Raw genomic sequence first — 72,089 nt, 5'->3', positions numbered from 1 at the left:
TTACGTATAGAATGCAGTTATTCATCAAGTTATATGTAGGTTTTGTTGATGATATTTTAATTATTTGGTCTGGCTCAGTTAAAGGGGTACTCCCGTGGAAAAAAAAATTTTTTTTAAATCAACTGGTACCAGAATGTCAAACAGATCTGTAAATTATTTCTATTAAAAAATCTTTATCTCTCCAGTACTTTTTAGGATCTGTATACTACAGAGGAAATGGTTTTCTTTTTGTAACAATGAGCTCTCTGCTGACATCGTGACCACAGTGCTCTCTGCTGACATCTCTGTCCATTTTAGGAACTGTCCAGAGCAGCATATGTTTGCTATGGGGATTTTCTCCTACTCTGGACAGTTCTTAAAATGGACAGCAGATGTCAGCAGAGAGCACTGTGGTCATGATGTCAGCAGAGAGCTCTGTGTTCCAAAAAGAAAGCCATTTCCTCTGTAGTATTCGGCAGCTAATAACTACTGGAAGGATTAAGATTTTTTTTAATAGAAGTCATTTACAAATCTGTTTAACTTTCTAGCACCAGTTGATTTAAAAAGAAAAAAAAAGTTTTCCACGGGAGTACCCCTTTAATATGAAGTTTACTAGCCAATATGGTAACCACAATATTAAATTACTGGTAGAGACTAATTAACTGATTCGTGAAGGATATAGAAAGGAAGTGGCTAGGAATTCTAGACTTTAATAGTTCACCCCTGGTGGCAGTCAAAAAAGGAACCCCACACAGCCAGTTCACTAGACTAAAGAGAATAAATGCAAAATATAGTACATATAGACAAAAGGCAGATGAATTAGAAGTAAGATTAAAGCAGAGGAATTATCCAGAGAGGTTAATAAAAGAGAGCAGGAATAGAGCAGATGTGAAAACAAGGGAAGAGACACTTCAGAAAAAAACAAAAAACGCAAGGAGAACATAGGTTCTCTTTTACTTTTGGGAATACCCCTATGAACAGGACCATAGAAAAAGCTATTAAGAAAAATTGGTATTTAACAGAAGCAGATAAAGATTTGATACATATTGCAGAAAGAAAACCACTAATAGCCTAACGAAGAAATAAAACCATCGGAGACTTACTAAAAAATTTTGAAAAAAAATAAATGTCAAAAACAAAAAGAGCGAACCTGAATTAATTATATTGTCCCACAAAGCAACTTTAAATGCGGCAATTGTAATTTCTGTAAATACGATATGGGTACGAGATATATTAAAATAGGAAAAAACTAATGGACAAAAAGCGCTTCCTTGTGTGGGACCACCAACATATAGTAGAGATAAATGGATATAGGAAACGTGCTCTCCTGGACAGGTTGTGCAAATTCCAGGCACAACACTTACATGGGCGTTTCAAGGAACATTAAAGCTGCTGCGGCTTCATACACCGAGGGCGTCGGCGTTGGACATGGGTGAAGGAGAAGGGTGAAAATGGGAAGTAGTGTCCGCGCTGCTAGCAGATCAGTGGGGATCAACAGGGATTGGGAACCATAGATATTTAAAGTTATCCTTTATTTTGTTCACACAACGCATATATGCAAATAATAAAAAGTATTTTACAAAGTATATGTATATAAATATTGGTTATCTGTGCAAGTGAAGAAGGAAAATGTAAAGATATATAAAAAAATATATAAAATGTAAAAAGTCATTTGATTACGGAACCTCAGGTATCTATTCTCTCAATACATTCGTTCAGGCCCTCCGGCCAGAGCGTATTACAGCGGAAAATCCAAGAGGATTCCCTGTGGATGAGACGCTGAAACCGGTTTGGTACGTCAATGTTAACTGATTCTGTAACAGAGAGCGTAACACAGTCAGTGTCACCAGTGTGATTTAATGCAATATGCCTGGAGACACTGTGCTGTATGAAATTGAAATTAATATTATGCCGGTGTTTATTCATCCTCATCCGCAAGGTTTGTATGGTCCTACCTATATATTGGATACCACATTTACAAGAGAGGAGGTAGATTACATAGAAGGAGGAGCAATTAAAATTATCTTTTAAAGTTATAATGGACATGCCTTCTGTAGGTATCCGTTTGCAACAAAGGCATCTGGATATACCACAACGGAAAGTGCCATGCATGGAAGTTTTTGAAGTACTGATGGTAGGTATCTCTTTTAATTTGCTCAGTCTACTAGGTGCTAAATGGTTACGGAGAGTTTTTGCTCTTCTATAGGTAATCGCTGGTTTTGTAGGCAAAATTTTCTTCAGAATCGGGTCAGAAAATGTTTCCTGAGAATTCCGAGTATTTTGTTTGGTGCACTGTTAAAAGTAGTAATAAAATGTTATTTTCTTGTAGGTTTTTTTCACGATTATTTTTTTTCTTATTTTTTCCATTTTGCTCAACCAAAACCTATTGAGATAAAGTGTTAGTTTTTTAAAAGCAGTACATAGAATCTTTTTAGGGTATCCTTTTTCCATGAATCTTGTCTGTAAAATCTTACATTGGGGAAAAAATTCTTCATTTTTGCTACAGTTTTTCCTGATCCTTTGGTACTGGCCGTATGGGGTATTTTTGATCCCTTTTGGAAAATGACAACTGATAAAATTCAAAAAACTATTTACATCTACCAGGTGTGGGCTCTCATCTTTAAAAATCTCAAGGTCTAAAAAAATTAGGGATTTGTTTTTGAAACAGGTGGGGTGAACACTAAACCCCACTCATTATTATTTAGATTTGAAACAAAGTCGGTAGCTTCTTCTTCAGACCCATTCCATATAATAATAAGGTAATCTATATATCTTTTATAAAACAGGATGCGGGGATCAGTGACATGGAGGGACTCGAAACGCACCATGAACAAATTAGCATAACTTGGGGCAAAACGAGTCCCCATGGCACATCCCCGCACCTGCCGAAAAATCATGTCATTAAAAGAGAAAATATTATGGTGTAAAATAAAGGTAATTACATCTATTAAAAATTTAGATTGTGTGGTGCTGATGTTTTCATCCCCATCTAAAAAGTATTTTATTGCACCAATCCCTAACTCCTCCTTAATATTGGAGTAAAGTGCACTAATATGAAGGGACAGGGGGAGAGGAACACCCACACTCTGATAAAATTGCAGTTCTTTTATTAACTGGGTCGAGTCTTTTAAAAAGGTAGGTAAAATAATACCTACCCCTTTGTCCACAGGTCTGATAATTAATTCCTTGTTATTTTTCAGGGATTGCGTGTTCAGTAATTATCAGATGTTTTTGGTGAGTCTCTGAATAGTCTGAACTCATATCATGGAATAAAAAGTCTCCTCAAAATTACCCATATGTCCTAGTGGATAAAAAGACGATTTCTTGTGTACCTACACATGTTTCACAGAGGTATGTTCAACCGACCGGGGAGATATGCAGATATTTGTAGGTGTTAAGGTGATATCAGAGGGTTCGTCACTTGTCAAAAAATGATTGCCCATTTTATTTTCAGAAAAAGAAAAGCGTGCAAGGGTTAATTTGCGAGTGAAATCATTAAGATCCAAAAATAACTGGAAAGAATCCGAAGGGGATAAGGGACAAAATTTCGTTCTCCTGTAAAATATGAGTGGAAAGATTAAATAGTTTTACTTTCCGTTCTGAGGCTTGCACAATTTTGGTTCTTTTCTTGCTTGAGTGTCCTCCCCTGCATCCACGTGGTCTATTTTTCTTTTTTTTTTTTTTCATTTTTGAGGGGAATGAAAGATTCTGTGTTTGAGGTGAGAATATCTAAGCTTGTGATGATTGTGGTGGAACTGAACTGGTTTTGTTTTTGGGGGAAAAATATTTTGTTATTGTTTGGTGCCTGGGGTGTATTAATGGAACAATTGCAGTGGTATTGGCAAGCACAGGGCGGAAGCATACAAAAAATACAATAGTAATAGAGTTATCAAGATTGAATGAATCAGTAGGTGTTTTATGATCGAATGCTGGATCGGAAGCCTCAGGTGATATAGGAGGAGAAGTGGAATGTGTGGTTAGAAGGGAAATATTAATATCGTCCATTTCTGCAGTGCCTATATTGGTATCATTCTTTTTATGTTTAATTTTTTCCTTTTTTTCATTCATTCTTCTATTTGTTTCCTCCTTATCATTGCCGGTTACTAGAGGTGCCGTCGCAACCAACTCAGCAACCACACATTCAGTAACTGGACGACTGACAGATGAAGATCGTTTTACCCACTAGGACATAGGGGGAATTTTGTGGGAACTTTTTTATTCCATGCAATGTAGGGAGTTCAGACAACTTGGAGACTCACCAAAACCATTTGATAACCTCACAATTACTGAACGCAAATGTCTAAAATCCCTGAAAAATAACAAGGAATTAATTATCAGGCCTGCGGACAAAGGGGGTGGAACAGTTCTCCTAAATAGGTCCGATTATATTTGTGAGGCAATGCACATTTTATCCGACACTGAACATTATGAAATGTTACTTAATGATCCTTCCCCTGAGTAAAAAGGTTGCTGACTCCTCAATTTTAAATAAAAAGGAACATGATTTTAAAAAAATTAAAAATCATCAACTCCCAACTTTTTACTATTTGCCCAAAGTCCACAAGGATGAAACGAACCCTACGGGAAGACCAATTATCTCCGGAGTAGGAGCGACCAGCTGTCATCTTTTGCACTTTGTGGACTTATTTTTACAACAATATGTTATTAATTTCCCTACCTTTTTAAAAGACTTGACCCAGTTAATAAAAGAACTACAATTTTATCAGAGTGTGGATGTTCCTCTCCTCCTGTCCCTTGATGTTAATGCACTTTACTCCAATATTAAGGAGGAGTTAGGGATTGGTGCAATAAATTACTTTTTAGATGGGGATGAAAATATCAGCACCACACAATCTCAGTTTTTAATAGATGCAATTAGCTTTATGTTACCCCATAATATTTTCTCTCTTAATTACCAGATTTTTCAGCAGGTGCGGGGATGTGCCATGGGAACTCGTTTTGCCCCAAGTTATACTAATTTGTTCATGGGGCGTTTCGAGTCCCTCCATGTCACTGAACCCTGCATCCTGTTTTATAAAAGATATATAGATTACCTTATTATTATATGGAATGGGTCCAAAGAAGAAGCTACCGATTTTGTTTCAAATCTAAATAATAATGAGTGGGGTTTAGTGTTCACCCTAACTATGTCAAAAACATACCTAATTTTTTTAGACCTCGAGATTTTTAAAGACTAGAGCCCACACCTCTCGACATGTACGCATTTTAAAAAGGTAGATGTAAATAGTTTTTTGAATTTTAACAGTTGTCATTTTCAAAAATACCCAATACGGCCAGTACCAAAGGATCAGGACAAGATTTATGGAAAAAGGATACTCTAAAAAGATTCTATGTACTGCTTTTAAAAAAGCTAACACTTTATCTCAGAAGGTTTTGGTGGAGCAAAATGGGAAAAATAAGAAAACAAATAATCATGAAAAAAAAACTACAAGAAAATAAAATTTTATTACTACTTTTAACAGTGCACCAAACAAAATACTCGGAATTCTCAGGAAACATTATTCCACGCTTTTATCTGACCCGATCATGAAGAAAATTTTGCCTACAAAACCAGCGATTACCTATAGAAGAGCAAAAACTCTCCGTAACCATTAAGCACCTAGTAGACTGAGCAAATTAAAATAAATACCTACCATTATTCCCTCAAAAACTACCCATGCATGGCACTTTCCGTTGTGGTATATGTGCCTTTGTTGCAAATGGATACCTATTGCATTAAATCACACTGGAGACACTAACTGTATTACGCTCTTGGTTATAGAATCAGTTAACACTGATGTACCAAACCAGTTTCAGCATCTCATCAACAGGGAATCTTCTTGGATTTTCCTTTTTAATACGCTCTGGCCGGAGGGCCTTAACAAATGCATTGAAAGAACAGATACCTGAGGTTCCGTAATCAAATGACTTTTTACATTTTATATATTTTTTATATATCTTTACATTTTCCTTCATCACTTGCACACCGATAACCAATATTTTTATACATATACTTTGTTGTAATATACTTTTTTATTATATATATATATATATATATATATACATACATATACATATATATAATTTTTATTTTTTTTTGTTATATAATCTGTAAGAGTAATATGACGTCTTTTTACCTCTTCCGATACATCATTCCCGGTTCTGATGTCAATTTGCCCTGTTGTGTGTGTATATAACCTCCCCATTTTATTTCCATTGTATCACCCCTGATAAAAGGGTTTACGCCCAGAAACGCATTGTGTGAACAAAATAAAGGATGACTTTAAATATCTATGGTTCCCGATTCCTGTTGATCCCCACCGATCTGCTAGCAGCGCGGACACTACTTCCCGTTTCCACCCTTCTCCGTCACTCATATTAAAATTGGAGGAATAGAACACACTGTACGAGATTTAATCACATGTCGCTCAAAATATATTGTGTATGTCATCTTTTGCCCTTGAGGCTTCTACTATGTGGGAAAAACTATCAGACAATTATTTATCAGAATAAGGTAACATTTTATTCTATATATATATGGGCAAAGGAGCCCCGCATCTGAAGCCCACGATAGTGACATAGAAGTATTGAGGTTGGCCGGAGTAGAAATAATGAAGCCAGAACCCAGTATACAGAAAAATTTAAAACTTCTAGAGCAAGAATCAAAATGGATTATTAGCACGAGCCATAGGCCCACTAGGTCTGAATAGCAGGATAGATATGAGTTCATCCATCTAGCAGACCAAAGACCCAGGTTTTCGATCTCTTTTTTAGTTATGTGGGATATCTCACCTAATGATTGGTTAAGTCTTGTCTTACACCTTGTATATAATATGTGTGACCATTCCTAGCATAGAGGCCCGAGGAACCGACAAATGTATTCCCCCTGCTTGTTCCTTCCGTCCTGCAAGTTTTATGTGAGTATCAATAAAGAAGGTTTTAAGAAGATGTGGTGAGTGCCAACTTTCTATGTCCTTATGAGGATTTCTAGATATATGTTTATACCAGGCATGCTTAAAGGGGTACTCCGGGGGAAAACATTTTTTTCTAATCAACTGGTGGTAGAAAGTTATACAGATTTGTAAATTACATCTATATAAAAATCCTAATCCTTTCAGTACTTATCAGCTGTCGTATGCTACAGAGGAAGTTGTCTTGATCTTTTCTGTCTTACCACAGTTCTCTCTGCCGACACCTCTGTCCATGTCAGGAACTGTCCAGAGCAGGAGAGGTTTGCTATGGGGATTTGCTCCTACTCTGGACAGTTACGGATATGGACAGCGGTGTCGGCAAAGAGCACTGTGTTCACACAGAAAAGAACAACACAACTTCCTCTGTAGAATACAGCAGCTGTTAAGTACTGGAAGGGTTACAATTTTTTAACAGAAGTAATCTACAAATCTGTTTAACTTTCTAGAACCAGTTGATTTAAAAAATGTGTTTTCCACTGGACTACTCTTTTAAAGGGTTATTCCAGAACACAAACTTTTTCTATATGTTGCTGGTGGTGGTATAAAACTAACTGATACTTACCTACCATTGAACCTCACAGCTCTCATGCATATTATTTCTTGCTCCTGGGACAAGATGTCTCAGCAGGACCTTCCAACACAGACAATCACTAATTGAGACAGAACATCGCTGCAGCCAGTAATTGGCTGAGTGGGCAGACTCTGTTGTTACAGCCCATCTTGAAAGCAGGGAGAAGCACTGAGAAACAGGACAAGAGAAGTCGAAGTCGCTGGATCGGGAGTTGTGGTGGAAGTATGAATTATAACTATTTTTTACTTTTATACCACTCCAAACAAGCATAAATCATTTTATACAGATGTGCAGACGCAGAAACAGTGCAGGCACTGCTTACCTCTCAAGTAACGCAGTCTATATGAAGATGAGTGGCTTATAGCGGTGAACAGTAGTGTTGGGCGCGAATATTCGCATTTAAAATTTTTATTGCGAATATCGAAAATTCGCAAATATTGCAAATATATTCGCTATATATTCGAAATTATGCACATATTCGCATATTCCTTCATTTCACTTGTGGGCCAATTAGAATGATGCAAACACACTTGTCAGAAGTTATCAACAATATCCCTAGCAACCAATAGTAAAGTTGCTCACTGTTTTCTTCCACGAATACGCGAATATTCTCATATGTGAATATTCGCATACGTGAATATATAGCGAATACGCGAAATTCATGAATATAAGACGAATTTTCGTCTATATATATATATTCGCAAAATATTGCAAATTCGAATATGGGCAATGCCGCTCATCACTAGTGAACAGTTCCTTTATACAGCAACTTATAAGCATATACATGAAAGCCAGTGGTGCAAAGAATGACAAAGGCAACTCACCATGGGCTGTGTAGTTCTTCTCTTATTTTCAAATACATCAGTGCAGAATAAGGCAACAGCATGCCGCTACGAGTGCAGGACGCCAGTGCGTGCAGATTAGTGACAGCTGTTTCCTTCCCAAAGGAACTTCAATGGACCATTTCCTCTAACCTGTGTACTCCTTCTTTAAGTACACTCCCCTTCTAGTGACACATGTGAGTGGAAATTGGATACAAGTAGAAAAGTAAAGTGCAGTGCGAATCCATATATATATATATATATATATATATATATATATATATATATATATATATATATAATCTACTTGTAAACTCATGTTCATGGGTATACAGAAAAGACGAAGAGATTGTGAGAACTAGAAGCCAGATGGATCCTGCGAACATGAGCACAAAAAAATGCAGGACTGAATGATAGAATATATATAGGAGTTTTCCTATAACATTGCGTATAGATTTTTCAAGTAGATTTAATATATATGTATTTGCACTGCACTTTACCCTCCTGTTTTTATGCAATGTGATGGCAGATAAGGAAACGCTCCTCTTTTGGACCTTGCACTTCCTTAAATAGTATCAAGATTGTAAAAGAGTCCCAAGAGGTCTGGACCTACACAAAGTTTACTCTTTTCAAATGCTAGACCTAGTGTTGCAACGCAACGCTGAAGAGTATGAAAAGGTCAATTAAGAGTTAGGCCAAGATAAAAGTGAACTAAGATTAAGACTATCAGAAGAAGCATGGGAGGAATTCAACCAGAAATTTGATAAAAAACTGACTCAAATACAAAAAATAAAAATAAAAGACATAAAAAGAGACAAATTCCTACGAGATCCTATTGATTAAGAGACCAGCACAATTTTCTCCCCTATATCAGCAAAAGCAAAAGGAAAGAAAACCTATACTACAAAGAAAAAACAAACATACAAAATAAATACAAGCAACAAAAAGAGAAAAATACTTTCTGGACTACTGATGGGGACTCTGATGAAGTAAATGACCAACCTACGGGCATCCAGCAGTCAAAAAACGGGGAAAAAAATATCAGACCCTAAGAGAGGGTACAGAACAAGAAAAATAATGTCTTGACTCTTTGATTTATTTGTTAGGTGGTGATCCTGCAAGTGAGGAACTTACTAAAGGTGAACAACCAGGTTTTTCCCACCCCTTCAAAGGGGAGGAAGCCTGGACCTGTTGCAGAAAAAAATACTGGACGACGTTAGTAGAGCTCTAGTATACCCCCACACTGCATCCAACATTAGTGAGTCTGAACAAAAAGCGTTACAGTGGCTCAAAAAAACTAGTGGCTAAAAAGAGCAGATAAAGGGGGGAATCAGTTGTCATGAGTAAGACCTATTACAAAGCTGAAGCAAAACGCCAACTAGACGATATTAATACATATGTTAAACTCACATTTAATGCAATGAAAAAACTTTGGTCTAAATTACAAACATTTTTAAGAATACAGGTGGAGAAAGGAATCCGTTCAGAAAAAAGTGCAGAAAAGTTGTTGACATTCTACCCAAGATACGCAAAACTCTTGTTTCTCCTCCAGGACACCCTATTGTGGCAGGGGTAGGTGCTTTGACCGAACCCCTGTCACAGTATGTTCACTGGTTCTTGAGACCCCTCCTTGATAATGTGCCAGCACTGGTTAAAGATACCAACGAATTTCTTGCTGCCCAAGAGGAAATCCCTACAACAGAGGGTTGCCTGCTAACTTAGATCGATGTGGAATCGCTATACACTCGTATCCCCCAGGAATGTGCGATGAACTGCATAAAAACTATTCTGGGTAGGAATAATAAAAGTAGTGATTTCATATTGTTTGTAAGTGAGGCCCTAAGATTCATAATTGAAAATAACGTTTTTCAATTTGGAGAACAATGGTTTGCCCAAAATGGCAGAACGGCAATGGGCATGCCCACACACATGCAATTTTTTAAGGAAAAATATGTTTTTTCATCCGCTAATCTATACCTGAAGCATGTAAGATGTTACTTCCGATTTGTGGATGACATCTTCATGCTTTTGGGGGGGGGATCCACGGACAAATTCCACCAATTTGTATCTGCTTTAAATATAAATGACATGAATATGCGTTTTACGTCTAAATGGAGCCATGAGGAAATAGGGTTCTTAGATGTCAAGGTGACATTACAAGGACAATTAATCACACAAGGATACCGTAAGCCCACAGCAACGAACACAATCCTACATTTCAATAGCTACTACCCTATTCACACTAGAACTGCGATATCATATGGCCAATGTCTGCGCCTAAGGGGCATAAATAGCTCAGAACATTCTTTTGAGTCACAAGCAAATGCCCTAATAAAACGTCTATTAAATCGAGGTTATCCAAGCAAGGTCCTTAAGAAAGCCTTAGAAAGGGCACGAAAAATAGATCGTAAATCCCTCTTGAAAAGAAGCCACAGAAAACATACTAGGTTCAAGCAAGATACAGAAACTGATGCTTCACATTCTCTTAAATATAGCCCACTAGCAGAGGTCATCAAAAAGTCTATCCTGACTTATTGGGGAATTATAGAAAGAGACCTCTGCAGTCTTCTCCTGTGCCTCCCGCCGAGGAGGCTATGCAAGTGGATGGGTCTCGCCTGACCCAAGAAGAGAGGTCTCGTCGCAGAGATGAAAATGTATGCCTGTACTGCGCTAGTACCGAACATTTCCTAGTGGACTGTCCTATTCGTCCTCAGCGTCTGGGAAACGTACGCACCCTGTTCACGTGGGAGTGGCGTCTCTTGGTGTAAATTCTGCCTCTCCACGTCTGACTGTACCTGTGCGGATTTCTCCTTCCGTCAACTCCTCCTTCTCAGCGGTGGCCTTCTTGGACTCTGGTTCTGCAGGAAACTTTATTTTGGCCTCTTTCGTTAATAGGTTCAGTATCCAAGGAACCCGTATGGTCAAACCGCTCTTTATCTCTTCTGTTAACGGAGAAAAATTGGACTGCACTGTGTGCTACCGCACTGAACCCCTGCCCATGAGCATTGGACTTCACCATGAAAAAATTTAATTTTTCGTTCTGCCTAACTGCACCTCTGAAGTTCTTCTCTGCCTGCCTTGGCTCCAACGTCATGCTCCTACCCTCGACTGGACCACCGGGGAGATCAAAAGTTGGGGTCCTTCTTGTCACAAACGATGCCTCACATCTGCTCCCACTTGTCATACCCCTGAGGCTCCACCTTTACCGGACCCTCCCAAGGCTTACCAGGACTTTTCTGATGTTTCCTGCAAAAAACAAGCAGAGATCTTTCCTCCTCATAGCCTCCTTCCTGGTACCACTCCGCCCCGTGGCAGGATTCTCCCTCTGCCCCCCCTCCCCATTTCCACTTCTTCTGGAGTTCCTGCCGTAGATGAAGTAACCCGGGATTTCTCCATTATCCGAGAAGAGTCGCTCCTATTGGCCTCGTCTCCTATGAAGAGACATGCAGATAAAAAGAGGGGGAGACCTAAGGGGGGGGGGTACTGTTACACCGAGCGCTCCGGGTCCCTGCTCCTCCCCAGAGCGCTTGCGGTGTTCTCCCCTCTGCAGCACCACGGTCAGACCTTCTGACCGGGAGCGCTGCACTGTCACTGCCGGCGGGGATGCGATCCGCGTAGCGGAATGCGCCCGCCCGCGGGTCGCATCCCAATCTACTCACCTGTCCCGTTCCCCGGCTGTCACATCCCGGCGCACGCGGCCCCACTCTCTAGAGATTTAAAGGGCCAGTTCACCATTAATTGGTGCCTGGCCCAATCAGTGTAATTAGCTTCCATCTTCTCCAGGCTTATTTAAACCCACTTCCCCTTCCTGTCCTTGCCGGATCTTGTTGCCTTAGTGCCTAGTGAAAGCGTTTTGTGAGTGCCTTTACCAGTGTTTCCAGACCTACTGCTGTTGCCCTTGACTACGAACCTTGCCGCCTACCCTGACCTTCTGCTACGTCTGACCTCGCCTCTGTCTAGTCCTCCTGTACCACGCTAGTTTCAGCAGTCAGTGGACACGACCTGGTTGCTACCGCCACAGCAAGACCATCCCGCTTTGCGGCGGGCTCTGGTGAAAACCAGTAGCAACTTAGAACCGGTCCTCCGGTACGGTCCATGCCAATCCCTCTCTGACACAGAGGATCCACCACCAGCCTGACGAATCCTGACAGTAAGGGGGTCTCTGCTCATGTCCTAGCTGATCGGGACATCACGATTTTATCGCTATAGTCCCGATCAGCCCGACTTGAGCTGCTGGGAAGTGTTTACTTTCATTTTCAGCACGGCGATCAACTTTGATCGCCGCGTCTGAAGCGTTAATAGCGCGCGGCACAACGATCGGTGCCACGCGCTATTAGCCCAGGGTCCCAGGTATGAATAGCACCCGGGACCAACCCGGTGTGATGTGGGGTCACTGCGTGACCCCGTTTGAAACACCGGGACCGAGCGCAGGGCGTACAGGTATGCCCTGCGTCCTTAAGAGGTTAGAGGGGTATTCCAGGATTTTTTTATTTGACTATGCTACAGGGGCTGTAAAGTTAGAGTAGTTAATAATATAGTGTCTGTACGGTTTGACGGTTTCCTCACAATTCTTCTGTGAAAACCACAGGTCTTTTGTTTCAATGGGTTGGGTGGCTGATATGTGGGAGGGAGGAAAATGGAAATCTGGGATTTGTAGTAAAAAAAAAAGAAAAGTCAAACAGGAAATACAAGTTCACAAAAAGCTAGCCACAGTGTTATGGTAATCACATGACATAGCCATTTAGCCCCAAGACAAGCGCAGATCCTTCATAAGCATGTCCATTACTGCCTGCCAGGTATGTACTAAAATCACCTTATGGTGGATAACCCCTTTAATACTGTACATAATGGAGACACAAAGAAAATCATGTTCATGGGCAAAAAGAAACTCATCATAAAAGAAGGTTAAGGTAATACCAAGAGATTGCGAGAACTAGAAGCCAGATGGATCCTGCAAACACGAGCACAAGAAAATGGAGAGTTGAATGATAGAATAGATATGGGAGTCTTTCTATAACATTGCGTATAGATTTTTCAAGTAGATTTTATATATATATATATTTGTATTTGCACTGCACTTTATTGTTCTACTTGCATCCAATTTCCACTCACCTGTGTTTCACATCACTAGAAGAGTGAACTTAAAGAAGGAGTACACAGGTTAGAGGAAATGGTCCTTTGAAGTTTCTCTGGGAAGGAAGCAGCTGTCACCAATCTGCACACACTGGCGTCCTGTCCTGCACTCGTAGCGGCATGCTGCCACCTTATCCTTCACTGGTGTATTGAAAAATATAAGAAGAAACTACACAGCACATGGTGAGTGCCTTTGTCATTCTTTGCGCCACTGGATAAAAATTTTTATTACACTATAATAAACCTTTAAATTTACTTACTGTGGATTTCCAAACCACATCTCCTGGAGGTTTGGAGCAATTACCTCTATGCATTCTTTCAGTAAAATAATTGACTCTTTATGATTATCAATAGCATACTTATTGCCAGGGAGTAGTAAATATTCAGCGTAATGCAGGCATTTCCGAATGGCCTCGAATCACTTCTGTGCCATCACCATACTGTAAAGCGGGGTCTGGTAGAGGACACGCCTCCTCCATGTAGTTCTATCGGAGAGGCAGCGTTCGTGCCTCCCCACCTCTCCAATAGAACTGTATGGGGAGGGGGCATGGAAAGGACATACCGTCGACCTCAGAGAGGTCGATGCTACGCACATTAGCCGCTCACATAGAGCGGCAATGCGGGGCCCAGTTTAGGAAATCGAGGGGGGTCCCAGTGGTCGGACCCCCCGCAATCAAACACTTATCATAAGTTATATAAGTTATCTTTTGCTGCAGATGTCCTTTAAATCATCTGCAGAACCTATGTAGAACTTAGAACAGTATACTGTGGTAAAAAGCAGAACACTGCAAGTAGGCTGTGCCACATGTAAACATGACTATAGAGGATTAAAGTGTATTATCGGCAATTATGGCTTGTGAATATTTGTTTAACCCGTACAGGACTCAGGGCATATGGATACGCCTTCTGTACCTGGCTCTTAAGCACTCAGATCGTACAGGTAGACTCCCCCCCCATGTCGGCGATCTGCGCAAACCGCAAGTCAATTCACACTTGCGATTTGAGCCTATTTCGAGTCATACGGGTCTATGGTGACCCGGAGAACCGAAATATAAGGGGGATCGCGGTTGTCCATGACACCTACCATCCCCCTGAAGGGATAGGCGTGAGGTGGCAGGGGTGCCACCCCTCCTATCCCTGCTATTGGTAGTCAAAATCGACGACCAATAGCAGATCGGGGGCGGGGGGTTAACTTTCATTTTCTCCGTTCTGCCCACCCACAATAGGCGGGGCAGAATGGGGAAACCGAAGGGGACTGGGCACCGGAGTCCACTTGCACACCGGTGAAGGCTGCGGGACGCGATCAGCTGCGGTGATCGGCGCGGGCGGCATGTCGTGCGGCATGCTCCCTAGATCCTACGGAAGCCGGTGAGTTGCCTAGCAACATCTGGAGGGCTACAGTTTGAGACCACTATGAAGTGGTCTCTACACTGTAGCCCTCCAGATGTTGCAAAACTACAACTCCCAGAATGCCTAGACAGCTGTTTGGGCATGCTGGGGTTTGCATTTTACAGCGGTTCTGACATAAACGTAAAAAAATAAATAGGTGTTAAGGCTCACTGTACCCCTTGTTGCGTTCCTTGAGGGGTGTAGTTTGCAAAATAGTAAGCCATGTGTTTTTTTTTTTGCTGTTCTGGCAGCATAGGGGCTTCCTAAATGGGACATGCCCTCCAAAAACCATTTCAGCAAAATTTGCTTTTAAAAAGCCAAATGTGACTCCTTCTCTTCTGAGCATTGTAGTGCGCCAGCAGAGCACTTGATGTCCACACATGGTATTTCCATGCTCAGAAGAGATGGGGTTACAAATTTGGGGGGGGGGGCATTTTGTCCTATTATCCCTTGTAAAAAAAAAATTTAATTTGAGGGAAAACCAGCATTTTAGTGAAAAAAAAAATTATTTACACATCCAACTTTAACGAAAAGTCGTCAAACACCTGGGCGGTGTTAAGGCTCACTGGACCCCTTGTTATGTGCCTTGAGGGGTGTAGTTTCCAAAATAATATGCCATGTGTGGTTTTTTTTTTTTGCTGTTCTGGCACCATAGGGGCTTCCTAAATGTGACATGCCCCCCAAAAACCATTTTAGAAAAACTCCCTCTCCAAAATCCCACTGTCGCTCCTTCCCTTCTGAGCCCTCTACTGCGCCCGCCGAACACTTGACATACACATATGAGGTATTTCCTTACTCGAGAGAAATTGTGTTACACATTTTAGGAAGTTTTCTCTCCTTTTACCCGTTCTCCTTCAATTTGCTGCTAACCTAAAGGGTTAAAAAACCTTTTGAATGTCATTTTGAATACTTTGAGGGGTGCAGTTTCTATAATGGGGTCATTTATGGGGTATTTCTAATATGAAAGCCCTTCAAATCCACTTCAAAACTGAACTAATCCCTGAAAATTTTCGATTTTGAAAATTTTGTGAAAAATGGGAAAATTGCTGCTATACTTTGAAGCCCTCTGATGTCCTCCAAAAGTAAAAACATGTCAACTTTATGATGCAAACATAAAGTAGACATGTTGTATATGTGAATCAATATATCATTTATTTGGAATATTCATTTTCCTTATTAGCAGAGAGCTTCAAAGTAAAAAAAAATGCAACATTTTCAATTTTTTCATCAAATTTTGGAATTTTTCACCATGAAATGATGCAAGTATTGACAAAATATTACCACTACATAAAGTAGTATATGTCATGAAAAAATAATCTCGGAATCAGGATGAAAGGTAAAAGCATCCCAGAGTTATAAATGCTTAAAGCGACAGTGGTCAGATGTGCAAAAAATGGCCGGGTCCTACAGTGAAAATTGGCTGGGTCCTTAAGGGGTTAAAGAATTTTTTTTATATATATATATATATATATATATATATATATATATATATATATATATATATATATTGTGACGATCCGTCTTGGGGATTAGCTCTGGGATCGTCCTGGACCACGCCACAGGATGCGTTTCTTCTCAAAAAACCAGCAAACAAACGCTTATAATGCAAATCTGGCACCTTGCCAGTTTTATTAGACAAGTTGCAGGGAAAGAAATAAACAAAAAAGCAGGAACAAACAAAATCCTAGACCGTCTGGTCACTGACTAAACAGATCAGCTTGTCCTGACTAACAACCGCTGAGCTTCCCTCAGCCGGTTAAACAGATGTCCCCTGCAACCTTCTACTCACATTTCTTATCACTTTCTTTGAGCCCCTCATAGCTCGGGCTGTGTACTCCTCAGCAGGCTCTGTCTCTTCCCTACAGCCCACAAGCTGTCTCCTAGGAAGAGCCCCAACTATTCTGTTTCTTTTCCTTTTAAACACACACTTTCCCTTCCTGATACCTCATTAATCAGGCCACAGGTGGAGCATTCTGCAGAGATAGCAAGGGAAATACAGCCTTTCCTTGCCACACTGCCACATAATATATATATAGTGCAAAGTGCAGCATTAAAGCACTAACAGAAAGTGCACTATGAAGCATGTAACCCTAATTTTATAAATTAAAAAAAGCTATTATGAACAACTGCATCATGCAAGTATGAAAGAAAAAAGTTTATAAAACACTTTTGAAAACAAACATAGTGAAGTTCTGTAATGACTTTAATATTCAAATAAATTGCAATACAAGTAATCCCATTATACAATGTTATGTATTTAAAGGGAAAGGGAATAAGTATATGATAGGGGAGTGGAGGGATCTGACTGCTGGGAGCACTGGAGATGCTTGAGTGCTGTACTCAGGTATCGTCAGCTCTCCCACTTCAGCGCTCCCATAGAAGTGAATGTAGTGCATGCCATTTACATACCTCCCATTTTTGTAAATATTTTATTATATCTTTTTATGTGACAACACTGAAGAAATTACCTTCTGCTACAATGTAAAGTAGTGAGTGCACAGCTTGCGTAACAGTGTATAATGTCATGTCCCTTCAAAATAACTCAAGACACAGCCAATAATGTCTAAATCTTGGCAACAGAAGTGAGTAAAACACCTAAGTGGAATTGTCCAAATTGGGCCCAAAGTGTCAATATTTTGTCCACTAGAGATGAGAGAATCTTTGGAAAATTCAATTTGGCATATTAAAAACGGTTATTTCTGGGCTACAGAGAGCCTTAATAAGGGTGAAGAACACTTTGCCTTGTCGTAACACTCATAGGGAGTGTGCTGTGTCAGTGAAATAACACTTTTATTCAGTATGACATGCAGATTACAGGCGTCGCTATTAGAATCATTGTTGCAGAGCGGTAAAATGACTGGAGAGCCTGGAGCTGGCATCAGCATGAGGAGACCATAATCTGGCAGAATGACACAGCCTGGAGTTGGCGGCAGCAAGAGGAGACCATATAGTAGCTGAATGACACACCGTGGAGGTGGCGTCAGCATGAGGAGACCATATAGTGCCTAAAAGACACAGCGTGGAGGTGGTGGAAGCAGGAGGAGACCATATAGTGGCTGAATGACACAGCCTTGAGGTGACGGAAGCATGAGCAGACCATATAGTGGCTGAATTACACAGCCTGGAGTTGACTGCAGCAAGAGGAGACCATATGGTGGCAGAATGAGACAGCCTGGAGGTGGCATCAGCATGAGGAGAACATATGGTGGCAGAATGAGACAGCCTTGAACTGGCATCAGCTTGAGGAGTACATATGGTGGCAGAATGAGGAAGCCTGGAGCTGGCATCAGCATGAGGAGAACATATGGTGGCAGAATGAAACAGTCTGGAGCTGGCATCAGTATGAGGAGAAAATATGGTGGCAGAATGAGACAGCCTGGAGGTGGCATCAGCAGCATCAGGAGTCCAGAAAGTGACCTGGTGACACAGTGGGGACGTGTGTGGAAATACCAGTACCCGGTGAAGATGGTGGGGGAAAGAAGGAGAACTAGGCATCAGATGTGTGGCATCAGGCAGGTGGCAGGATCAGAATAGTAGCTGATACAGTTAGGCAAAAGAAAACGGTCTCTTTAGTAAAAGTGTTAGTGTGCACAAGTGAGTACTGTGGATGTGCATTACGTAAAACTTAACTTTTAATAATATTCTTAGGATAAAAGATATGTACCCAAATTATTTTTTATTTAACAAAAGGAAAGATGTGCAAAAAAAAAACCATGTGCCACCTACACCACCAAGTATTGATGTGATGCAAAGACCTCTAAAAGGTAGAAGGGAACAACGTAAGGTCCATTGTAACTGGTGGGTGTAAAAACTTCCCCTGTAAGGCCCTACTCTCGCACTATTAATTCCCTTCTTGGCAAGTGTTACTCGACCTAAAAAGGGCAGCCCCACACAGCAACCTCTCCCTATTTCCACCTACAAACACTGAAATTTCCCAGGGTTTTTACTTGGAAATAGGGAGAAGTTACTGTGTGGGGATGCCCTTTTTAGGACGAGTAACACTTCAGAAGGTGGAAGGGAACAACGTATCCAACATTGTAGCAGGTGGGGGTAAAAACTTCCCCTGTAAGGCCCTACTCTAGCCCTATTAATTCGCTTCTTGGCAAGTGTTACTTGCCCTAAAAAGGGAAGCCCCAAACAGGAACCTCTCCCTATTTCCAACTAAAAGCCCTGGGAAATGGCAGTGTTTTTAGGTGGAAATAGGGAGAGGTTCCTGTGTGGGACCGCCCTTTTTAGGGTGAGTAACACTTGCCAAGAAGGGAATTAAAAGTGCTAGAGTAGGGCCTTACATGGGAAGTTTTTACCCCCACCTCTTACAATGGACCATACGTTGTTCCCTTCTACCTTTTAGAGGTCTTTGCATCACATTAATACTTGGTGGTGTAGGTGGCACATGGTGTTTTTTGCACAACATTCCTTTTCTTAGATAAGGGGTCCATATAATTTATCCTAAGAAAAGTTAAGTTTTAGCTAATGCATATCCTCCATATTTACTTGTGGTCTGATGCGGAGGAATTTCTGTAACTGGGGAGCAGCATCTTAATATGTTTTGCACTACCCATAAATTTGTGAAGTGTTGGTGTGGCACCAAGGTCAATCTACTTTGATGCATCAGGAATTGGAGGGTGGAAATCCTGACTGATCCATGCCTCATGCATCTTCACAAAGGTCAGTCTCTCCACATTTTTCGTGACAGGTGAGTTCTCCTTGGGGTTACTATGGCCCCCTGCCGCACTAAACACCCGCTCTGATGGCACACTACTGGCCGGGCAGGACAGCTTTTCCAGGGCAAACTCTGCTAGTTGCAGCCTCAAATCAACTTTACTGTTCAGAAGTCCAGTGGATCTTCAAAGTGTGTTGGCATGGTCATGTCAAGGTATGCCACCACCTGCTGGTTCAGGTCCTGCTCCAGGTCTACCTGCTGCTGATTAGTTGCTTCAATATGTGGGTGAAGAAAGCTACTCATAAGTGACTGTAGACTCAGGCTGCTGCTGATGGAACTTGTACTGCTCCTGCAACCCCACCCCTCCTCAGCAGCCATGGCAGTGGAAGGTAAGCGCAGAGGGCCCTCCGAGTCAGACCTGCCTCTCAGTGGGTGAAAAAAAGGCCTCCATTTTGTGCCGGTAGCGAGGGTCCAATAAGGTGAAGAGCCAGAAGGCATCCCACTGCCGAATGGTGACAATTTGGTGGTCACTACACAAGCAAGTAATCATGCATTGTGCCATTTGTGCAAGTGACTCGGAGGGACTCCCTGCCTCAATCTCCACTGCATACTGCCACAGTGTGTGTCTCTAGCTCCTCTGGCTCCTCTGGCTGCTCCTGCTCCTCCTCTCCTGTTAGATGACTATAAAAACCACCCATTTCATGAAACCTAAACTGTGCTCCACTGTCCCCTTCCCCCTCTTCCAGTTCAGCCCCCACAGGGGCTCATGTGAGATTTAGGCGCCACGTCTCCAGTGCCCTGACCAGCCATTGTTTCCAACACGTGTTGAAGGAAATGAAGCAGAGGAATGACATTGTTTATCCCGTAATCCTGGCGACTGACTAATATTGAGGCTTCCTCAAAGGGCCTGAGCAAATGACAGGTGTCAAGTTTGAGCTGCCACTGGTTGACATTGAAGTCCCCCTATCCGCTTGGATAATCAAGAAATCGGTGATGGGTTTTCTCTGTTCGTATAGTCAGTCCAACATATGGAGGGTGGAATTCCAATGTGTGGAAATGTCGCAAATCAGACTATGTTGGGGGATGCTGTTCTGATGCTGCACCTCAAGTAGGGTGTGCTTTGCGGTGTATGAGTGGCAGAAGTGAATGCAAAGTTTCCTTCCCATTGTTAGGATGTCTTGCAGATGAGGGGAACTCTTCAGGAACCACTTGACAACCAGATTGAACATGTGTGCCATGCAGGGCGCATGGCTCAGGTTTCCTTGTTGAAGCGCATACAAGATGTTCTTCCCGTTGTCGGCCGCCATGGTTCCCATTTCCAGTTTTCGCGTGGAGTAAGCCTTGAATCGATTTCTTGATGAATGACTTTTAGCAGATCCTACCCTGTGTGACTCCGATCACCAAAGCGAACCATGTGAAGAACAGCGTGTCACCGCCGTGCCCTGCACTCATGGTATGCTGGAGGGTCACTGAGACTTGTCCGTGAAGTTGAGGCTGAGGACACATTGGAGGATGAGAAGGCGCAGTCGCACACTGTCACAGGACCAACGGCCTGAGAGCATGTAGGTGGAAGCAGCGTGACATGTCCAAGTTGCTGTTGAGGCTGTGCAGGAACCACATTTACCCAGTGGGCCGTAAGGGTCATGTATTGTCCCTGACCGTAGTGACAGCTCCACACGTCGGTGCTGCCGTGCACTTTGGTACACACCGACAGGCTCAAGGACTGGCCCACCTTCTGTTCCACAAAATTGTGCAGGGCTGGTACTCCCTTTTTTGCAAAGAAATGACGACTTGGGACTCTCTACCTGGGCTCGGCACAAGCCATCAGTTGTCTGAAAGGTGCAGAGTCCACCACTGGAAAAGGGAGGAACTGCAGCACCATCAACTTGGACAGGAGCACATTCAGCTTATGTGCCATTGGATGAGTGGGCACATACTGTTGTCTCTTGGACATGGCTTGGCTGATGGATTGCTGACAGAATAACTGACTTGAAGTAGGAGGAGAAGGCATCTGGAGCGACAGAAGATGGGTATGACACACAGCTCCCTTCAGCTGAGGTGGTGAAGCCTTGGCTGGCTGAAACAGGAAACGGCGTGCCACTGGGTGATGCAGCAGTCTGAACCACCCCATTGGAGCCACGGTTCTCCCAGGTCTCTTTATTGTGACGCTACATATGTTGATGCAGGGCCGTGGTGCCAACATTGGTACCCTGGCCCCGCTTCACCTTCTGCCAACACATCTTGCATGTGGCCAGATTAACATACGCCGGATGCTTGATGAAAAACTGCCACAACGCAGAGTAGCTGATTTTCCCCACAACAGTCCGCACTGATTGACTGCTACTGCCATCGACTCCAGGAATTCCAGGCTGTTCCACTACCTCCCGGGAAAGTAGGCTGCCGCGAAGCAGGTGTCTACCCCAGGCACATTTGGCTCCAGACTTTCCACTTCTGCCACCATGCTGACTGCCAACCATGCTACCCCCTTGCTGGCTCAGCTGCTGCCTCACGGGCAACCTGCAACCCTCTTCTCCTGATGAAGCCCCTTCTGCACCCAGCTCCCAAATGAGATCAGCTTCATTATCATCGAGTTGTGTCTGCAAATCACTGATATCCTCCTCAGGTTCCTCAACAGTGTCTGCTTCAGGAGCCTGAACGCTCACAACACCACCTCCCATGCCACTCTCCTCATCACTACCCTCCCGCCTAGCGGAGGAAGCGTTGGATGTCTCCTCCACTTCTTGGCTGGGCAGTAGCTGTTGACTGTCCTCTAGTAGATCGTCCTCACTAAATAGTGGAGCTGAACTCACACCATATGATACTTCTGTGGGGGAGGGAACAGCATAGGACAGCGGCAATGAGAGGACAGGGACTGCTCCTGGGCCATGTCAACTGAGGGTTGTGTCTCAGGAACCCACCGACTGTTGACTGAGGGTGTTGGATGTCACTTGTGATGAAGTGGATGACCGAGTTAAAGGGGTATTCCGGGCAAAAACATCTTATCCCCTATCGAAAGGATAGGGGATAAGATGTCTTATCGTGGGGGGGCCCGCCGCTGGGACCCCCCGTGATCTTCCTGCAGCAGCCCCCATTCTATGCCTAGCTGCGTCTGTAGTTTTGGAAACCGCCGGGCTTCCGAGACGCCACGCCCTCTCCATTCATGTCTATGGGAGGGGGCGTTGCGGCCCCCAGCGATCAGACATCTTATCCCCTATCCTTTCGATAGGGGATAAGATGTTTTTGCCCGGAATACCCCTTTAACCAATCGTTGATGGCAGATGGGTTGCTGGTCGAGACACAACCACTAGTTGATACCGGGAGCTCAGGCCTCTCGCTGCGACTCTTGCTGCCACTCGCCCCTTGTCTGCTGCGACCTCTGCCTGATGAGTTTAGGCCTTTGCCACTCCTCTGTGCACGTCCTGGCACTTCTCTGCCAGACATAGATATACACCAGCTTAGAGCTTGTATGTTACACTTATGAGAGGAGGTCAATATGCTTCACTTCCCTTAAAACTGTAATAGCTACCAAAACAAGTGTGTGGCTTTGGCTGGCCTTTCACAGTAACTAGGCCCAAATTGTTTTAAGAGGAAAATATATAAAGTACACATAGGTGTACGTACAGTTTAAACTTATGAGAGGAGGACTATGCTCTCCACTTCAAACTGTATAAGGCTACAGAAACAAGTGGGTATCTTTGGCTGGCCTTTCACAGTAACTAGGTCAAAATTAGTTTTTCAGGAAGAAAAAAAACCTACATCACGTAGGTATACAGATAGTTTACACTTATGAGAGCTGGACAATACGCTCCGCTTAAATTATAAGGCTACAGAAACATGGGGTGTATCTTTGGCTGGCCTTTCACAGTAACTGGGCCAAAATTAGTTTTTCAGGGAAAAAAATATGTACACCACCTATGTACGCACAGGTTACATTTATGAGAGGACAATAAGCTCCGCTATGCAACCTGTATTAGGCACTGTAATCAGGTGACTATGGCTTTTCGTGCTCGCCCTAACTGGCCCCTGTTAGCTTTACAGTTGTTGTACAACCAACTGCAGCAGTACAGAATCGATGTGTAGTAGAGCCCAGTACAGTATTATTAGGCACTAATAACAGGTAAAAATGGCTTTTACTCCTCTGCCTAACTGGCCCCTTTAAGCTTTAGAGTTGCTGTACACGCCACTGCAGCAGTGGAGTCGCTGTGTATTACACTTTTATTACAATTTGAGTCGGAATTCCGCAAGCTGAAATTCAGAAGTGTGAAAAGGCCCTTAGAGAGCAATTACACCAAATTTGAGATACCTACTCCCTGAGACCTTGTAACACTAATGAGTGGAAAATGGCTAATTGTCCCTAATTTTGACAATTCCACTTTTGTAGCCAAAGTTTAGACATTAATGGCTGTGTGATGAGTTATTTTGAGGGGACACATTAAACTCTAAAAGTGTTGTCATGTGAAAAGATAGAATAAAAGATTTACAAAAATGCCAGGGGCGTATCATGTGACATACTGTACTTATCCCTTGTCCTGTGGATAGAGGATATGTTGTTTTTTTACAGGACAATCTCTTTGAAGTGTAATTCCCTAAAATAATGCTGGTAGGATGAAAGCTGACTACAAATGCCAGTTTTATAGTTCTTGTATTTTTACGCCATCTAGAGGTAAAAAGAGAATATTGCAGTTCTATGTAAGAAAATCTGTCATCAAAAATTACTTTTGGCAACAGTTTTGTTTTAGTTTTTATCACTCTTTCCTAACTTTTTGTTCTTCATCAATATGTCCATATGAGGGCTAGGTTTTTAGTAGTTTTTTATGGCACTATGTATTGAACAATCTAATGTACAGGATGGGCCATTTATATGGATACACCTTAATAAAATGGGAATGGTTGGTGATATTAACTTCCTGTTTGTGGCACATTAGTATATGTGAGGGGGGAAACTTTTCAAAATGGGTGGTGACCAGAGGCGGCTCTCTAATTAGGCGATTAAGGCGGCTGCCTAAGGCCTCGCGGTAAAAGGGGCCTTGGGGCAGCCTAAATCGTGTATTTCAAATGTCCCGCCCCGGCCTGCGCGCAGGGGGGAAGGGAAGCCTGCATGCGCACTGCGCACACAGCGTCCCTCTGTGTCCCCTGCGTCCCTCTGCGTCCATCTCTCTACACCCCTCTGTCACCCATGTACACTCTTCTACACCCCTCTTTCATCCATGTACACCCCTCTACACCCTCTGTCACCCATGTACACTCCTCTACAGCCCTCTGTCACCTATGTACACTCCTCTACACCCCTCTGTACACACCCCTCTGTACACCTCTCTACACCCCTCTGTCACCCGTTTACACTCTTCTACACCCTTTTTTTCATCCATGTACACTCCTCTACACCCCTCTGTCACCCATGTACACTCCTCTACACCCTCTGTCACTCATGTACACTCCTCTACACCCTCTCTACACACCCCTCTGTACACCTCTCTACACCCCTCTGTCACCCATATACACTCCTCTACACCCCTTTGTACACTCCTCTACACCCTCTGTCACCCATATACACTCCTCTACACCCCTCTGTCACCCATGTACACTCCTCTACACCCCTCTGTCACCCATGTACACTCCTATACACCCCTCTGTCACCCATGTACACTTCTCTACACCCCTCTTTCACCCATCTACACTCCTCTACACCCCTTTGTCACCCATGTACACTTCTCTACACCCCTCTTTCACCCATGTACACTCCTCTACACCCCTGTCACCCATGTACACTCCTATACACCCTCTGTCACCCATGTACACTCCTCTACACCCTTTCACCCATGTATACTCCTCTACACCCTCTGTCATCCATGTACACTCCTCTACGCCCCTCTGTACACTCCTCTACACCCTCTGTCACCCATGGACACTCCTCTACACCCCTCTGTCACCCATGTACACTCCTCTACACCCCTCTGTCACCCATGTACACTCCTATACACCCACCCGTCACCCATGTACACTTCTCTACACCCCTCTGTCACCCATGTACACTTCTCTACACCCCTCTGTCACCCATGTACACTCCTCTACACCCCTCTGTTACCCATGTACACTCCTCTACACCCCTCTTTCATCCATGTACACTCCTCTACACCCCTCTGTCACCCATGTACACTTCTCTACACCCCTATGTCACCCATGTACACTTCTCTACACCCCTCTGTACACTCCTCTACGCCCCTCTGTACACCCCTCTACACCCCACTGTCACCCATGTACACTCTTCTACACCCCTCTGTCACCCATAGAAAAAAAAAGTGTGGACCCTAATAGGTTTGTTTTGCAGGTTTAACGGTGAAGAATTGTGTGTGGAAGAAATTGTGATGATGGCCCGGACCAAATGGAGAAGAGAAGGCAAAGATGCAAATTAGAGAAGACGCCATTGGTGAGTTGCTGTATAAAGCAGCATTTTAAACTACATACCCACTGATAAATAGATATAGTGCATTGCGTTTTTTGTTTAGTTTTTTTTACCAATTTTTCCTTTTTTTGATCGTCAACCTCGGTAGGGGAGCCCCACTGAAATATTTTTTTTACATTTTTTTTGTTTATTTTTTTTACTTTTTTTTTTCTTCTTCTTTTTTATTGTGCTTAGGGGGGCCTCAGATTTATTTTTGCCTAAGGCCTCAAAAAGTCTAGAGCCGCCTCTGGTGGTGACCATGGTGGCCATTTTGATGTTGGCCATTTTGAATCCAACTTTTGTTTTTCAATAGGAAGAGGGTCATGTGACACATCAAACTTATTGGTAATTTCACAAGAAAAACAACTGTTCATCTAGGAATGCTCGGACCTGGCACATTCCCTGAGTTTTTCCAGCAAGATGGTGCACCACCACATTATGGGCGTCAGGTCCCAGTTTCCCCCCCTCACATATACTAATGTGCCACAAACAGGAAGTTAATATCACCAACCATTCCCATTTTATTAAGGTGTATCCATATAAATGGCACACCTTGTGTTAAGAAGCTTTTATAAAACCATACCTAGTGTGAAATGTAAAAAAAAGTGATTCTTCCATAAATTTTGGGGTTTATTTTTAAAGACTTAGGCTAGGGTCACACATGCCGTTTCTTGCTGCGTATTTCTGCTGCATATTTTCCTACCCATTGAAGTCAATGGGTAGCAAAATCAACTGCGTATTTTGCTACCCATTGACTTCAATGAGTAGAAAAAAAAAACGCAGCAGCAAATATGCAGCAAAATACGGCAAGTGCGACCCTACCCTTAACATGCAGTATAAACTAGATTTTAACTTTATTCTGCAGGTCAGTATAATTATGGCCTAGGGGCCTTTACAAGGCAATGGGCTGCCTGCCATGATAATCACTTTGCACCCAAGGCTTGAATTGCAGGGGGGGGGGTGATCTGGTGACAGAGGAGCCCTCCCTCTAACCATCTAGATGCCACAGATGGTATTGACTGCAGCATCTAGGGTGTTACAAAACAATTGAAGATATTTCTGATCCTGGTCAGCTATATAACACGGTTCCACGCCATTCTCCCCACCCACTCTTATGAAGAACAGTGAACAAAACATTGACTTTTTGGGTCCATGGCCAGGAAACTCCCCAGAGCACAGTCCCATTGGAAACCTGTAGTTAATCTGTAGGTTGAATTTAATGGAATCAACCTTAGGAACGATGTGCTGGGTAGACAAAAACACAAAATTTGTGAGAAACTCTAAGCACTGATTAAGTAAAAATGGGTGGTCATCAGTCAGGATTTGGCCCAGAAGCTAATATTCAGGGGGAATTGCAGAAGTATTGAAAAAGAAGAGTCAACACTGTAAACATTGAATCTTTGCATAAACTTGATATACCGTATTTGTCAATAGCATTGTATTGTACTTCATTAAGTGTTGAAACATCTAACTAAAAGATCCTAAAACACTGTGGCAGCAAACTTTGTAAGAATCAAGATTTGTGTCAGTCTCCAAACATTTGTCCATGACTATATATGTGTGACTTGTGTGTTGCATGTGTCTAAAACATGTATGGTGTACATGTATCCAGAGTGTGAGTGGTGTTTCGTGCAGTAAGTTTAGCTTTGTATGAAATATTGATGGGTATAGGTTTATGTTATATAACTCTCCTACTTGCAGGGATTCCTCCAGAAATCAGCACTGCACAAAAGTGTTCAGTGTCCAGTGTATGAGTTGTGTCTGCAGCAGGGCTCAACTCTTGCAGGAACCTGTGGGAACTGAGTTCCTGCACTTTTTCCACAACAGGAACACCATTCCCATTGTCAGGATTCCTGCAGGACCAGCCCTTTCGAGAAAATCTATGATGAGTTCCCACACTTTTTTTTTTCCAGGACTTGACCCCTGGTCTGTAGTATGCGCCCTATGTGTTTGTGGCTTATTTACCTGGAATGTGTCCAGTTTGTGCCTTGTGTCTTATAGGTGTGTGGCATTTGTTTTATGTTAGTGGACATGTAGTTATCCTATTTTTTACTGCCATGTGTCCAGTGTGTAAGTATGGCGTTTATGCCACATTTTATGTTAGTGCCAGATGTGGGGCATGTATTCAGTGTGTAGACAGAACTTGTGTTTTAAATGTATATATGATGAAAATATTATACCTGGTTCTGAAGGTATTCTGTTGGTACATGTTGCCACTGAACACAATGAAGGGGCAAATACCTAAAAGAGATATCCTTATAGTCTGTGTTGCAGTTTAAACTCCTAAATAATGAAATCTATAGATAAATCTATTATCCAGTATGTTCAATTTCTCACTGAAATGTTCACTTGAAGTACGTCTCTCTTTGGCAGCTTCCAGGTCAGTATTTAACATGGAATTAGAGCGGTTTGGTTTTACATTTGCTATCTGTTGCTGCAGCCAACATGCTCTTCAAGCTTAAGCTTCAAAGTGCATTGTGACTTCAACTAAAGCCAGTCAATCCCTTGTATAAATAAGACACGGAGGTAGCTGCACTTCATGTTAAGTGGAAAGTTTACATAATGAAGAGAAAGTCATCAGGTTAATATCTATTAAAGTAGAATGAAAGGGCTAAACTTCTATACACTACAACCCCTAGCAAATTTTAGGGATTGCTTGCAGTTTTTTTTTTTTACTTTGCAGCAAACTTGTAAATCTCAGATATGACAAAAAAAATAGGTTTTTACAGTTGTCTACAAATTGCAGACCTCCAGAAGTTGTGAAACTACAGCTCCCAGCATGCCCGGGAAGGCTATGGCTGTCTGCACATGCTAGGAGTTGCAGTTTCGCAATTTCTAGAGTGCCACACTTTAGAGAACACTGGGAAACATTCTGGTTTCTTTAAACATACCTGAAATGATATATAATTTAAGATTAAATATATGATTTTAATGACCTGCTTATGTTTTTCAAGACCAAGTAGAGTGTAAAGTATGGATTTCCCTTTTAATGTGCGTGTAACTACTTACTAACTTTTGCTGGCACAAGTCTAAAAATGCTAATTAGTCTTAAGCAAAAAGTGAGCATGCTTACAAATTCTACCGAGGGGAACAAAAAACTACAAAGGAATTACTAAAAAATTGCATCAAAGGAAAAGATATGGTTATTTTACCGTTATACATACCATTCATTGATCTACAGTATCTACAGTATATATGTATACAGTGAAAAATTTTGTACGATTGTTGCTCACAAAGAAATGATCAGTCTATAATTAATACCTCTTAAAGACTAAGGGCATACACCGAGGAAGAGCGTTCGCGCTTGAAACATGTCTGACTAGTGTGTTTTTACTGTGTGCTTCTCACTCAATAAAGCTGCCTCCACTGCAGTGCTGGACTCCTTCTTCACTTACCAGCATACAGGTACACCCTTGAGTCCTGGTGCTTAAGGACCAAGGGCATACCTGTACGCCCTGGTCCTGTTACCATGGTTTGAAGCGTGTTCACAAGCTGAGCACGCTTCATATTCGGTGGGTCCCAGTTGCTATCAGCAGCCAGGACCCACGGATGATGCCCAGCATTAACTCTTTAGACACCACGATCAAAGTTGATTGTGCCTTGTAAATGCAAGAGTTAATGTGCCGGTTAGCTCAGCGGAGCTGATCGGTACATCCGGTGGCGGAATCGCGGGTCCCGATCAGCTGAGTGGATGGCTGGAGGGCCCTTACCTGGTTCCTCACCGTGCGATCAGTGCTCTGAAGCTCTGACCAGGTTCTGCAGGCTAGAGCTGCAGAGCAACAATAACACTGATGAATGCTGAACCAAAGCTCAGCATTGAACAATGTATGCAATCAAAAGATTGCATGATATAGCCCCATATGGAGACAAAAAAAAAAAAGTAAAAAGTGTAAAACAAAAAGAGTTAATAAAAGTGAATTAACCCCTTCCCTAATAAAAGTTTGAATCACCCCCCCCCCCCATTTCGCACTTTTCCCATTTTTGAAAAAAAATATTTAGTAAAAAAATGTACGTAATTATTTGTAGTACAGACGTGCGTGTAAATGTCCGAACTATTAAACTATAGGGTTAGTTAAACCACATGGTCGATGGAGTACATGTGAAAAAAATACCAAAGTCCAAAATTGTGCATTTTTTGTCACTTCATATACCATAATTAATAAAAAGTGATAAAAAAAAAGTCCCATCAAATTAAAAATAGTATTAATAAAAACTACAGATCACGGTGCAAAAAAATTGCCCTCATATAGCCCCATATGCAGAAAAAAAAAGTTATAGGGGTCAGGAGATAACATTTTTAATCATACTAATAAAATATAACCTATATAAATTGAGTATGCTTGGGTATCCTTGGACCTACAGAATACAAATAAGGTGTCATTTTTACAGAAAAATGCTGCGTAGAAACGGAAGCCCCCAAAATTACAAAATGGCGTTTGGTGTTTTTTTTTTTTTTTCAATTTCCCCCCACAAAAAAATTTTATTTCGTTTTTGTTTCGCCATAGAGGTTGTTATGAACTGATTGATGTAATTACAAAGTACAATTGGTGATGCAAAAAACAAGCCCTTATATGGGCCTGTAGGTGAAAACTAAAAGTGTTATGATTTTTAGAAGGGGAGGAGGAAAAAATGAAAGTGCAAAAATGAAAATTGGCCTTAAGGCCAAAATGGGCTTGGTCCTTAGGGGGTTAATGGTCGGTATATTTGTGAGAGATAGAATTACAACAAAGAAATCCAGAAAAACATTTTTCGAATAAGTCTGACAGACATCGCTTTGGTCTTGGCCATGGTGGAGATGTGAACAGGTGCCTTTTATAAAGGTTACAAACTGAGATTAGGAGCGCTCCCTTTAAGAAATATTGCTGATTGATAGGGGTTCAAATACGTAAGAGTAGAATTAAGCACATTTTTTAAAAGTTCAACTCCCAAAAAGTTTAGCTCTCAGCGAACAGGTTTTCTTTGAACCGTGAATGAAATTAGCCTTAAGCCCTTAAGGACCGGGGGGTTTTCCGTTTTTGCATTTTCATTTTTTGCTCCTTGCCTTTAAAAAATCATAACTCTTTCAATTTTGCACCTAAAAATCCATATGATGGCTTATTTTTTGCGCCACCAATTCTACTTTGTAATGACGTCAGTCATTTTGCCCAAAAATCTACGGTGAAACGGAAAAAAAAATCATTGTGCGACAAAATTGAAAAAAAACGCCTTTTTGTAACTTTTGGGGGCTTCCGTTTCTACGTAGTACATTTTTCGGTAAAAATGACACCTTATCTTTATTCTGTAGGTCCATACAATTAAAATGATACCCTACTTATATAGGTTTGATGTTGTCGGACTTCTGGAAAAAATCATAACTTCATGCAGGAAAATTAATACGTTTAAAATTGTCATCTTCTGACCCCTATAACTTTTTTATTTTTCCGTGTATGGGGCGGTATGAGGGCTCATTTTTTGCGCTGTGATCTAAAGTTTTTAACAGTACCATTTTTGCATTGATAGGACTTATTGATCGCTTTTTATTCATTTTTAAATTATATAAAAAGTGACCAAAAATGCACTATTTTGGACTTTGGAATTTTTTTGCGCACACGCCATTGACCGAGCGGTTTAATTAATGATATATTTTTATAATTCGGACATTTCCCCACGCGGTGATACCATATATGTTTATTTTTATTTTTATTTACACTGTGTTTTTTTTTTATTGGAAAAGAGGGGTGATTCAAACTTTTAATAGGGGAGGAGTGAAATGATCTTTATTCACTTTTTTTCACTTTTTTTTTGCAGTGTTATAGGTCCCATAGGGACCTATAACACTGCACACACTGATCTTCATCATTGATCACTGGTTTCTCATAAGAAACCAGTGATCAACGATTCTGCCGCATGACTGCTCATGCCTGGATCTCAGGCACTGAGCAGTCATTCGGCGATCGGACAGCGAGGAGGCAGGTAGGGGCCCTCCCGCTGTCCTGTAAGCTGTTCGGGATGCCGCGATTAGCCGCAGCTATCCCGAACAGCCCGACTGAGCTAGCCGGCAACTTTCACTTTTAGCCGCTCAGCTCTGAGCGCGCGGCTAAAGGGTTAATAGCGCGCGGCGCCGCGATCGGTGCTGCGCGCTATTAGAGGCGGGTCCCGGCTTCACTATGACGCCGGGCCCGCTGTGATATGACGCGGGGTTACTGTGTAACCCCGCGTTATATCAGGAGAGCAGGACCAAGGACGTACCGGTACGTCCTTGGTCCTTAAGGGGTTAAAGGGGTTATCCAGGAAAAATACTTTTTATATATATATCAACTGGCTCCAGAAAGTTAAACAGATTTGTAAATTACTTCTATTAAAAAATCTTAAACCTTTCAGTAGTTTTGAGCTGCTGAAGTTGAGTTGTTCTTTTCTGTCTAAGTGCTCTCTGATGACAAGTGTCTCGGGAACCGCCCAGTTTAGAAGCAAATCCCCATAGCAAACCTCTTCTACTCTGTGCAGTTCCCGAGACAAGCAGAGATGTCAGCAGAGAGCACTGTTGCCAGACAGAAAACAACAACTCAACTTCAGCAGCTGATAATTATTGAAAGGATTAAGATTTTTTAATAGAAGTAATTTACAAATCTGTTTAACTTTCTGGAGCCAGTTGATATAAAACTGGAATACCCCTTTAATAGATGCATGTAACAGAGCTATAAAGCCCTGTATAATACTGCTAGGCTTTTCTAGGAATGTATTCAAATAGTTTTTAAGTGGTTTTAAGGTCAAAATTACAGAATCATGTGGTAACCCATGGTAACTAACCATGCTTGTTTACAAACACACTGCACACTACACTACACTAAAATAAAGGTGCACAAAGTATCCCTGTATGTTGGCAGATGCCTCCCGGTGTTAAAATGCACACAAAGATATTGGAAGAGGCAATAGATTTTACCAAGCATTCCAAAAATTATCTCTATTTGAGAGTAGCAACAGGTTTTGAGTCAGGCAAGTTAAGACACAATGGAATTTGGCTTGGTATCCCAAAATAGTGAAGAGAAAATAGAGTTTGCATGAAAAGCCGAAAAAATTATCCTTTTTTTGGATTTTTATTGGTTGTGTATGTGAAAGCTTGGCTGGTATTAGCAGCAGTAAGGGTGATGAACTGGAGGTAGATATAGCCAGCAGAAAATAGTCTATGGTAGATAGGTTGTAGTAGCCAGGGGACAGGACAGCAGGTAGTGGTGGACTAGTGGGACTTGTAGCCAGCCTACAGCAAGCAGTGGTAGACTGGTTGAAGTTGTATTAGCCAATGGAAAGTACAGCAAGCAGTGGTGGACTGGTGGGACTTGTAGTAGCCAGCGGACACTAGACAATGGTGGACTGGTGAGAGTTGTAGAACCCAATGGACAGCAGGCAGTGGTGGTCTGGTGGTAGTGGTAGTATCAATCAGACAGCAGAGGTTGTCCATCATGTTGGAATGTTGCAAATGAGAATTTGTTGAGGAAGACCATTTTGGAGCTGTAGATCAAGGAGGGCATGTTTAAAAGCATACGAATGGCAAAACTGAACGCAAACTTTACTGCACATAGAGAGCACATCACTGATAGTGCCACAATGTTAGTGCTGTTTTCGGTGACTGCATTTCTCAATCTCAAATTACAACCAGAGAGCTAGTGTGAAACTTCCTGCTGCAGACAGAGCAGCAAGTCCTCCACTGTGTGGCTTTTCTTGCCCAAGGTCAGCAGATGTAAAACAGCATGGCACAGACAAAAGGAGGAGAGTTAACTATGTTGTTTCCTGTGGGGGGGATGCAAGATGTCCATGAAGAAGGAGCTGGATGAGTAGTAGGAGGAGAAGAAGGATAGGCAGCAGGTGTCAGATGTTGAATCAGATCACCATAACCATGGAGGTTTCACAACTATTTTCTGCCCTGGTTGTGGTGGAGCCTCATTCTGCAAAATGTTGACCTAGTGGGCCATAACATTTTTCATTGGCCCTAGCCATAGCTACAACTGCAAGTAACTATCATGGTATACACAATGCTGCACGCTGACAACTGCATGGAGTGGCCTACACTCTCTGCCACATGATTGTGCAAAGGCGCACTACAACAGGGTGACTAGGTGACTACTGCTCTCTGTTTGACATAAATTCCTGTTGTAACACTCACGTTTCTGAAGACAGGACACCGGTGTATGTGGATCCACTGGACCTGTGTGGCAGAAGACTCGGACCGTACCAGGGAGCAGAGTCTAAGGTGCCGCTGTTCTTCACTAGAGCCCGCCACAAAGCAGGATGGGCTTGCAGCTGCAGGTGACACACAGGTCGCTACCCCTGGCAAGGCTCGACCCCACAGGCAGCTGAGGAGATGCGAGGCACAGGAGGGATGAGGCAACTCGTAGTCTGGATAGCAGTAGGTCAGGGCAGGTGGCACAGTAGCGTAGTCAGGACTTAGCAGGAGTTCAGTAGGCAGGCAGCAGAGGAGCAAGGTCAAGTCACAAAAGCAGGAGATCTGGTACACGGCAAGGCAATACAAAGGAACACTTTCTCTAGGGCACAAGGCAACAAAGATCCGGCAGAGAACTGAGGAGGGTGGAGGAATTTATAAACAAGCCACAGGTGGTTACACTAATGAGCGTACTGGCCCTTTAAATCTTAAAGCTCTGGTGCACGCAAGCCCTAAGGGACGGGGACACGTGCGCCAGAGCAGAGAGGTGGAGGCAGAGGCAGGAGAAACACCCGGAGAGTGACGGACTGGGGCTCGTATGCGAGCGCGTCCTGCGATGTGAGTCCCAGCCCCGTCGGCAGCAGAAGGTAAGGGGAACATGCGCTCACGGCAAGTGTGTGAGGCCGGAGCGCATAGTGTAACAGTACTCCCCCCTTTGGTCTCCCCTCCTTTTACGAGAGAGAAAACTCCTGAGAAGGTCACGGTCCAGGATATTCTCCTCAGGTTCCCAAGATCTTTCCTCAGGACTGTAACCCTCCCAGTCGACCAAAATAAATTGTTTACCCTTCACAGTTTTTGCAGCAAGAATCTGTTTAACTTTGTAGATGTCAGATGAGCCGGAGACAGGTGTTGGGACAGGATTCTTTTGAGAGAACCGGTTTACGACAATAGGCTTGAGGAGAGAGACGTGGAAGGAATTGGGAATACGTAACATAGCAGGTAGACAGAGTTTGTAGAAGACTGGATTGATCTCTTGTAGACTCTGGAAAGGACCAAGGTAGTGGGGACCGAGCTTGTAACAGGGGATCTCGAAGCGGATGTATTTGGATGAAAGGCACACCATGTGCCAGGAGTTCTTTGTCCTCTACTAGCACTCCTTTGTGCTCACTCCTGACCTGTCTATCAGACTCCTATCTAAAACCAGAAAGAAGGAGTCACAGCCTGCAGTGATCAGATGAAGAGACCCAGCACAGCGCAGCAGACTCAGGAAGGAAGTGAATGTATGGTGAGTGAGAGCGGATTCAGTGCTTGTCTCGGAAACGCCCCTTCTAGAGCAGTCTTTGTCAGAATGAGGGAACAGCAGAACTGAGGGATTTGTGAGCCAAATACAGTAGCTAGACATATAAAGAAGCCATTTTATGTATAATATTGGCCTAGTGAGAAACAAATAGAAGCACTATTTTTTCTGTGATATGATAGATACGCTTTAAACCCAGAAAATACTATGGGGGAGATTTATCAAAACCTGTCCAGAGGAAAAGTTGCTTAGTTGTCCATAGCAACCAATCAGAAGGCCCCTGAAAAATGAAAGAAGCAATATCATTGGTTGCTATGGGCAACTGGTCAACTTTTACTCCGGGCAGGTTGTTATAAATCTCCAAATATAAATAAATAGATGTGTGTGGCTCACAGAAAAAATATACGAGGTTAACTGAGATATTCTCACACCCAAAAGAGAATCAATGAAGAAAAGGTTGTGCAAAAAATGGATTACTCAGTCCTCAGCATAACCACTCCAAAAAAAGACCGTACAGTGGATATGTGGTATAGTATGGAAAAGAATTGTAAACTTCCAGACCAATATAATAATTACAATTATTTAATACTAAAAGATTAGACAATAATAGACAATGTTAAAAGGAGCGGTTTATGCTCATTCCCATACCCTGAAACGCGTTTGGTGTTCACTTATTTTATTTAGTTTATGTTATTCCCGCATATACAGATCAAGTGGTCTTGATTTTACCTTGGAGAGACATTGGTTACGCCTTAAAACCATTGTGGGGAACAATTTAACCCCTAGAACCATTGTCCATTCTGCCATTGCCGGACTATTGGTTCCATTTTACTGCCGGATTACTGGATTTACCTATTTCCATCCAAACATTTGGGACTTGTCTCCACAAAGGACATTCCAGCTTTCCAATCAACGGCTATACTGGATCACTGGACTTACCTTCTGGCGTTCATATTGTGGGGATTCACCTGTGTGGGGAACCTCTATTGGCTGCCATTCACACAAGTGCTCAAGTGTTGCCGCAACCATCAGATTGAAGCTGGCTGAATCCATCTGATCAGCTGACTGCCAGACACGTGACCACCCACCCGCTACGTCAGATGGCGGGAGCTCGCGGCGGCGATTGCACTTACCGGTGCACCAGCTGTTCTTAGCTAGAGCAGAACAATCATCGGTCCGGTTCCTGAGTCTTTCTCAACATCCCGGCACAGCAGGTCCTCCCGGCAACACTTCCAGTCATTTGCCATCTTGCTATAGGTGCTTAATATCCCCCGCACAGAATCCACCTTACTGGACAATATACCAATAGTGATGTCGCGAACATAAAATTTTCGGTTCGCAAACCGCGAACGCGAACTTCCGCAAAAGTTCGCGAACGGGGCGAACCGCCATTGACTTCAATGGGCAGGCGAATTTTAAAACCCACAGGGACTCTTTCTGGCCACAATAGTGATTTGAAAGTTGTTTCAAGGGGACTAACACCTGGACTGTGGCGTGCCGGAGTGGGATCCATGGCAAAACTCCCATGGAAAATTACATAGTTGATGCAGAGTCTAGTTTTAATCCATTAAGGGCATAAATAACCTATTATTCCTAAATGGTTTGGAATAACGTGCTTTAGCCCCCTTTAGGCATCACATAGTTAGTTTCCCCCATATTAGGTAGAACATAGTTAGAGCCTCCCTTTAGGCAGCACATAGATTCCCCCATGTTAGGCAGCACATAGTTAGAGCTCCCCTTTAGGCAGCACATAAGATTCCCCCATATTAGGCAGAATATAGTTAGAGCCCCCCTTAAGGCAGCACATAGTTGGATTTGAACACAAGGCCCCAGCGCTGCAAGGCAGCAATGCTAACCTCTGAGCCACCATGCTACCCTTAGCATACATCTAATATCCACAGTTGCAAAAATGGACAGAGATGTCAGCAGAGAGTACCTGAAAAATTAGGCATGTACACATGCCTGAAAAATTTGGTATTGTTGCAGCCGCTTCTGTAGCAGCGGCCATAAAAATTGCAGCACCATAACAATTGCAGCAGCAGAGGCCAGAAAAATTAGGCATGTACACATGGATGAAAAATTGGGTATTGTCGTAGCCGCATCTGTAGCAGCACCAGAAAAAGTGCAGTAGCAGAGGCCAGAAAAATTAGGCATGTACACCTGGCTGGAAAATTTGGTATTGTCGCAGCTGTAGCAGTGGCCATAAAAATTGCAGCACCATAACAAGTGCAGCAGCAGAGGCCAGAAAAATTAGGCATGTACACCTGGCAGGAAAATTTGGTATTGTCGCAGCTGTAGCATCGGCCATAAAAATTGCAGCACCATAACAAGTGCAGCAGCAGAGGCCAGAAAAATTAGGCATGTACACATGGATGAAAAATTGGGTATTGTCGCAGCCGCAGCTGTAGCAGCAGCCAGAAACATTGCAGAACCATAACAAGTGCAGCAGCAGAGGCCAGAAAAATTAGGCATGTACACCTGGCAGGAAAATTTGGTATTGTCGCAGCTGTAGCAGCGGCCTTAAAAATTGCAGCACCATAACAAGTGCAGCAGCAGAGGCCAGAAAAATTAGGCATGTACACCTGGCTGGAAAATTAGGTATTGTCGCAGCCTACAGCAGTGGCCTGAAAATGTTCTGTTTGTTTCGCCAGGCAGAAAGTGCCCTAAAACATTGCGGCTTGAACCCTAGTTGCTGGCGGATAAGTCACGCAAGTCATCCGGCGTTCAGAGTTCAAATACAACAGCGTGTGGACCATTTTTATGCCAAGGCAGCTCATCTGATCAGGCCTTGTTCAGTCAAATGTATCGCCCAGTGTCAGTCCCTTCGGGATCCATCCCTCATTCATTTTAAGAAAGGTGAGGTAATGCAGACTTTTTGGACCAAGGCGACTCCTCTTCTCAGTGACAATACCTCCTGCTGCACTGAAGGTCCTTTCTGACAGGACACTTGAAGTGGGACAGGCCAGAAGTTCGAGTGCAAATTGGGATAGCTCAGGCCACAGGTCAAGCCGGCACACCCAGTAGTCAAGGCGTTCATCGTGCCTCAGAGTGTCGATATCTGCGGTTAAGGCCAGGTAGTCTGCTACCTGTCGGTCAAGTCGTTCTCTGAGGGTGGACCCCAAAGGGCTGTGGTGATGCGTAGGACTTAAAAAGCTCTGCATGTCCTCCATCAACAGCATGTCTGTACAGCTTCCTGTCCTTGCCGGCATGTTCGGAGGAGGAGGATTACTTTCACCTCTTCCCCTGTTAGATCCCTGGTGTGCTGTGACATGACCCTTATACGCTGTGTACAGCATACTTCTTAATTTATTTTGGACCTGCTGAATCCTTTCCGCCTTGCTGTAATGCGGTAACATGTCAGGCACTTTATGTTTATACCGGTGGTCTAGTAGCATAGACACCCAGTACAGGTCGTTCTCCTTCATCCTTTTCATACGAGGGTCCTTCAACAGGCACGACAGCATGAAAGACCCCATTTTCACAAGGACGGGTGGCGAGCTACTCATGTCCCGTTCTTCGTCCTCGGGGATGTCAGGGAAGGTATAATCTTCTTCCCACCCCAGCCACGTACAACACCACGGGAACCAGATAGGTGACAAGGAGCACCCTGGGAAGCCTGTTGTGGTTGGTCTTCCGCCTCCTCTTCAAAGCCACATTTCTCCTCTGACTCCTCTTCCTCACAATCCTCTTCCAGCGTTGCCGCAGGTCCAGTAAGCGATGCTGATAAGGCTGTTTCTGGTGGTGATGGTGTCCACAACTCTTCCTCTTCACGCTCATCTACTGCCTGATCCAGCACTCTTCACAGGGCACGCTCCAGGAAGAAAACAAACGGTATGATGTCACTGATGGTGCCTTCGGTGCGACTGACCAGGTTTGTCACCTCCTCAAAATGACGCATGAGCCTACAGGCATTGCGCATGAGCCTCCAGTAAAGTGGCAAAAAATTCCCAGCTCCGCAGATGATGTCCTAGCACCCCGGTCATACAAATATTCGTTGACGGCTTTTTCTTGTTGGAGCAAGCGGTCGAGTGTTGAATTCCAACGTGTCGGGCTGTCGCAAATCAAGCGCCTCACTGGCATATTGTTTCGCTGATGGATATCTGACAGGTGCGCCATGGCTGTGTAGGAATGCCTGAAATGGCCACACACCTTCTTGGACTGCTTTAGGACATCCTGTAAGCCTGGGTACTTGAGCACAAAGCGTTGTTCAATCAGATTACACACATGTGCCATGCACAGCACGTGTCAACTTGCCCAACCTCAATGCCACCAACAAATTTGTTCCATTGTCACAAACCACCTTGCCGAACTCCAGTTGGTGCGGAATCAGCCACTGGTCCATGTGTGCGTTCAGGGCCGACAGGAGCGCTGGTGCGGTGTGACTCTCCGCTTTGAGGCAAGTCAACCCCAAGATGGCGTGACACTGCCGTATCCTGGATGTTGAATAGCACCTGGGGAGCTGGGGGGGGGGGGTGCCGGTGATGTGGAGCAAGACGCAGCAGTGGAATAGGACTCGGCCGAAGATGTTATGGAAGTGATGGAGTAGAAGGAGTAGAGGAGGTGGCAGCAGGCCTGCCTGCAAGTCATGGTGGTGTCGCCAACTCCTCTGCAGAGCCACGCATTCCATGCGTGGCAGCCGTCACCAGGTTTACCCAATGAGCAGTGTAGGTGATATACCTGCCCTGACCATGCTTTGCAGACCAGGTATCAGTGGCCAGATGGACCCTTACCCCTACACTGTGTGCCAGACATGCCATAATTTCCCTTTGCACAATGGAGTAAAGGTTGGGGATTGCCTTTTGTGCAAAAAAAAAAATTCCGGGTACCTTCCACTGCGGTGTCCCAATGGCTACAAATTTTTTAAAGGCCTCAGACTCCACCAGCTTGTATGGTAAAAGCTGGAGGGCTAGCAGTTCCGACAAGCCAGCTGTCAGACTCCGGGCTAGGGGGTGACTTTGAGACATTGTCTTCTTGTGCTCAAACATCTCCTTGACAGACACCTGACTGTGGGTAGATGAGCAGGAACTGCTCAAGGCGAGAGATGGAGAGGCGGATGGTTGAGAGGGGGCAAGGAGGGCAGCAGTGGTTGACCTGGCTGAAGATGCTGGACCAGGAGGAGGATGGCGGCTTTGACTTTGTGTGCTGCTTGTACTGACGTGTTGATCCCATAGGCGTTTGTGATGTGACATCATGTGCCTTCGCAAAGCAGTTGTGCCTAGGTGGGTGTTGGACTTTCCACGACTCAGTTTCTTCTGGCACAGGTTGCAAATGGCCTCGCTGTTGTCAGAGGCAGACACACCAAAAATGCCACACTGCTGAGCTCTGCTATGACGGAATTCTAGTGGTGGCAACAGCATGCGTTGATTGGTGTCCGGTCTGGCTGACCCCGGGTGCCGATACATGCTGTCTGACTGTGCCACTAGCTCCTTGCGACGACCTCCCCCTGCTTCCAACTCGTCTCCTCCTCCTCTCTGTCTCCCCATCTGAACTTTCCCCCTCTTCTTCTCTTCTAGCTGGAACCCACATGGCATCCGCGGACACATCGTCATCATCAACACCTTCACCGCTATCTGACACCTCAAGAAAGGAAGCAGCGGCGGGTACAACATCATCATAACACCGTACGTCCATGTGTGTAATGCTGCCTGACTGAGACATATCCCTGTTAACTACATCCTCTGGCAATAATGGTTGTGCATCACTCATGTCTTCAAACTGATGTGCAAATAACTCCTCTGACGGATCAAGTAAAGCTGCTGTGGTGCTAGTGTTGGTGGTGGCGGCAGGCGAGCAAGTGGTAGCTTGAGAGGTGCCGAAGCTAAGCTAGAGGAGGAGAATGACGGTCCGTCAAGGTTCCGAGCAGAAGCTGTAGTAGATTGGGTGTCTTGTGATAGCCAGTCAACTAAGTCCTCAGAACTTTGGGGGTTCAGGGTACGTGGCCTAATGGGAATCCCAGCACCACGACAGCCCCTGCGGGGTGGCCTTCCTCTGCCTGTAATTTTTTGGGTTAAATTTGCACAAGTGTCACACCTAATGTGATTTGCACTAGGGTGAGACAATTTGCCCTGCAGGCAAGAAAAATGGCAACTGTGACGTGAACTAACAGTGGCGACTGATTTTATTTAACAGCCAAAAAAGGTTTTTTTTTTTTAAATTTGCCCAACTGTCACACCTGATGTGATTTGCACTAGGGTGACACAATTTGCCCTGTAGGCAGGAAAAATGGCAACTGTGATGTGAACTAACAGTGACGGCTGATTTTATTTAACAGCCCAAAAAGTTTTTTTGTTTTTTTTTGCACAAGTGTCACACCTAATGTAATTTGCACTAGGGTGACAATGAGCAAAAAAACTCATGAACTAACAGTGACGACTGATTTTATTTAACAGCCAAAAAAGGTATTTTTTTATTTGCACAACTGTCACACCTAATGTGATTTGCACTAGGGTGACACAATTTGCCCTGCAGGCAGGAAAAATGGCAACTGTGACGTGAACTAACAGTGACGACTGATTTTATTTAACAGCCAAAAAAGTTTGTTTTTTTTAAATTTGCCCAACTGTCACACCTGATGTGATTTGCACTAGGGTGACACAATTTGCCCTGTAGGCAGGAAAAATGGCAACTGTGATGTGAACTAACAGTGACGGCTGATTTTATTTAACAGCCAAAAAAGTTTTTTTTTTTTTTTTTTGCACAAGTGTCACACCTAATGTAATTTGCACTAGGGTGACAATGAGCAAAAAAACTCATGAACTAACAGTGACGACTGATTTTATTTAACAGACAAAATAGGTATTTTTTTTATTTGCACAAGTGTCACACCTAATGTGATTTGCACTAGGGTGACATAATTTGCCCTGCAGGCAAGAAAAATGGCAACTGTGACGTGAACTAACAGCGATGGCTGATTTTCTTTAACAGCCAAAAAAGTTTTTTATTTTTTATTTGCACAACTGTCACACCTAATGTGATTTGCACTAGTGTGACAATGAGCAAAAAAACTTGCCAGCGGAGTTCCCCTTTTATGCAGTGGTCCCCAACCAGGGTGCCTCTAGCTGTTGCAAAACACACGGACTGATATATTTCAGCCCTTTGAATACTGTAGTAGTTAGTTGCTTTAAAGAATAAAAGCTTGCCAGCAGAGTTCCCCTTTTAAGCAGTGATCCCCAACCAGGGTGCCTACAGCTGTTGCAAAACACACGGACTGATATCTTTCAGCCCTTTGAATACTGTAGTAGTTAGGTGCTTGAAGGAACATAAGTTTGATTCTGGAGTACCCCTTTTAACCAGCGGTTCCCTCCCAACCAGGACTGATATCTTTCAGCCCTAAAAAGGGATTTTTGGGTGCTGTCCTTAAAGCAGATGTTACACTAGTGCTTTAGAAGTAAACTGGACCCTGAATACACCACCTAGCAGCAACCTAGCTATCGCTTTCCCTATACATCAGGAGCAGCTTCTCTGACCCTCCACTTCCAAAGCTTGCAGCATGCTGAATGAGGCTAAAATGGCGTCCGTGCAAGAGGTAGGAGGGTCTGGAAGGGAGGGACTGCTGCTGATTGGCTGTAATGTGTCTGCTGACTCTGACTCACAGGGTCAAAGTTTACTGCAATGTTAAAGTATAGGGGGGTGGATCGAACTTCACATATGTTCGCCCGGCACTGTTTCGCAAAATTCGCAGGGAACTGTTCGCCGGCGAACAATTCGCGACATCTCTATATGCCAATTGTGTATTTATTTATTTTTATATCCCTCTGGAATGGACACTGATATCTACAGAGGGCACTACTTTTTTCCTTTACAGGTCTATCACTGCTACAGTTGTTTGAATTATTCATCTAGACATATTGCTATTTTTTCTGTTACATTCATATTTTGTTACATTGTGTAGCATATGCATATTCAAACACTGTTTCCATGATCGATCGTAGTGAAAATACTCTCCAAGGTTCAATCGGTGATAAAATTCATACAATAATTTTTGATTAAATTAATATGCAGCCGTAGGGCCCTGCGGCTGCAATTCTTTTGATTTATTTTCCACAACTTTAACATTGTCTAATATTGTCTAATCTTTTAGTATTAAATAATTTTAATTATTATATTGGTCTGGAAGCTTACAATTCTTTTCCATACTAGACCACATATCCACTGTACAGTTATAAATCTCCCCCTATATGTTTAATTAAACCCAGAAAATACACAGTGACATCATGTTCCCAGGAGAGGAGCAGAAAAATGCCAGGAGAGCGTGAACCTGGATCCTCTGGATCCTGCAACCTGGCTCACTGCTCCACTGCTCTACCCATCTGAGGACCTACTGCTATAGCCCTGGACCAAAGAAGTAGTGAGAAATCGAAGCAGCAGGGCAGTATGGATCAGCCGCTGGGGGCTGCATTTCTGTGTATCTTTGGGAACCGCTCACCTACTATATTGGGGGCATAGAGGAAAGGGAGCCCACAATTATATGGGGGTAAAAATGAGGCCGCAAACTAAATATGGGGGCAAAATAATGGCCTACAACTATGTATGGGGGCAGTATACGGGCCTACTAACATATATATATGGGGCAGTATAGGAACCTATTACTATATATGGGGGAAGTATAGGGGCCTACAACTATGTATGGGGCAGTATAGGGGCCTTCTTATATCTGGGGGCAGTATAGGAACCTGCAACTATATATGGGTGCAGTATGGGGGCCTACAACTAGTAAACTATGAAAGTTAAACCTGTCTAATGACATAGTATATTTCTGAACTAGGTAAATGTCATTTACTAACTAACATCTGTTCTTACCACCAGTAACTAACATTCAAGGAAAGTAAATGACAAAAACATTACATAACCCATCCTATTTTTGTTATCCCAATGTCTCGTTTTTGTGTCAAGGGAAAATGAAAGGCATACTTCTAATGCATGTCCAGTGCTTGGTAGACATAGGTGTACCACAAGATGGCAATAGAGAGCAGAACATAGAAACTGAATTCATGGAAATTGTGGAAAAACTCTTGTAGGACCACAGTTATTTCTGTTTTCTGTTGACCCCAGTTATCTGCTTGTTGTTCTTATGTCATATTTCCATGGATTGCATCATGAACAAACTGGATAAATCAAATACTAGGCTACAGAATTCAAGACCAGAAGACAAGAAGTAGTTTATTCTTATCTAAGGTAGTTTTTTTTCAAGAGTATCCCCCCCCCCCCACCACACCCCCCCACCCCCGCCAGTACCAAAATAACAATCGGTCCCTAAGACAGGGTGTAAAAGTAAAAAGTAACTACACTAAGACTGGGAGGTCCCAGGAACCGGAGGATCTGTAGAGACATCCAACAACATCCACGGCACCCATACTTTATCAAATTTTTTCGGGCATCTCCGACTTTCGTACAGGGCATGGTAAAGGGGAACATATTTGTTTACTAAGGCGATCCACCGAGACAGAGGAGGGGAGAACATGTCCTTCCAGGCCATCACTATGACTTTGAGTGCACAAAACAGGAGAAAGCGCATCAATATGTGTCTATAAGAGCCCATCACCAAACCATTAATAACTCCCAACAAACAATCTTCTGGCATCAAAACAAAGGGGAATACCAGATGATCTGACAGGAATTGCATCACCTCTCTCCAGAAGGGCACAACACAGGAACAATTCCACACCACATGCAAAAAAAACAAAAAAAACTCTCTCCCCCCCCACACCTGAAACAAACATATATAATATAAATGGAGAACAAACCTGGATTGAATGAGCATATCTGGGTCACTAACCACGGTAGGATAATACGTCTTAATTACTTCCTTCCACATGTCTACTGAAAGACTAGGAATATCCTCAACCCATTTCAGTTGTGCAATAGCAAACGGATCTGGACCCACCGATTGCAATAAAGCATAACTCTGAGTGAGAGGCTTAGCCAGGTCGACGGTTCCCAGGAGAAACTCCAGATCATTGAACACAGGGGTAACTTCCAGGGAACCAGACTGTGCGGAAACCGCATGTCACAACTGAAGATACCTGTAATGGGCATCCTGAGGGACATGAAAACGGTCTCTCTCAAGTCAGCAAATGAAGGAAAGACACAGTCATCTCCAAACAAGTGCATAACAAATTTAATTCCATGGGATATGTTTAATTTCAAAACCCGGCCACCTCCAACTTCCGCAGGTGTTCCAAATGAGGATTACCCCACAGGGGTGCTCGGAGAGAAACCACCAGCTGAGGGAAGTGCCCAGAACCCCCGACCAGACCTCAGCCACCATCTTAATAGGAGCCAGCAAGGATGAAAAGGGAGCATACCTGTACAATACATTAGTCAGTGTCTTATAGAAACCCATGAGAGCCCCTGCCAGAGCTATGAAGGCATTAGAGAGATCCAGGTCAATCCACTAGGCCGCGTACACCAGCTGTGAAGCTAGAAAATAGTTATGCATATTAGGAGCAGCAAGTCCTCCCCGCTGTTTTGGCAACTGGAGCAGTGCCTGTCCTAATCTCAGAGGTTATTCTGCCAATAGAAGGATCTCAGAGCCTTGTTCAGTTTGACAAAAAAAATCCTAAGGGGATAATAAGTGACAAATGAAAGAGATACAGAAATTTTGGGAGGAATAGCTTCTTGAAAATATTAACCCTACCCGCTAGGGATAAAGGTAAGGAATCCCATGCTTGTAAACGCGTAATCGTGTTTCCTAGAAGAGGGTCTAAATTAAATCAGAATTACTAGGAGACATCTCCACTCCCAAATACCTGAATCGAGACTCAGCCTGCAAACCATTGGGCAATGTAGAAGGCAAAACCCCTCCCCAGGACAAGGACATTATAGATGTATTTAGCCCAATTTACTCTAAGGCCCGAGACCTCCCCAATCCTATCCAGAAGATCAAACAGAGCACATAGGGAGCCCTCCACATGAGCTAAATAAACCAAGGTGTCATCGGCATACATGGATATCTTTTCGGTCAGGGACCCTCTAGGGATTCCCTTAATAGAATCTGAGGCACGAACTGCCGCCGCTGGAGGCTCCACAGCCAAAGCTAACAGAAAGGGAGATAAAGGGCACCCTTGCCTTGTGCCCCTGCCCAGCGGAAATGAGTCAGAAATCTCTAAATTGGTTCGTATTCGGGCCCTAGGAGTATCATACAGCAAGCGGACCCACGCCCTAAAAAAAGGTCCAAAGCAGAGGACACGCATCAGGCACTAAATATAGTGCCGTTAAACCGAGTCAAAGGTCTTATAGACATCAAGGCTACCTACATAACCAGGGGAAACATCCTCCTCCGCTGCGGAGATGTTAAGCTGTAGCCTCTTGACATTGATATCTGTAGCCCTCCCCATTATAAACCCAGTCTGGTGAGGGTGAACCACTGAAGAAATGACCCCCTTAAGCCTATTTGACAGTACTTTGCAAAAAGTTTAATATCAATGTTAAGAAGGGAAATGGGATGATAAGAGTCCGGCAAAATCAGATCCTTTCCAGGCTTGAGAAGTACTACAATAAGGGCCTCTCTCATTGAGTCAGGCAAGGCTCTAGACTCCAAGGCCATCATATACAGGTTAAGCAGGATAGGAATCAATTTCTCCTCGTTCACCCTGTACCAGCCCCCCCCCCCCAATCCATCCAGCCCCGGAGTCTTCCCAGAGGGTAAATCTTTTATAACCCTTGACACCTCCCCAGCTGTCAAGGGGGCCTCAAGACCCGAAGACTGAAGTGAGGTCAAGGGTCAAGGGGCAACTCTCTCAGAAAGGACAGTATATTCTCAGGGGCCACCCCAGAGGAGGAAGAGTATGGGTGACTATAAAAGGAGTAGAATATCTGTTACGCCGAGCGCTCCGGGTCCCCGCTCCTCCCCGGAGCGCTCGCTTCACTCTCCCCGCTGCAGCGCTCCGGTCACATCCTCTGACCCGGGGCGCTGCGATTCCGCTGCCAGCCGGGATGCGATTCGCGATGCGGGTAGCGCCCGCTCGCGATGCGCACCCCGGCTCCCGTACCTTACTCGCTCTCCGTCTGTTCTGTCCCGGCGCGCGCGGCCCCGCTCCCTAGGGCGCGCGCGCGCCGGGTCTCTGCGATTTAAAGGGCCACTGCGCCGCTGATTGGCGCAGTGGTTCCAATTAGTGTGTTCACCTGTGCACTTCCCTATATCACCTCACTTCCCCTGCACTCCCTTGCCGGATCTTGTTGCCATTGTGCCAATGAAAGCGTTCCTTGTGTGTTCCTAGCCTGTGTTCCAGACCTTCTGCCGTTGCCCCTGACTACGATCCTTGCTGCCTGCCCCGACCTTCTGCTACGTCCGACCTTGCTTCTGCCTACTCCCTTGTACCGCGCCTATCTTCAGCAGCCAGAGAGGTGAGCCGTTGCTAGTGGATACGACCTGGTCACTACCGCCGCAGCAAGACCATCCCGCTTTGCGGCGGGCTCTGGTGAAAACCAGTAGTGGCTTAGAACCGGTCCACTAGCACGGTCCACGCCAATCCCTCTCTGGCACAGAGGATCCACTACCTGCCAGCCGGCATCGTGACAGTAGATCCGGCCATGGATCCCGCTGAAGTTCCTCTGCCAGTTGTCGCTGACCTCACCACGGTGGTCGCCCAGCAGTCACAACAGATAGCGCAACAAGGCCAACAGCTGTCTCAACTGACCGTTATGCTACAACAGTTACTACCACAGCTTCAGCAGTCATCTCCTCCGCCAGCTCCTGCACCTCCTCCGCAGCGAGTGGCCGCTCCTGGGCTACGCCTATCCTTGCCGGATAAATTTGATGGGGACTCTAAGTTTTGCCGTGGCTTTCTTTCCCAATGTTCCCTGCATCTGGAGATGATGTCGGACCTGTTTCCCACTGAAAGGTCTAAGGTGGCTTTCGTAGTCAGCCTTCTGTCCGGAAAAGCCCTGTAATGGGCCACACCGCTCTGGGACCGCAATGACCCCGTCACTGCCTCTGTACACTCCTTCTTCTCGGAAATCCGAAGTGTCTTTGAGGAACCTGCCCGAGCCTCTTCTGCTGAGACTGCCCTGTTGAACCTGGTCCAGGGTAATTCTTCCGTTGGCGAGTATGCCGTACAATTCCGTACTCTTGCTTCAGAATTGTCCTGGAATAATGAGGCCCTCTGCGCGACCTTCAAAAAAGGCCTATCCAGCAACATTAAAGATGTTCTGGCCGCACGAGAAATTCCTGCTAATCTACATGAACTTATTCACCTAGCCACTCGCATTGACATGCGTTTTTCCGAAAGGCGTCAGGAACTCCGCCAAGATATGGACTCTGTTCGCACGAGGCGTTTCTTCTCCTCGGCTCCTCTCTCCTCTGGTCCCCTGCAACCTGTTCCTGTGCCTCCCGCCGTGGAGGCTATGCAGGTCGACCGGTCTCGTCTGACACCTCAAGAGAGGACACGACGCCGTATGGAGAACCTCTGCCTGTACTGTGCTAGTACCGAACACTTCCTGAGGGATTGTCCTATCCGTCCTCCCCGCCTGGAAAGACGTACGCTGACTCCGCACAAAGGCGAGACAGTCCTTGATGTCTACTCTGCTTCTCCACGTCTTACTGTGCCTGTGCGGATGTCTGCCTCTGCCTTCTCCTTCTCTACTGTGGCCTTCTTGGACTCTGGATCTGCAGGAAATTTTATTTTGGCCTCTCTCGTCAACAGGTTCAACATCCCGGTGACCAGTCTCGCCAGACCCCTCTACATCAATTGTGTAAATAATGAAAGATTGGACTGTACCATACGTTTCCGCACGGAGCCCCTTCTTATGAGCATCGGATCTCATCACGAGAGGATTGAACTTTTGGTCCTCCCCAATTGCACCTCGGAAATTCTCCTTGGACTTCCCTGGCTTCAACTTCATTCCCCAACCTTGGATTGGTCCACTGGGGAGATCAAGAGTTGGGGGTCCTCTTGTTCCAAGAACTGTCTAAAACCGGTTCCCAGTAACCCTTGCCGTAACTCTGTGGTTCCTCCAGTAACCGGTCTCCCTAAGGCCTATATGGACTTCGCGGATGTTTTCTGCAAAAAACAAGCTGAGACTCTACCTCCTCACAGGCCTTATGATTGTCCTATCGACCTCCTCCCGGGCACTACTCCACCCCGGGGCAGAATTTATCCTCTCTCTGCCCCAGAGACTCTTGCCATGTCTGAATACGTCCAGGAGAATCTAAAAAAGGGCTTTATCCGTAAATCCTCCTCTCCTGCCGGAGCCGGATTTTTCTTTGTGTCCAAAAAAGATGGCTCCCTACGTCCTTGCATTGACTACCGCGGTCTTAATAAAATCACGGTTAAGAACCGCTACCCCTTACCCCTCATCTCTGAACTCTTTGATCGCCTCCAAGGTGCCCACATCTTTACTAAATTGGACTTAAGAGGCGCCTATAACCTCATCCGCATCAGAGAGGGGGATGAGTGGAAAACGGCATTTAACACCAGAGATGGACACTTTGAGTATCTGGTCATGCCCTTTGGCCTGTGCAACGCCCCTGCCGTCTTCCAAGACTTTGTCAATGAAATTTTTCGTGATCTGTTATACTCCTGTGTTGTTGTATATCTGGACGATATCCTAATTTTTTCTGCCAATCTAGAAGAACACCGCCAGCATGTCCGTATGGTTCTTCAGAGACTTCGTGACAATCAACTCTATGCCAAAATTGAGAAATGTCTGTTTGAATGCCAATCTCTTCCTTTTCTAGGATATTTGGTCTCTGGCCAGGGACTACAGATGGATCCAGACAAACTCTCTGCCGTCTTAGATTGGCCACGCCCCTCCGGACTCCGTGCTATCCAACGCTTTTTGGGGTTCGCCAATTATTACAGGCAATTTATTCCACATTTTTCTACCATTGTGGCTCCTATCGTGGCTTTAACCAAAAAAAATGCTGATCCCAAGTCCTGGCCTCCTCAAGCAGAAGACGCCTTTAAACGACTCAAGTCTGCCTTTTCTTCGGCTCCCGTCCTCTCCAGACCTGACCCTTCCAAACCCTTCCTATTGGAGGTTGATGCCTCCTCAGTGGGAGCTGGAGCTGTTCTTCTACAAAAAAATTCCTCCGGGCATGCTGTCACTTGTGGTTTTTTCTCTAGGACCTTCTCTCCAGTGGAGAGGAACTACTCCATCGGGGATCGAGAGCTTCTAGCCATTAAATTAGCACTTGAGGAATGGAGGCATCTGCTGGAGGGATCAAGTTTTCCTGTTATTATCTACACCGACCACAAGAACCTCTCCTACCTCCAGTCTGCCCAACGGCTGAATCCTCGCCAGGCCCGGTGGTCTCTGTTCTTTGCCCGATTTAATTTTGAGATTCACTTTCGTCCTGCCGATAAGAACATTAGGGCCGATGCTCTCTCTCGTTCCTCGGATGCCTCAGAAGTTGAACTCTCTCCGCAACACATCATTCCACCTGATTGCCTGATCTCCACTTCTCCTGCCTCCTTCAGGCAGACTCCTCCAGGAAAGACCTTTGTTTCTCCACGCCAACGCCTCGGAATCCTCAAATGGGGTCACTCCTCCCATCTCGCAGGTCATGCGGGCATCAAGAAATCTGTGCAACTCATCTCCCGCTTCTATTGGTGGCCGACTCTGGAGACGGATGTTGTGGACTTTGTGCGAGCCTGCACTATCTGTGCCCGGGATAAGACTCCTCGCCAGAAGCCCGCTGGTTTTCTTCATCCTCTGCCTGTCCCCGAACAGCCTTGGTCTCTGATTGGTATGGATTTTATTACTGATTTACCCCCTTCCCGTGGCAACACTGTTATTTGGGTGGTTGTTGATCGATTCTCCAAAATGGCACATTTCATCCCTCTTCCTGGTCTTCCTTCTGCGCCTCAGTTGGCTAAACAATTTTTTGTACACATTTTTCGTCTTCACGGGTTGCCTACGCAGATTGTCTCGGATAGAGGTGTCCAATTTGTGTCTAAATTCTGGAGGGCTCTCTGTAAACAACTCAAGATTAAATTAAATTTTTCTTCTGCATATCATCCCCAGTCCAATGGACAAGTAGAAAGAATTAACCAGATCTTGGGTGATTATTTGCGACATTTTGTTTCCTCCCGCCAGGATGACTGGGCAGATCTCCTCCCATGGGCCGAATTCTCGTATAACTTCAGGGTCTCTGAATCTTCCTCCAAATCCCCATTTTTCGTGGTGTACGGCCGTCACCCTCTTCCCCCCCTCCCTACTCCCTTGCCCTCTGGTCTGCCCGCTGTGGATGAAATTTCTCGTGACCTTTCCATCATATGGAGAGAGACCCAAAATTCTCTCTTACAGGCTTCATCACGCATGAAGAAGTTCGCGGATAAGAAAAGAAGAGCTCCTCCCGTTTTTTCCCCTGGAGACAAGGTATGGCTCTCCGCTAAATATGTCCGCTTCCGTGTCCCTAGCTACAAGTTGGGACCACGCTATCTTGGTCCTTTCAAAATTTTGTGTCAAATTAATCCTGTCTCTTATAAACTTCTTCTTCCTCCTTCTCTTCGTATCCCTAATGCCTTTCACGTCTCTCTTCTCAAACCACTCATCCTCAACCGTTTTTCTCCCAAATCTGTTCCTCCCACTCCTGTTTCCGGCTCCTCGGACATCTTCTCTGTCAAAGAGATCTTAGCTTCCAAAAAGGTCAGAGGGAAAACTTTTTTTTTAGTGGACTGGGAGGGTTGTGGTCCTGAAGAGAGATCCTGGGAACCTGAGGACAACATCCTAGACAAAAGTCTGCTCCTCAGGTTCTCAGGCTCTAAGAAGAGGGGGAGACCCAAGGGGGGGGGTACTGTTACGCCGAGCGCTCCGGGTCCCCGCTCCTCCCCGGAGCGCTCGCTTCACTCTCCCCGCTGCAGCGCTCCGGTCACATCCTCTGACCCGGGGCGCTGCGATTCCGCTGCCAGCCGGGATGCGATTCGCGATGCGGGTAGCGCCCGCTCGCGATGCGCACCCCGGCTCCCGTACCTTACTCGCTCTCCGTCTGTTCTGTCCCGGCGCGCGGCCCCGCTCCCTAGGGCGCGCGCGCGCCGGGTCTCTGCGATTTAAAGGGCCACTGCGCCGCTGATTGGCGCAGTGGTTCCAATTAGTGTGTTCACCTGTGCACTTCCCTATATCACCTCACTTCCCCTGCACTCCCTTGCCGGATCTTGTTGCCATTGTGCCAGTGAAAGCGTTCCTTGTGTGTTCCTAGCCTGTGTTCCAGACCTTCTGCCGTTGCCCCTGACTACGATCCTTGCTGCCTGCCCCGACCTTCTGCTACGTCCGACCTTGCTTCTGCCTACTCCCTTGTACCGCGCCTATCTTCAGCAGCCAGAGAGGTGAGCCGTTGCTAGTGGATACGACCTGGTCACTACCGCCGCAGCAAGACCATCCAGCTTTGCGGCGGGCTCTGGTGAAAACCAGTAGTGGCTTAGAACCGGTCCACTAGCACGGTCCACGCCAATCCCTCTCTGGCACAGAGGATCCACTACCTGCCAGCCGGCATCGTGACAATATCCCATTAATAATCAGTGGGTCAGAGCTAAGTGTCCCATCTTGAGTACGTATACAGGGTATGGAAGCTACAGGACGGCTCTCCCTAGACAAGTAAGCCAACAGTTTACCATTCTTGTCCCCAAATTCAAATATGGCTGCCTCTCTAGCTGTCATTTTCAAATGTACCCGATCCTTTTGTATAATCAAAAGAGACCTCTGTGCCTTAGCCCACGCTCTCTCCACCTCCGGAGTAGGATCCCTAACCACCGCTGCCTCAAGGACTCCTATTTCATACTGTAACTCCCACTCCCGGGCTCCCAACCCCGCCCTCCTACCAGCCACACCTACCATAAACGCTCCCCGAATAGTCGCTTTGTAAGCATACCACTCGATCAGAACATCCGGATGGGAGGCCTGATGTGTCCAATAATCAGAATGTGCAACCTCTAAGGTTTCCTACGCCTGAAGCCACCCAGAATGCATTCTCCACAGCCAAGAGGAGGGACGAGGACCCAGGGACAATGTAACTGTCAAGGCAGAATGATCTGAGATCCCTTACTGGTACAACATACTTCACTCACTGCTGGCAGTAGGTCAGCTGAAGCAAAGGCGAGATCAATACGAGAGAAGGACTTGTGCACTGAAGAATAAAAGGAGAAAACCGAACTGTCCGGATATTTCCATCTCCAGAGTTCAGTAAGGCCCAGCCCCAGAAGCCAATGCAGATGAGCCACGGTCCGCAGTACCGATGCGATCAAGCCAGGGAAAGAAGTAATTTTATCTGTAAGCAAATCCAACAAGGCAACATGAAAAGGAGGAGGCACATTCAAAGAGACCAATGTGAAACAGAAGGAGGACAATGCACAGTGTAGGATCACATGCCTATCAAAGTGGTCACATGAAACCTGGGAGACCACCAGAGGCAGGGATTTAGACACCAGGACCTAAACCCCTCTAGCTAGTGACAAATAAGAAGAATGATATCCCCTCGCAACCCACGCCCTCTTAAGGGCCAACACCTTCTGACCCGTGGTGAGTGTCTCTTTACAAAATTTAGGCACAGCGCTCTCTTGAATTTGGAATTAAGGCAGCGGACGTTCCAACTGAGTACTTTAAGGGACCCCATCATGAAGCCAGGCGAGAATCAGAACGGCGGCTGAGCAGCCCTAGGGGCAGCCTCCGTCCACTGCATCGCTTCAGCAGGTGAAGTGAAGAATTTAGTGGTGCGTCCATCCACCACCCTCAGACAAGACGGGTACAGCATAGCATAACTATATCCTTTGGAGAGAAGCTTGGCTGTGACTTCCGTAAATTGGGTAATTTCGTAATTCCTTGGAAAAGTCCGGGTAGAAGGAGACTCTGCTATAACCGAAGATCACAGAATAGCGTCTCTGTCTTTGAAATGTAGAATCTTTGCCAGGGCCTAGGCTGAGTAGTGAAGGGGTCCAGAGGCTACCCTAGGGTTGTAGTACCCCCACAGAGACCCACAAATCCTCAGGAGAAAGTGCTGCCGTCCTTTGGTACTCTCCTGAGGAGAGCTGAACTTCAGTGCTGTAGCCCAGCAGTCTCAGAAGTGCAGGCAGAGCGGGAGTTGCCCAGGAGACCCAGCACTGTATCAAGTTCTGCCCACGAAGGCCAGCAATGGCGGGGCCTCCAGCCACAGCAGCCAGGGGTCAGCCCGGAACGCTGGCAAGCAAAGGACACCACAAAGTACCTCGCAGCAGCAGAGCCTCCTCTCCGTCTCCACTCCAGGGCCGATTGCCACCTCGATCGCTGCCTCCACCTGCACAGCCGCCGACCGGCCTCACCAGGGATCTGCACACCGCCGCCGGCACCCAGTAGAAGCAGCCAGGACCACCGCCGCAGGAGATCGACCGGAGCTCAGATCACCCCCTCAGGAAAGATTCACTGCAGGTCAGGGGTATTTTTCAGGATAAATGATAACTGGGAAGCGGGAGCTCAGCGGACACATGTCTGCTCAGTTCCCCATGCAGGCCCCCTTATCTAAGGTAGGTTAACTTAGGTATGGTCTAATGGAAACACAATTAAAACAAATAAATGTTTTCAATTAAGGAAATATGTAAGGGACACATTAACATGTGATATGTTCAAAAAATTAAATATCATTTTAGGGGATTACCACCAGTGCCATAAAGGTTTATAATAAACATACGGTAGAAAAAATATCCGAGCCCTTTTTCACCTTAAAGGGGTACTCGGCCCCTGACATCTTATCCCCTATCCAAAGGATAGGGGATAAGATGTTAGATCGCCACAGTCCTGCTGCTGGGGACCCCGGGGATCGCCACTGCGGCACCCCGCCATCATTACTGCACAGAGCGAGTTCGCTCTGTGAGTAATGACGGGCGATACAGGGGCCGGAGCAGCGTGATGTCATGACGCCGCCCCTCATTACATCACGGCCCATCCCTTTAATGCAAGTCTATGGCAGGGGGCGTGACGACCGCCACGCCCCCTCCCATAGACTTGTATTGACGGGGTGGGCCGTGACGTCACGAGGGGCGGAGCCGTGATGTAACGATGCTCCGGCCCCTGTATTGCCCATCATTACGTGCAGAGTGATCTCGCTCTGCACAGTAATGATGGCGGGGTGCTGCAGCAGCGATCCCCGGGGTCCCCAGCAGCGGGACCCCAGCGATCTGACATCTTATCCCCTATCCTTTGGATAGGGGATAAGATGTCTAGGGGCAGAGTACCCCTTTAACCCCTTAAGGACCCAGCCATTTTACACCTTAGGACCCCATTTTTTGAACATCTGACCACTGTCACTTTAAACATTAATAACTCTGGAATGCTTTTAGTTATCATTCTGATTCCGAGATTGTTTTTTCGTGACATATTCTACTTTAACATAGTTGTAAAATTTTGTGGTAACTTGCATCCTTTCTTGGTGAAAAATCCCAAAATTTGATGAAAAATTTGAAAATTTTGCATTTTTCTAACTTTGAAGCTCTCTGCTTGTAAGGAAAATGGATATTCCAAATATTTTTTTATTTTATTCACATATACAGTATGTCTACTTTATGTTTACATCATAAAATTTACGTGTTTTTACTTTTGGAAGACACCAGAGGGCTTCAAAGTTCAGCAGCAATCTTCCAATTTTTCACAAAATTTTCAAACTCACTATTTTTCAGGGACCAGTTCAGGTTTGAAGTGGATTTGAAGGGTCTTCATATTAGAAATACCCCACAAAAGACCCCATTATCAAAACTGCACCCCCCAAAGTATTCAAAATTACATTCAGTCAGCATTTTAACCCTTCAGGTGTTTCACAGGAATAGCAGCAAAGTGAAGGAGAAAATTCACAATCTTCATTTTTTACACTCGTATTTTCTTGTAGACCCAATTTTATACTTGTATTTGTAGCCCAATTTCTCTCGAGTAAGCACATACCTCATATGTCTATCTAAAGAGTTCGGCGGGTGCAGTAGAGGGCTCAGAAGCGAAGGAGCGACAAGGGGATTTTGGAGAGTACGTTTTTCAGAAATGGTTTTTGGGGGGCATGTTGCATTTAGGAAATGTGTGTTTCCCCCCAAATTTCACATTTTTGCAAGGGTTAATAGCAGAAAATACCCCCCAAAATTTGTAACCCCATCTCTTCTGAGTATGGAGGTACCCCATAAGTTGACCTGAAGTGCACTACGGGCGAGCTACAATGCTCAGAAGAGAAGGAGTCATATTTGGCTTTTTGAGAGCAAATTTTGCTCTGGGGCATGTCGCATTTAGGAAGCCCCTATGGTGCCAGGACAGCAAAAAAAAAACATATGGCATACCATTTAGGAAACTAGACCCCTTGAGGAATGTAACAAGGAATTAAGTGAACCTTAATACCCCACAGGGGTTTCACGACTTTTGCATATGTAAAATAAAATATATATTTCACTAAAATGTGTGCTTCCCCCCAAATTTCACATTTATGCAAGGGTTAATAGCAGAAAATACCCCCAAAATTTGTAACCCCATCTCTTCTGAGTATGGAGGTACCCCATAAGTTGACCTGAAGTGCACTACAGGCAAACTACAATGCTCAGAAGAGAAGGAGTCATATTTGGCTTTTTGAGAGCAAATTTTGCTAGAGGGGCATGTCGCATTTAGGAAGCCCCTATGGTGCCAGGACAGCAAAATAACCTTCACATGGCATACCATTTTGGAAACTAGACCCCTTGAGGAACGTAACAAGGAGTACAGTGAGCATTTACCCCCACTGGTGTCTGTCAGATCTTTGGAACAGTGGGCTGTACAAATTTTTTAATTTGCACAGCCCATTGTTCCAAAGATCTGTCAGACACCAGTGGGGTGTAAATTCTCACTGCACCCCTCATTACATTCCGTGAGGGATGTAGTTTCCAAAATTGGGTCACATGTGGGGTTTTGTTTTTTTTGCGTTTGTCAAAACCGCTGTAACAATCAGCCACCCCTGTGCAAATCACCTCAAATGTACATGGTGCACTCTCCCTTCTGGGCCTTGTTGTGCGCCCCCAGAGCACTTTACGCCCACATATGGGGTATCTCTGTAGTCCGGAGAAACTGCATTACAAATTTTTTTTTTTTTTTTCCCTTTTACCTCTTGTCAAAATGAAAAGTATAGGGCAACACAAGCATGTTAGTGTAAACATTTTTTTTTACACTAACATGCTGGTGTAGACCCCAACTTCCCCTTTTCATAAGGGGTAAAAGGAGAAAAAGCCCCCCAAAATTTGTTAGGCAATTTCTCCCGAGTACGGCGATACCCCATATGTGGCCCTAAACTGTTGACTTGAAATACGACAGGGCTCCGAAGTGAGAGTGCCATGCGCATTTGAGGCCTGAATTAGTGATTTGCATAGGGGTGGACATAGGGGTATTCTACACCAGCGATTCAAACAGGGTGCCTCCAGCTGTTGCAAAACTCCCAGCATGCTTGGAAAGTCAACGGCTGTCCGGCAATACTGGGAGTTGTTGTTTTGCAACAGCTGGAGGCTCCATTTTGGAAACAGTGGCGTACCAGACGTTTTTAATTTTTATTGGGGAGGGGGGCTGTGTAGGGGTATGTGTATATGTAGTGTTTTTTACTTATTTTATTTTGTGTTAGTGTAGTGTAGTGTAGTGTTTTTAGGATACAGTCACACGGGCGGGGGATTACAGCGAGTTTCCCGCTGCGATTTTGAGCTGCCGCGCAAAATTTGCTGCATCGCAAACTTGCAGCCTGATACTCACTGTAAGCCCCCTGCCCGGGGGGGGGGGGGGGGGGGGGACCTCCAGCTGTTGCAAAACTACAACTCCCAGCATGCACAGTCTATCAGTGCATGCTGGTAGTTATAGTTTTGCAACAGCTGGAGGCACACGGTTGGGAAACACTGAGTTAGGTCACCTATAAGGCAATACAACAAAGAATATGTTGCCGAGGCCACCCACTGGGAAAATCCAACACCAACAACAAAAAGCGTCATCAACAAGAATGTATGAAACATTACAAAAGTTTATTTATTGAGAATCATATAAAATATTCATCATAGCAATTATAAAGCACATTGTACACAGCTGGAAACATACAGGCAGGAACATACAGGCTCAAAGTAAAGGGTATTGAATAAAAAGAACACTGACAAGCGTTGCATAAACAGGGGACTCAATGAAGAAATGCAGATAATGCAGTATAGTTAAATAAACTGAGTACAAGTGCAACAACAGTCAGAGAAAAGGACAAGTGTATATTACCACAACAGAGCCATGTAGTTACCTGCACCTACCCCAACGCACGTTTCACGTCAATGCGCTTCGTGAGGACAATGTTTCCCAACCAGTGTGCCTCTAGTTGTTGCAAAACCATAACTCCCAGCATGCCCAGGCAGCCGAAGGGCATATTGGGAGTAGTGGTTTCGCAACAGCTCCAGGAGAACAGTTTGGGGACCACTGTGAAGTGGTTTCCAAGCTGTAGTCCTCCAGATGTTGCAAAACTACAACTCCCAGTATGCCAAAACTGTCCAGGCTTGCTGGGAGTTGTAGTTCTGCAACATCTGAAGGGCCAGATGTTACAGAACTACAACTCCCAGCATGCCTGGACAGTAAGGGCATGCTGAGGATGTGTAGTTTTGCAACATCTGGAAGGGCACAGTGGTCTCCAAACTGTGGACCTCCAGATGTTGCAAAACTGCAACTCCCAGCATGCCCAGACGCCAAGGGCTGTCTGGGCATGCTGGGAGTTGTAGTATACATGGTCCCAATACAGCAATGCATGTCGCTTTACAACAACGTGCATTGCTGTAAAGGGCCCGACCGCGGGCTGAAGATCCACTCACCTGTCGCCGCCGCTGTCTTCATTGCTGGGATCCGGGTCTTCAGGGACGAGGTCCCCAGCACTCCCCCGTCCCCCGCTCCGTCCTCCGGTCTTCCTCCCGTCCTCTCCGGACATCCAGGGGCTGGGCAGGGCGGGAGGAAGTAACCGCCCCCTGCGATTGGTCGATTAACTAACCGACGGATCGCAGGGAATAGGAGGAGGTGGCCGGCTTGCCACCTCGCTCCTATATTTTAGCATGGCCCTGGCTGTCTGTGACAGGCGGGATCATGCAAAATGGGGTAATAGGATAAAATGGACCCCATAATTTGAAGCCCGGTTAAGAAAACACCCCATATATGGATGTTAAGTTCTCTGCTGGCGCACTACAGGTCTCAGAACAGAGGGAGCGCCATTGGACTTTTGGAGATAGAATTTTGCTGGAATTGAAGTCGGGGGCCATGTAAATTTACAAACCTCCCATGATGCCAGAACAGCAGAAACCCCCCACATGTGACCCCATTTTGGAAACTACACCCCTCACAGAATGTAATAAAGGGTGCTGTGAGCATTTACACCCCACTGGCGTTTGACAGATCTTTGGAACAGTGGGCTGTGCAAATGAAAAATAAAATTTTTCATTTTCACGGACCACTGTTCATAAAAACTGTCAGACACCTGTGGGGTGTAAATGCTAACTGTACCCCTTATTACATTACATGAGGGGTGTAGTTTCCAAAATGGGGTCACATGTGGGGGGGTATTACTGTTCTGGCACCAATGGCTCCAAAAGCCCAATGGCGCTCCTTCTCTTCTGAGCATTGTAGTTCGCCCGCAGAAAACTTTACGTCCACACATGGGGTATTTATATACTCAGAAAAAATGGGGTTACAAACTGCGGGGGGCTTTTTTCCTATTACCCCTTGTGAAAATGAAAAATTTGGGATAACACCAGCATTTTAGTGAAGAAAATATATTTTTCATTTTCACATCCAACTTGAACGAAAATTTGTCAAACACCTGTGGGCTATTAAGGCTCACTCTTCCCCTTGTTACGTTCCATGAGGGGTTTCCAAAATGGGGTCACATGTGGGTATAAATTTTTTTGCGTTTATGTCAGAACCGCTGTAAAATCAGCCACCACCGTGCAAATCACCAATTTAGGCCTCAAATGTACATAGTGCGCTCTCACTCCTGAGCCTTGTTGGGTGCCGTGCAGAGCCTTTTACGTCCACATATGGGGTATTTTTGCACTCAGGAGAAATTGTGTTACAAATTTTGGGGGTCTTTTTTTCCTTTTCCTTCTTGTAAAAATGAAAAGTATGGGCCAACACCAGCATGTAAGTGTATAAAATATAATTTTTTTTACACTAACAGGCTGGTGTAGACCCCAACTTTACCTTTTCATAAGGGGTAAAAGGAGAAAAAGACCCCCAAAATTTGTTGGGCAATTTTTCCCGAGTACAGAAATACCCCATATGTGGCCCTATACTGTTGCCTTGAAAAACGACAGGGCTCCGAAATGAGAGAGCACCATGCGCATTTGAGGCCTAAATGAGATATTTGCATAGGGACGGGCCCAGATGCAAGAATAAGACTTGCCTCCAATACCAAAATTACCCTATGGCAGTGTTTCCCAAACAGGGTGCATCCAGCTGTTGCAAAACTCCCAGCATGCCTGGACAGTCAATGGCTGTCCGGCAATACTGAATACTGGGAGTTGTTGTTTTGTAAGTGTAGTGTAGTGTTTTTAGGGTACACTCAGACTGCTGGGGGATTAAAGCGAGTTTCCCGCTGGGAGTTTGAGCTGCAGCGGAACATTTCCTGCATCTCTAACTAGCAGCGAGAGACTAACTGTAAACTCCCGCCCGTGTGAACTTCCAGCTGTTGAAAAACTACATCTCCCAGCATGCTGAGGGTTGTGGTTATGCAACTGCTGAAGGCGACCTGATTGCATAACACTGAGTTAGGTTGGGAAACATTGTCTGTTTTCTAACTCAGTGTTTCCCAATCAGTGTTCCGGCTGTTGTAAAACTGCAACTCCCAGCATGCATGGTCTGTCAGTGCATGCTGGGAGTTATAGTTGTGCAACAGCTGGAGGCGCAATGGTTGGGAAGCAATGAGTTAGGAAACAGACAATGCTTCCCAACCAGTGTGCCTCCAGTTGTTCAAAACTACAGCTCCCAGCATGCCCAGACTGCCGACGGGCATGCTTGGAGTTGTCATTTTGCAACATCTGGAAGGACACAGTTGGTGCCCAAACGGTAGCGCTCCAGATGTTGCAAAACTACAACTCCAAGCATGCCCAGACTGCCCAGGCATGCTGGGAGTTGTAGTTCTGTAACATATTTCCCTTCAGATGTTGCAGTACTACAACTCCCAGCATACCGGGACAGTCTAAGCATGCTGGCAGTTGTAGTTTTGCAACAGCTGGAGTCACACAGGTTGGGGAACACTGTCCTAGCCTATTCAGCATACATATCATGTTACACCAGTGTTTCCAAACCAGTGTGCTTCCAGCTGTTGTAAAACTACAACTCCCAGCATTACCTGACAGTCTTTGGGCATGCTGGGAGTTGTAGTTTTGCAACAGCTGAAGGCACACTGATTGGGAAACACTGGCCTAGCCTATTCAGTATATTACAAACAACGTGCCTTGTTTCCCAACCAGCTTTTGGCTGTACGGGCATGCTGGTAGTAGCAGTTTTGCAACACCTGGAGGCACCCTGGTTGGGAAACACTGGTATATGCCCTATAGAGGTGTGGTGAACTACAACCCCCAGGAGACTACAGAGGCAACATGCTGGTGTTATACCACAGACTGAAGACTCCTGAATGACACATACTGGGAGTTGTTGTCCCTTTTGTGTGTGTATGCCAGTGTATCCCAACCAGGGCTGATTATATAAGTGTGCTGTGTATAAGGGGGCCGACCTGGGAAAATAGTAGGGCCGCCCCAAACCAGCAAGGCATGTGGCATGCTGGGATTTGTAGTTTTCAGCACAGCAAGAAACAGGAAATAGAAGCAAACATAGGAAAACAAAGTGGGGGATAAAAAGACAACAAAGAACGGAAATAGAGTTGCCTAAACAACAAGAATAGAAATGAAACAAAACAAATAGGAAGTCAAAAACGGAAAAACACGTTGACCACTGCAGTAGCCCTTTAAGAGGCCCTGTTCTAGCCTTCCACATTTTATGCAGGGCTAGCATATGCCTTCATGGGTTTCATGCCTGGGATCGCTGGAGCTTGGCTGTCTTATGACACAATAGTACAGTAAGAAGTACAGTAACAGGAAAACTATATAGATCGTATTGACCTACAGAAAGATAAAATGTCATTTTTACCAGAAAAGTGCACTGCGTAAAAAACAAACTCTCCAAAAGTAGCAAAATGTAGGTTTTCTGATCAATTTCACTCCACAAATAATATTTTTTTTTTGTTTCGCTGTACATTTCATAGTAAAATAATAGGTGCCATTACAAAGTACAATTGGTTGTGCAAAAAAAACAAGCCCTCATATGGGTCTAGATAAAAAAAAAATACAAGAGTTATGCCACTTAATAGACAAAAAAGGGAAAAAAAGAAAATATGAAAATTTGCTGTGTCCTCAAGGCCAAAATGGACTGTGTCCTAAAGGGGTTAATAAATTTGGTCCACATAGACATTAGCACCACATGAAAGTAGACAAAAATGGTTCACCTACACCAACAATGATAAATTCCCCAATTGTCTTTTAGCTGTGTAATGCATGATATTACTCCCAGCAATACAACACATAAAAAAAAATGCTTTAAATATTTATTAGTATTGGAAAATTAATCTTTTTATATGTCATTGTTTGTATTTACTTGAATGGTAAAACTATATGGTCAGTGGGACACTCACTTTAAAATATAAAGTGACAAATACGGAAGGGAAGAAAGTCCGAGTGGCACCACTATAGGTATGGACGATGATACTAATGCCAATGGAACAAAAAAGGATACACTCAGTGGGTTAACAGATGTGGGATTGTCCCGCGGTGGTGCTAGGATCAATAAAATAAAAAATAAGGATATGCCTCTGAGCGCCCCACGCCAAGCACACCTGCCAGTCGGATGGAATACTTTAGAGAGGAGCCGGATGTATTGAACCCATGCGGTGAGTGCAGGATTGCCTTTTTTCTACACTAAATTAAAATATAAAGCAAATAGTATATGGACAAGGTCATAAAAGAAAACTTTTTTTTTTTTTTTTTAAATCAACTGGGGCCAGAAAGTTAAACAGATTTGTAAATTGCTTCCATTAAAAAATCTTAATCCTTCCAATACTTATTAGCTGCTGAATACTACAGAGGAAATTCTGCTGACATCATGACCACAGTGCTCTCTGCTGACATCTCTGTCCATTTTAGGAACTGTCCAGAGCAGCACATGTTTTCTATGGGGATTTTCTCCTACTCTGGACAGTTCTTAAAATGGACAGATATGTCAGAAGAAAGCACTGTGCTTGTGATGTCAGCAGAGAGCTCTGTATTCCAAAAAGAAAAGAATTTCCTCTGTAGTATTCAGCAGCTAACAAGTATTGGAAGGATTAAGATGCCTAATCGCGGGAGTCCCGCCGCTGGGGACCCCCGGGATCTTGCATGCGGCACCCCGTTTGTAATCAGTCCCCAGAGCGTGTTCGCTCCAGGTCTGATTACCGACGACCACAAGGCCGGCGGCGGGTGACGTCACGCCTCCGCCCCGTGTTATGTCACGCTCCGCCCCTCAATGCAAGCCTACGGGAGGGGGCGTGACATAAGGGGATAGGGGATAAAATGTCTAAGCACCGGAGAACCCCTTTAACTTTCTGGCACCGGTTGATTTAAAAAAAAAGGTTTTCCACCGGAGTATTGGAGTAGTGTTGCATTGGCAACTTTTCAGAAGGCCATGGATATATTCTTAAAAGACTATGCAGAGTGCAGTGCTGCTTATTTAAATGATGGAGGATCATCTGCATCACTTACAAAAAAGTAATTACAGAAATGGAGAAAGCAGGTTTCATAAGGAATCCACATAAATGTGTTTTGGGATGTCAAGAAATAAGGTACTTTGAAGTTATAGGCCCACATTTATCATTGTCTTTAGACTGTTTTTTGTGTATAAAAAAGGGGCAAAAAAGGAGCAAGCAGGGTTTTTTGCGCCTTTTTTGCCCCTTTTTGTTTACACATTTCTGATGATTTTGAGTTGCAATCCACTGATTTTAACAATAGACATGATATGAAAGGGTCTTATCAACTGCCCCTTTTTGTGAAAAGGAGCAAAAAAGGCACAAAGCCACTGAAAAGTCTCTTAAAGTTCACCAGCCCAGACATGGTGTAGCTTTTTGGTGTATGTAAAGAGCGAAATTTCTGAAAATGTGACCTGCACAAAATTTATCAAATGCCCTTTGAACATTTAATAAATTTGGTGCTCCTACACATTACCAGCACACAAAAAAAAAAAAGTGTCAAAAATGCTTCACTCACACTACAATGATAAATGTGGGCCATAGTTGGTAATGACAAAGTAAGGTACTGTTACGCCGAGCGCTCCGGGTCCCTGCTCCTCCCCGGAGCGCTCACGGCGTTCCTCTCTCTGCAGCACCCTGGTCAGACCCGCTGACCGGGAGCGCTGCACTGACACCGCCCGCTCGCGAATCGCATCCCAAGTCACTCACCTGTCCCCGGCTGTCTCGTCCTGGCGCGCGCGGCTCCGCTACTTAGGGCGCGTGCGCCAGCTCTCTAAGATTTAAAGGGCCAGTGCACCAATGATTGGTGCCTGGCCCAATCAGTCTAATTAGCCTCCACTTGCTCCCTGTCTATTTCACCTCCCTTCCCCTTCACTTCCTTGCCGGATCTTGTTGCCTTGTGCCAGAGAAAGCGTTATAGTGCTTGCCTTACCAGTGTTCCTGACCTCTTGCTATCGGCATTGACTACGAACCTTGCCGCCTGCCCCGACCTTCTGCTACATCCGGCTCTTGCCTAATCCCTTGTACCGCGCCTATCTCAGCAGTCAGAGAGGTTGAGCCGTTGCCGGTGAATACCACCTGGTTGCTACCGCCGCTGCAAGACCATCCTGCTTTGCGGCGGGCTCTGGTGAATACCAGTAGCAACTTAGAACCGGTCCGCCGGCACGGTCCACGCCAATCCCTCTCTGACACAGAGGATCCACCTCCAGCTTGCCGAATCCTAACAGGTACATAGTGACATAGTGCATTAGTCCATTAAGTTCAACCTATACCCCTACTGTGTCCCTGCTGAGTTGATCCAGCGGAAGGCAAAAAATCCTTGAGGCTGATACCAGGGGAAAAATTTCTTCCCGATTCCAATTGAACTATTAGAATAAATCACTGACCACTTTCTTTTATAGTCTCACTGCTCTTACAGTAAAGAATCTCCATCATTGCTGGTGTAGAAACCTTCTTTCCTTTAGACGTAGAGGATGACCCCTTGTAATAGATATAGTCCTGGGTATAAATAGGTCATGGGAGAGATCTCTGTACTAATCCCTGATATATTTAAAAAAAAGTGCTTTAAAAAAAAACGATTAATTAAAAATGTAAAATAATTTTTTTTTGTATTCTAATATTTTAATAAAAGCCGGAATAACAGTTAGGTTTTAAAGGGGTATTCCAGGCAAAACCTTTTTTTATATTATCAACTGGCTCCGGAAAGTTAAACAGATTTGTAAATTACTTCTATTAAAAAATCTTAATCCTTCCAATAGTTATTAGCTTCTGAAGTTTACTGTCTAACTGCTCAATGATGATGTCACGTCCCTGGGATGTGAGTCCTCAGAGAGCAGTTAGACAGAAAACAACAACTCAACTTCAGAAGCTAATAACTATTGGAAGGATTAAGATTTTTTAATAGAAGTCATTTACAAATCTGTTTAACTTTCCGGAGCCAGTTGATATATATAAAAACGTTTTGGCCTGGAATACCCCTTTAAAGGGAGAGTTTTAAATTTAGGGGGGTTTTGGGACCTTTTTGGCTTTTTTGGTGTTACTTCCCACATGAATACATATGTTTGAATCTCTGTACAATACTCATGCATTTAAGTCATTAAACATTATTATACAGAATAGTGTTGCTCGCGAATATTCGCAATTCGAATATTATTCGCGAATATCGCATATTCGCGAATTCGCGAATTTCGCGAATATAGCGCTATATATTCGTAATTACGAATATTCGTTTTTTTTTTTTTTTTTTCTTCACAGTACACATGACAGTGATCATCCCTCTCTGCTTCCAGCTTGTGTGGTGTAAAGAAGGCTGTAATACTACTGTGTGAGACTGGCGTGCAAATATTCGCATATGCGAAAATTAGCATACACTAATTTTCGCATATGCGCATTTTCGCGGATGTTAATTTTGTATATGCTAATTTTCACATATGTTAATTTTCGCACACGCGAATGTTCGCATATGCAAAAATAAAACGAGAATATAACGAATATGCGAATATTCGCGAATATATGACGAATATTCGTCCATATATTCGCGAATATTCGCGAATTCGAATATGGCCTATGCCGCTCAACACTAATACAGAACACAATCAGCATACAAATGAATAATCGCATGTTAAGAAACTATTCACATAAAATTCTGAAAGCTTATTCTCCAGCCAAACACATGACTTAGAGTATGGCTGGTGACCTAATACAACAAAGGGGTTAGATTGGGCATCCCTGGTGGTCTAAGGCAGTTAAAGGGTTATTGCAATAATCCCTAGTGAAAAGAAGGTACACAATCTAATAATTAAGATTATAAACAGTTGTTCCTTTTCATTTCAAAGGACCAACTTGGAATGGGAATGCGCTAGGATCGTGCATTTTATTAATGGTGACACTAGGAATGTCATCTATGATGCTTAGTGTTCTTCTTGTGGATGACTTCTGGTGTGTCATAGTGAAAAATTTATCCCCTCTCCACAGGATAGGGGATAAGTTTTAGATCGCAGGGGGTCCAACCAGTGGGACTCCCTACAATCTCCTGTACAGGGCCCTGGCTTTCGAATGGCGTGTCACAACCTCCGCCCAGAGCGGGGGCCGCCACATTTCCTCCATATATCTCTATAGGAGAGCCATATGGCTATCTTCAGTTTTCCCATAGAGCTATATAAAGGGGGCATTATGGCCCCTGTTTTGGGTGGCGGTCACGACTCGCTGCTCCCGGGAACAGCCGGGGCCCCGTACAGGAGATTGATGGGTCCCAGCAGTCCAATTCATGCGATTTAAAACATATCCTCTGTCCTGCAAATAGGGGATAAGTTTGTCACTATAACATATCTCTTTAATTTAACAGAAGGGACCAGTCCAGTCACATAACACATACATTTTATTGCAGATTCATAAAAGAAACTTATTAAACTGTATCCCTGAAGTAAACTGCAGTCCATAGTATTTTTGCTTTACATCCTATAAATGTACATAAATGGTGAAATAAGCATGAATAATGAATGAATAAAAACTTTAAATTTGGGGTCTAGTGGCATAATGACAGGTTTAATAGGGCACTTTGTGTCTTGTGCATATAATGAACTTACGTATCATGTGGTTCCACTTTATTTGTTGATTCAGTAAGTGTAGATGTGCTTGGCAGGTAATAAATGTCACCTGTTAAGGTCATCACAATGGTGCATGATCTGTGGATACTAAGGTCTGTTGAAAAACAAATAGCAAATATTTTTTTCTCTTTTTGTTAGTTAGCTGTCATATCCATCCTATGTTAGATGTGCGAACAGTGAAAGCCATTATTTCCAATGAGCTGCTAAAACCTTATGCTGCTTACATAACACACTGATATTTGACCTATTTAAACTGCTACAACCACATTGGTAGTCAGGCATTCAATGTATGTGGAAAGTAGTCTAAATATGATGCTATATGATAATATTTTCATTACTCAGCAAACAGAATGATTGCACGTTACAAAAAAAAACTTCTTATCACATATGTATAAAATTTTTTGTTTATTTAATCTTAATTTAATAGGAAGAAATTAATAAAACCACTTTCTCGGATTACTATTTCTAGAAAAATATGCTCCAGACGTGAAGTCTTCATATTACAATTATCCATTTCCACACAATACTATAAAGGATGTAAACCACCAATCACCGGCCCGTATCTCATTCATTTGAATGAGCAGATTGGAGTCAGATAGTGACTCCAGTCGGCTCATTTTTGCCCCGTATCCGGTTTTGAGACTGGACCTAAAAGCATGGTATACATAAAACCGAATACGGGGCATAAATAAGCCGACTGGAGTCACTTTCTGACTCCGATCGGCTCATTCAAATGAATGAGATACAGGGCGGGTCTGGCTGGGATACTGGAGCGCCCGGGTTTCCCATCCCCCAGCCGAATCCGGTTATGCATTTGATAAACGTAGAATGAACCCAGTCTAGGTCTCCTGAAATGATTATCTCTAAATTCCTTTCATCAGGTACAGAGGTTAGGACCAGTAAAAACAATACATTACCTTTGAGACCTTCTTCATTATAACTTATAAAGATAATAAACAGAATAGGTACAAGTACAGATGCATAAGGTCTTCACTGGTAACAAGACCTTGCTATAAATATATTCCATTGACTACAACCCTCTTTTGTGACTCCTAATTCAATCAACAATATGGGAGTCCAAGCTCAAATATTGCATATTATTTATTATTTAAGTCTTTTACGTAAGATTGTGCCAAATGCCTTGCTTACATTAAGAAAAGCAATGTCTACTTGTCTAAATTTATTATTTTCAATTAGAAGAGTGTAGTACTATATTGATTACTGAGAGCTCCAAAATGCTCCTTACAAAAAGAGATTCTCAAAAGCAAAAATCCCAATTTAACACCCCCTGACTATTGTCTTTGTCACTTCCTTCTTTGTTCCCACACCGTAAATGTAATTTAATGTTGTTATGAATTCATGAGGTCCATCAAAATGGCTGAGCAGAATAGCTGACAAATGCTAAAATAATTAAAATTAATGATGACATCATAATTTAATAAATAATGCTGTATTTTACATAACTTCTGTAGTCCTTCCTGACCAGTATCTATGTTAAGTTATGGTAACTTATCAAACATAACAGATGTAATGTGATCAGTCCCTTGAACTCCAGCTTCATACAAAAACAAAATGGGACAAGCATCGGAGCACCCTGTGCCTTTACCTCGTAGTAGGAGTGAGAAGGCAACAAAAACTGTGTTTTACCTCATAAGCAGGTGTGACAATGCATTTCGAGTGGACCTGTTCCCCTCTTCCTCAGGTCAGAGGGGGAATACATGCAAGGGGGCCTCCTTATATACATGCAGAGTGAGAAAAACCTGCGAAAGACGTCCCGACCTGTGGGCAGGTCAGGTGACGTCATCGCTAACAAACATGCTGGTCCGTGCACTTGTAAACAAACTAACATCATGCACAGGCTGGCCGAAACAGTTGTAAACACACAGGTTAAGGACATCAATCAATAAAAACTATGAAATAGATGCTAAGGTTCGGCTTCTTACCGGCACTGTGACTCAGTGCTTGAGGGTGAAGCAGATGTTCGTTGCTCTCGCGCTTGCTGTAGCGGCGGAGCAATGCAGGGAAAACCACAATGTTGCCGATCCAGCGATCCTAGTGCGTATCAGTCACAGCCGTGGCTGGGCTGCAGGATAGCGGGACCGATGTATTTGTATTATTAAAATGCCACCATTGTGGGGATAGCAGTAAAGGCGGCATAGAGGCTTGTATTGAACTGATGTATAATGTGTGTTATGAGGTTATTGGACCGTAGGATTGCCTATAGGCGTAGATAAAGGTGTGTACCAATGATGTGGGCGTTTATGTCCATGGGGGCATACCTATCCTGGGGTCCCATTACATTAGGAAATGTATGCCTTGGTGGAAGGTTATGATATAAGATATATTGTGTGTTAAAATATTATAATTAGATTAGATGTCAAATATAAGGCATGCTAGAGAGAGGTGAGGTACCCCAATGGTAAGGGATAAACACATACGTTTGGTTGAGTGTAGGGCATGACAAAATACCCCAGTAGGTAAAAGGATACACACGTGTATTGAGCAGGGAGTGCTAGGCAGTATAATAAAATAAAATACGGATGGATACCGAGTATACTGCAGATCTCCAGTAATGGTTATTGGTATTAGCAAGGTGTGGAAATTTGCTTGTAGAACTGGGTAGGCAGGAGAAGGTCTGAACATGTGACCAATGGGGCAGGGGATGAGGCAGGGGGGAGGAATAAGGGGGCACAGAGGTGCTGAGGGGGGAGGGGGGATGAGAGTGCAGAGAGGTTAGAGGGGATTTCAAGATTACCAGAGCATTGGTGTTTTCAATGGATGAGTTCCGTCATCTCATTAAGGCCTTCTGGTTGTAGTGATCCCAGGTTGTATATCCAGAACATCTCTTTCTTTACCAAGGCTTCAAATCTGTTTGTCAGATGTCCGGGAACTTGATTAATCAGAGTGATTGATATAGGGGTACTGTTGCCAGGGTGGTGCTTGCTGCAATGGCGTGAAAGAACATATAGTTGGTAGCTCTTCCTGATGTTTGCCCGCTACTGGTTTATTCTGATGTGTAGTGGTTGTGTGGTCCTCCCCACATACTGTTTTTTTTTTACACTTACACTCGATCAGGTACACAATGTACCTAGAATGACATGCAAAGGGTTTCTTTATCAGGAACAATTTGCGTGTATTGGTGCTCCTGAATGATGTTTCACCATGTCAGATGGTCTGGCAACACATGCATCTTGGTGTATTACATCTGTATGCTTCTTTCTTTGCAGTTGTATTGTGATCCTGTTTGGAGGTGTAACGCATGAGTTTACTTGGGGCAATCATTCCCCTAAGAGTTGGAGCCCTACGGAAGGTGACCCCTGGTGTCTTCGGAATGGTATCTTTCAGATATGGGTCAGACAGGAGGATGTGCCAGTGTTTTTTAATATATTCCTTATAGCATGTTGTCCGGCTGAATATGTGGTCACAAAATTAAACCCAAAGGGATTATTCTTCTTGTTTTTTTTGGTCTGAACTGGTGTCTCCTGCCATTTGTCTAGACATTCTTCTTGAGTTAGATGCTTTGTTCTAGAATACGCATTTTTGATCAGGGACATGGGGTATCCTTTGGCGCGGAAGTGTTCTCCTAAACACCCTGTTTTGATCTGGGTGGTCAATGTTCTGTCTTCAGTACAATTTTTTCTCATTCTTTTGTATTTTCCTGCCACTTCTTATAGTGATCGCTGTGGAATGAGATGTAGCTATTTGAATCTACAGTTTTGAAATATGTTGATATGAGTATTTCTCCATTCCTGTGGGTAATTTCCAGGTCCAGAAACTCGATCTACTCGGAGGAGTAGTTTGGGGTTAGGGTGATCCCCCAATCGGAAGCATTTATTTCTTTAATCAGGCGGTCTATCTTCTCTGGAGGACCCCGCCATAGGATGAACAGGTCACCTACATATATCTTATATAGTATGGCATGGCCTTTGAACAGGTGGTTGTTTGTGATGCAAGAATCTTAAAAGCACCCCATAAAAAGATCTGCAAAGGCCAGGGCTCCTCTCTCTCCAGCTGTTCTCCTCTGCATTCGCACTGCTGCCACAGCGGGACTGACGGCCAGCTGCTTCCCGACATTGGAAGCGCTATACAGTGTTGTGCCTGCCCGCACAACACACCAAGGTGAGCAAATTTCACTTACATCTTCACCAGCCTCCCATATCATCTGGGAATAGCTGCACTATTAGCACTGCTTCTGTTCTTTTTTTCCCTTTGTCGATAGGTTGCAGGTGCTACTATTGATGTCGGAAATGATGGACCTTCCCTGTAGGTGGAGTTTTTGTGGATTTTGGGGAGATGGTAATAATATGGAACTGTTGGGTTTGGAATGAACATGAACTTCTTTTCTTGTTTGGCAATAATGTTTTTGGCGAGGCCTTCTTTTAATACGGAGAGGATTTCTTTTTGTAGTG

The sequence above is a fragment of the Hyla sarda genome, chromosome 7, assembly GCF_029499605.1.
Source record: "Hyla sarda isolate aHylSar1 chromosome 7, aHylSar1.hap1, whole genome shotgun sequence".
NCBI classification, from domain to species: domain Eukaryota; kingdom Metazoa; phylum Chordata; class Amphibia; order Anura; family Hylidae; genus Hyla; species Hyla sarda.
This window is presented reverse-complemented; position numbering follows the sequence as displayed.